Here is a 60954-nt window from a genome sequence, read left to right as displayed (position 1 = left end):
GTGACTTGTCCAAGGTTGTGTAGCAGGCCACTGGCAGAAGTGGGAATACAACCCAGGTCTGCTTAGTCCCAATCCAGTGCTCTACCCACTAGCCCACGCTGCCTCCCATGTTATGTGCTCAGAATGAAGTTAAGCAAACCAGCTACCTTAGATGCTGGAAATGGGGGGGAGGGAAGTGCTGCTGTACCCCTTGGCTTGATGTGGTTTTCATTATATAAGGTGTTTACATTTTGGCACAATGGGCTTTTAGCACCCCACTATAAAAATTGTTCCAGCACACCTGCTAGCTACCATGTACTAAAACTATAAAGTTGCTCTATACCAGTGTTTTTAAAAACATTAGTTAAAATGTTCAAAACAATCCCATTTATCCCAGCATAGACCGGCTCTGAAGTTGAAACCATGCTAGCAAGAAACCTGTAATACAGCTGTGAGTTACTGTTCCAGACCTCAGCTCCCATCGTAGCACCAAGCTGAATAGCCAGCTTTACAAAGCAGTTCAGCATGTTGAATGCTGAGCAATTCTGAAAATAATAGGAGTGACGGGGGAGGGGATAAAAATGCCGAAGTAAACCAACAATCCCTTATCTGTTTAGCAGAGCCCTGTCACCAGTGGTCTAGTCTTGTGACGGAGACAGCCTGTCCCTGGGATCTTTGGATTGTTAGTGATTTCCAGTAAAGCTTAGAGAAAAGATCATTGCATATCCCTAGGCAGGTTGGTGTACAGATGCTGCAAAGGAATACTAAACTGCATTGTACTGTTCAGCCACTAGGTGGCACTGTGTAAAATACAGTAACTCCTTGCTTAATGTAGTTACCTTCCTGAAAAATGCGACTTTAAGTGAAACAATGTTAAGCTAATCCAATTTCCCCATAACAATTAATGTAAATGGGGGTGGTTTTAGGTTCTAGGGGGAAAAATTTCACCATACAAAATACACACACACACACACACTAAATTTTAAACAAACAATGTAATACTGTACACAGCAATGTTGATTGTGAAGCTTGGTTGAGCTGGTGAAGTCAGAGGGTGGGCTATTTCCCGGGGAATGCCTTACTGCTAAATGATGAACTAGCACTCGGCTGAGCCCTCAAGGGTTAACACATTGTTGTTAATGTAGCCTCACACTCTACAAGGCAGCAGGAATGGAGGGAGGGGAGACCGCATGGCAGAGAGAGACAGAGACACACACCATGTGAGAGAGAGAGAGACGCATTTCTCCTTTAAGTACGCTGACCCCACTCTAAGTACACTGCCTTTTGAAGTAGATCAGTGAGTTGAGACAGCAGCTGCTGTCAGCAAGCTCCCTCCTGTGTGTCCCCCTGCTCTCTGGAGATGGGATAAGCGGGGTGCAGGGGGAAGGGGGACACAATGACATTATCCCCCTCCCTCTTCCACACAGCAAGCAGGAGGCTCCCAGAGGCAGCTCCAAGGCAGAGGGCAGGAGCAGTACATGACAGTGGGGGGAGGGACAGCTGAACTGCCGGCAATTGATAGCCTGCTGGGTGGCTGCTGCACAGGGAACTTAGGCCACGTCCAGACTAGGGTATTAAAATCGATTTTAGATACGCAACTTCAGCTACGGGAATAACGTAGCTGAAGTCGAATTTCTAAAATCGAGGTACTCACCCGTCTGGACGGCGCGGCATCGATGTCCGCGGCTCTCCGTGTCGATTCCGGAACTCCGTTCGGGTAGATGGAGTTCTGGAATCGATGTAAGCGCACTCGGGGATCGATACATCGCGTCCAGACTAGACGCGATATATCGATCCCCGAGCAATCGATTTTGACCCGCCGATGCCGCGGGTTAGTCTGGACGTGGGCTTAGGGGAGTGGGGAGCTGATAGGGGGGCTGCCGGTCCACCCTGGTTCTAAGTCCCCACCAGCTAGCTCCAACAGGCTGCTCTTTCTACAAGCAGTGGACAAAGCAGGCGGCTGCCAAACATTATAAGGGAGCATTGTGCAACTTTAAACGAGCATGTTCTCTAATTGATCAGTAACCTAACAACCTTAACCGGGACGACTTTAAGGGAGGAGTTACTGTACCTTAAAATACACCTCAGCCATACCAGGCAGAGAATTAAAGGATCTTAGGATGAATACATCTGTTGTGTATAAGCAAGCTCTGTGGCCAGCCTTGATTTGCTATAAGAATACATGACACACTCTGCTATCTTGTTTCTGAGTCACTCTTAGCCAAATGCAGAGGGGAAGTTAACAATAGAAGGGGCTCCCCAGCTCTGATCTCCATCCCATTGTTATCTTTCAGGCTGCCACTGCCTCCATCATTGCATTGGCTCATGCTCCCAGAGGTAGGATCTGATCACTACGATAAAGGCCGGTGAGTCACTGCACAAAAATGCCCAAAGGTTCTATGAAGGGCAACAGGAAGCTAAAGGCCTGACTCCATCAAAACAAACAACCCTGCTGTGCAAATAAATCACCTGATTCTCGTGTCGCTGGAGGCTGGGGCTTCACAAGTCTCTGTCTAAAGAGTTTCTCCAATGTTCTGAGCAGGACTGTGATACACTCGCAAAACCATGAGTGGCCATCTGCACCGTGTCTATACCAGCGTTCCCACTGCTGTGGCTGCAGTGTTGATACACCGCTCTGAGCAGCCCGGTTGGTGAGAAACTTTTCAGCAGAAAGGCTCACAAAAAATGTTACAATGTGTGAATGTGGTAGCTACATGTTGTGTGGTTACAGCTTCTAGGAAAGCAGCTACTCAGCTGTTGTCTCTCTAGACGCACTCCACTTTGTGCTTGTTAGTGTGAACTCTCATGTTCCCAGAGTGTGCTCAAAGAGCAGGTGCTGTAAATGCGAGGAGGATACGCTCTATTCCTCGCATGTAACAAAGAGGCTGAATCTCTGCTTTGAGTGCACAACTTAAGCTTAGGCATAGCTAAGCCTAGGTCAACCTAGCTACATGACTAAGGGCTGTGGAAAATTTGTCCTCGGTGCAACGTAATTTGGTTGGCCTAGCCAACAGTATAGACAAAGCTAGGTCAGTGGAAGAGTTCTGACCTAGATTAACTACATCGATGAAAACCCCTTCTCTGTCAATGTAGGAAGCATCTACACGATGGCACTCCAGCACACAGCTCTGCCACTGCCATGTAGACATGGTTACAGCTCTAGCGCACAGGTGAGTACCATGAGAAAAGTGTGGAAGACAAACATTTTTTAACATTCATAGTGCAGTTGCCTCTAGAAGCCTTCCAGGTTAGGCCCTTCTGTACAGCACCTAGCACAAAACACATAGCCCCCCCCAGAGCTGTACCGTTACTTAGATGGGGATGTTCTATAGCATCTGTCATCCAAGGCTCTCAAAACTCTTTACAGAGATTAATTAAGCCTCTTGGAGATGGTTAAAAGGGGGTTATTCTTTCCTAATAGGGAAACTGAGGCACAGAGCGGTTCAGACCAACATTTTAACTGGTTTGTCTAAAGCTAGGTGCCGAAACCCACTCCTAAATAGCTTGATTTGCAAAGATACTGAGAAGCTGCAGGTCCACTGTCTGGCTAGCATATTAGACCTGGGTATAGCACAGGGGCTCTTATGGTTCAGTGACCCTTCCTGACCAGTTCCTCAAGGAACAACACCTAGCCCTTCACAGCTGGATAGAGGGCAGTTTCTGAAGCCTACCAGGAATGATACCTGGTTCTCCAGCCTCTGCTTAAGCTTTTCAGTGCCGCCAGTCAGAGCGAGTGATGGAGCCTCAGATACCTGCCTGGGGCTCATTAAGGCCAACCATTCTCCATGTCTTTAATAAGAAGATATAAGATGCCCTCAGAGCACAGTATTTCCCAGGAAACCTCTCTTTCAGTGCAGCCCAGTTATCTTCCAACGGGAGGAAGGCCCCCCAGCAGAGAAAAGCAACGCCCAGCACAGACACTGTTATTCCCAACTTGTAATGCAGTAGCCTCTAGAGGCGCCGATCAGGACCCCATTGTGCTAAGTGCTGTACACACACAACAAAAGGATGGTCCCTGCCCCAAAAACTTACCATTCAGGTGACGGTTGCACACATTGATACACATCAGCCCTGGGTTAGTGTCCAGGCTCTACAAGGGAAATTTCACAAGCCAGATTTTGAGATTTAAGGAGAAATTCTCTTCCCTGACTTCCCCTGGACCTGGGAGACCAAGAATTGGGTCCTCCCCAACCCATATACCCGTTCGCTGGTCCCAAAGTGCTCCCCAAAACACAGTTCCTGTGATCAAAGTGCTTTCTCCTTCCAGCCTGGTCTGCTCCTTTTGTGCCTTCCTACATCCCCAAGAGAACGATTCCAGAGAGATTTGCTTCTCAGGGACCCAGGCAGGGATGAGCAGCTGTTGTCCAGAGCTGTGACGACCACTTAAGCACACCCTCTGGCATGGCTGGAGAGGAAGGTTAGCACCTCTGAGTGGTCCTGCAGAGAAGAGGCACAGGCACTTCCCATGTGGCAGGTGGCTCAAGGCAGACAGGTTAGATCCCCTGGCAGAGGCTGGTACTTCTGGACCAGATCCTCAACTGGTGTGAGTCAGGGTAGCATCACTGACTTTAATAGAGGTTATGCAAATTTATACCAGCTGAGCATCCGACCCTCTGAGAAGGCCAGCTAGTTAGTGCCTGTGGGCAGACAGGTTGACACCTTGCAGCTGCTTTCCTCCCTGCCAACCACAAGCTGCTTTCAAATGCATGCTGATTAGTCAGATAAGGATTGAAACAAGTATACCTTGTACCCTTGCACTTCACTGGGAGCATGGGGGGGCTCAGCACCTCTCAGGGGTAGATTCCTAGATTCTAGGATCAGAAGGGACCAATGTGATCATCTAGTCCAACCCCCTGCACAAAGCAGGCCACAGAACCCTACCCATCCACTTCTATAACAAACCCCTAACCTATGCCTGAGTTATTGAAGTCTTCAAATTGTGGTCTGAAGACCTCAAGCTGCAGAGAATCCACCAGCAAGTGACTCATGCCCCACACTGCAGGGGAAGGCGAAAAACCTCCAGGGCCTCTGCCAATCTGCCCTGGAGGAAAATTCCCTCCCGACCCCAAATATGGCGATCAGCTAAACCCTGAGCATGTGGGCAAGACTCAGCCAGCACTCAGGAAAGAATTCTCTGCAGTAACTCAGATCCCATCCCATCCAACATCCCATCACCAACCACTGGGCATATTTATCTGGCGATAATCAAAGATCAATTGCCAAAATTAGGCTCTCCCATCATACCATCCCTTCCATAAACTTATCAAGCTTAATCTTAAAGCCAGATATGTCCTTTGCCCCCACTACTCCCCTTGGAAGGTAGGTCATTATTGCCCCCCATCCTCAGTACTGACCATCATGGGGTTGCTTTCTGGCTCTCCCCAAGCAGCGCAGTCTCAGGAGGCCTCTGTCTTGACTGGCTACCCATCAAAAAAGGTAACCACATGATTTTGCTGCTGGGGATCCCTTGCTTATGCTCAGAAATCTTTGCCCCACAGAGTGCAAGCAGCACAGGGATAACAATTTCTCCTTAACAGGCATTTTTATTCCCTTCCCTTAGCATTCAAGCTGTGATGGGATGAGGGCAAGTGCACCTACCCTCTTCAGGGGTGTGGGAGAAGCAATCAACAACAAGTCTTTGATGTCTCTAGACTTTCTTTTGTTGGGGAGGAAATAACATCTCTTCTGGTGAACTAGCATTTCACACTTGGCAATGGTTCTCCCCAACTGTGGGGGCTTTACATTTTTAGAGTTAGCAAACATTTTTAGAGTTACAGAGCTTCCTCACTTTCCCCGCTGCAACCCTGAGGCCGAAGGAGCTCTGTGACCCCGCCACAGCTAAGTATTTGGAGATACATTTATTCAGATGGTTCCTAGAGCATGGATTTTCATTGAAATGGTGAGTGTACTGCAATTTTTTTTATGCATATGATGTATGTGTTTTTGTTGATATGGTTTAATATGTATAATGTGTTTAATGTACCCCTCCAAAATCAGTCAAATTTAATCTCCCGTGCACGCCCCTGAAGTGAGGTTAATACATACAGCATCCTACAAGTGTTCCATCAGCTCTAAACACATTCTTATAACCAACATCTATTGTAACAATACTAATACACAGGTAAGCCAGACTCCTTTCCAGTCATGCATTTGTCAGTGAGGCCTGGGGCCTTGGCCAGGTGAATAAATATACAGCTGCTATTACCTCAGGGACATTACAAATTAAAACCAATCAAGGACTAATCACGTTTTTTAAAAAATGTATCCAACACTTTAACAGGGGAAAGACAGAGTTAACTGTAACGGGGTTATAACTGGTAAGGGGCAAAGACAGGGTAATTACCCCAACAATAGTTAGGGGCAACCAATGCCAGCAGTGACCAGGAGGCAGATGGCAAACCCATAGATAGCCAGCACAGAGCTACCAAGACCCACAACAGCCAGGATGAGGGTCATGACTGGCATGAAGCCACTGAGCTGAGAAACAACTAGGAAGGGGCCAGCAATTCTAACAACAACCAAAAGGCACCATTGATCCCAGCAGTGGGCATCAGGGAACTAGTGAGATCAGGACTGGGCCATCCAGACCAATGATAAGAACATAAAAATGGCCCTACTGGGTCAGGCCAGTGGTCCATCAAGCCCAGCGTCCTGTCTTCCAACAGTGGCCAGTGCCAGGTGCTTCAGAGAGAACAGGTAATCATCAAGTGGCCCACCTGTGTTGCCCATTCCCAGCTTCCGGCAATCACAGGCTAGGGACACCCACAGCATGGAGTTGCATCCCTGACCATCTTGGCTAACAGCCTCCATGAACTTATCTAATTCTTTTTTAGCAGATCCTCGGTGAGACATCCGACCTCCTCATTGGCCATAGCTCTCTGCTCATGAGTCCGGCTCATTCTGTCATCCTCATGGTCCTCCATTTCTAAGTTTTCTGTGGCCTCCATCAGTGCCCGCCCTACCAAGTCGGGGTGCTAGCATGGGAGCCAAAGGTCCTTTCCTCAAATGTCCAAGGCCTCCCATTACCACATTCCACTCTTACCAGCTCTGCCAGGCTCTCCTGCCTCATTTCCCCATTCTCCCTTGGCCTGACCTGTCTCAATTTCCAAATCTGAAACTAGTAATTAAACAGACCATGGTCTGCTGCAGGAAACATCTTGCCCCATGGCCCTTGTGGGATTTGGAGTCTTTTGCTTCCAGATAGAAGGGAAGCTGTTCAAAGAGAGTGCCTGGAACCACATGCCACAGGTGCTAGTCATGTCACTTAATACGCTTCGATACCATGGTGATAACACAATACAAGAACTTAAGACACAGTCCAGTCCAACCCCACAGTTATCCAAGCAGCACTTGGAAGAAAAGCTTTCTGTTAAACTTTCAGTATCTCCACCAGTTCAGTTAGAGAACAGAAGGCACCCGCTTGTGCTGGATCTTTAACAATCGAGAGAAACCCCCCAATCAAGTTAACATAACCCACATTAAATCAGTGTTGGTCATCATCCCCCTCTGTAGGGGAGAGCAGATACAGTGTTTTTTGAGTCAGCTGCTGCCTCCAGTCTTGCAGACACCCAGGAGCAAGGTCAATACTTCACAAAGATTTTTCTTTCAACTGTTTGTCAGGTGCTAACACATAGCAAAACAATGTTTAAACAGGCTGAAAAATAATCTGTTCCCTTCTCAACAAATCTGGTTCCTCTGACAACATAGATGCTTCCAGCTTCCTAATAGCCCATAGAGCCTTCCCAGATAGACAAGATAAACTAAATATAAGCATTTCGGTTCTCTTTAGCCATGATAAAGAAGCAATAAAGGTACAAACGTAGTTAGTATCTCCTGCAGGTCATCTTACAAAGGATAAAGGGAAAAATACCCTAAATTGCAATGATATCATCCAAAAGCCACTGGGCTTCAAAAATCTTACAGTTCTAAGTCACCAGAGCCCCAGTACTCTGCTGGTCAGACTTAAGGCTCCAAAGCTTAGCTAAGGCCATTAGTTTCCCTCTAGAAGTTAATGACTGGAAGGAAAAGAACCCTCAGGGAAGTCACCTTCATGGCCCAGAGAAGAGGCAGGGTCCTCAGCTCCATCACATCACCCACTGGCAAGAGAATGCTTTCATCTAGGAGGAGCCAGTTCTAAGAGAAACATTTTTAACAGGTAACAACACAAAGTGAACAGATTTGAGGAGTGCCTCTAGGTCCCTTAAATTTAACACATGCTGAGGTGCAGCCACTTTCGTTAAGGTCCAGTCACTGTGGACTCACAACCAGATCTGCCAAGTTATTTAGGGACATAACCCTCATTGATTTCAATGGGAGTTGGTTGTTTCAGTCAGGGCTGGCCCAACACATTTTGGCACCTGAGGAGGGGAGCTCAAATGATGCCCCCATTCCCCCTCGCTTAGGCCAAAACTTTGAAAGATCTCAATTCTGCCTTCTTCCTGTTCTACTTCTCTCATGGTACTGCTCTGCTATCTACCCCAATAAAGGAGAACTAGCAACTTAAAATGCCTTGTTAAAAATTTTTAAGTAGCATTTAACTTTCAAATGCCTGAACAGCAAATGTAAGTTTTCTTGTCTGCATAGTAAACACTAGCATTTTTATCTGTTTGAATAATCAAAGTGGTGCTTTCCATGCCTTCTTGGTTGCAAAGATTTGAACTGCTTCCTGAAGGTCCACAGTCTGGGCCAGCTCATGTTCTATTGAGATGGTTGCAAGGCCAAACAGCCTCTCCTGTGTCATTGTGGAGCGTAGATGGTTTTTTATTAACTTCAGCTTGGAGAAGCTGCATTCTCCACTGGCATCTGTTAGAGGAAGTGCTAGAAGTATGCACAGAGCAACAAAAGCATTTGGAAAGAGGGTGGTCATCTTATTTGTGCACATATATTCCAGAACAGCCTTTGGAGTTATCCTGCTGAAATGTATCTTGAAAGGGCTTTCAGTTCATCACCTAAATCACTTGCATCAATATCGCATATGTCATGATATGTCAACGGTCTCTAGTGCCCTGCATTGCTGGTGTAGGTCTTTTTCAGGTATAGTGAGGAGTTTTGGAATATCATACAACATACCAAATACACTGCTGTGTTCCTTGAGCTGCATAAAACGTTCAGCTGACTGTATTGAACAATCTAGCAAGTGGTTAAAGAATTCAACTTTGAATTGTTGTTTGGGGTCTCTTCTGGGATTATCCTGTGCCTCGTAATCAAAAAGTCTTCTTCTCCAGTGACTCTTGTATTCTTGAATGGGTGGAAAAATAGCTTCAGTGTGAAGTTCCTCTGCCAACTTCTGTGCACACTTCCGAATGTTTTGAAATCCCTTATCCCTTGGATAAGACTGTAGATATGACTTTGCTTTGTGCAGTTGTTCCATTGCTCCAGATATATCAAGGTCAACACCTTGGAGTCTCTTGCTTACAACATTTATTTCAAACAGTATGTCATGCCACAACACCAAGCCACACAGAAATTTTAAGTTATGTATGTTTCTTGGTGATTCCATTTCCCTCTACCACTGTTCTCCCACGAACAATTCCTGTCATAGCATTATCCTCCATAATGGCAACTATGGCATCATCTATCTTCCCAAGTTGGTGTTTGACAGGCTTTATCGCCTCCATTCGACTTTCCCATCGTATGGCACTCAGTGGTCTCAGTTTGAGAGAGGATGTTGCTAGATGTTGCTTCAAAATTTGCCATTGATGAGCTGATACAGAGAAAAATACATAGATGCTTTGAATTACATTAAAAAAATTCAGCAGCCTCGCTAGAAGCTGATGCTGCATCACTGACCACCAAGTTCAATGAATGAGAACTGCCTGGGACAAAAAAAGCTCGAGGGTTTAACTCTCGGATCCGCGTCTGCACTCCTCTGTTCTTTCCTCTCACGTTGGCACCATTATCGTAGCCCTGACCTCTCAGGTCAGCTATTGCAATTCCCGTATCTTCCAGCTTTTTAGGAAGCATATTTGTCATACCAGCTCCTGTAATATCATCAATCTCAATAAATTCTAGAAAATGCTCTGTCAGTCACCATTGCAGAGACATTTTCACTAGGTTCTGTTGTTGTTACAAAATGCACCATTAAAGTCAATTGTTCCGTATGGCTGATGTCAGGTGTGCAGTCCAGAATAACAGAGTCATATCTTGCTGACTTCAGATCTGCCACAATCTTCTGTTTGACTTTTCTTGCCAGTAACTGTATGATCTCATTTTGAATTGTTTTTCCAAGGCAGTGGTGTTAGTACATTTCTTGGATGGTGACTCTTCTTAGATGCTCCTGGAGTACAGCATCAAACTCAGCCATCAGCTCCACAATTTTAAGGAAGTTTCCATTGTTTGGCACATACAGCTGATCTGAAGTGCCACACAGTGCTAGGTTTTGGGTAGCAAGCATTCTTACAACGGCAATGAGCCTTTTCAGAACATTTTGCCAGTAAAGAGACTCTGATGCAATCTTCTCTTGATGCTGATCATCTATGGTGGCCTTTAACCTTAGTCTCATCTCAAGCTCTTTCCACCTATGTAATGCTCTCTGGTGATTTGCTGCCTTCTCATGGCATGCCAGATTTTTCCAGTCCTTTGTTCCTGTAGAACCCAATGTGGCTGGAACATTAGACTGGAAGAGATTGCAACAAAAACAGCATGCAGCATTCTGGGGTTTTGAGTACATAAGCCAGGGCCTCTCCACTTTGTCACCATTGGGGATTTCACACCAGTAATGTGTTGGATGGAAATTTCTATTTTCATTGTCTTTGGGGAACATGAAGTTTTCCCACTTGCTGTGGCCCAGGCAGTACAAGGAAGTTCCTCAGGCTACTGCTCAAATGGGTCCATAGTCCTGGATCATCTAGACTAAAGGAACTAAACTCAGCAGCAGCTGTTTCTTGCACCTCAACCACACTCTTCTCTGAGCTACATTTTTCTTCAGGAATGTGCATGGTTACATCCATTTGAGATGGCGATGTGGTTGCTCCAGTAGCTGTCAGGTCACCTGCATTCTGACTAACTGGAAGATCAGGCATCTCCTCACCATTCACATCCTCACTGGGGCTGGAAGGCTCACCGTGAACATTTGTGTCTATGTATCTCAGGAGAGCTCCTTCCTGCTTAGACAGAAAAGCTTCCTTTGCTTTCTTTCTTTTTCTGAATGCTGCCCCAGAGGGGCGTTTTCTTCTTTCACTCATAACTGCTGTTCTGTGCCAGCTATAGTGGCTCTCAACACTCAGTTGAAGAGGACAAATAAGCAGGCTGGTAGCAGGGCCTGAGTGAGGGAAGATATCAGCATCTTAAGGGCCTAACTGGCTCCTACTGCTTCAGTTGACTGCCTGTTCTCCTCAAGTGGGTTCAGGGAAGCAGCAGGAAACAGGAAGCTCCCTGAGAAGCTGGTGTTAATCAGTCCAAGCTCCTAGGTGTGCTAGAGAGGTACATAAGAGGCTCCTCCTTCTCTCTCTCCCTGCAGCTCCAGCTGCTTTCTGTTATTCCCTCTCACCTTTTCTCCTGCCTGCCTGTTATGTCTCTTGTGCCCTCCTTCCTCCAGCACAGCACTCCACCATCTCTGTGCATCTAGAGCAGAGAGAATACATATGCACCAGCAGCAGACACAATTTCCTACACTCTGGGTCCTAGTGGCACCCTTCCACTCTGTCTGGCACCTGAGACAGCTGCCTCAGTTCGCTTCTTGGTAAGGCCAGCCCTGGTCTCGGTGCTCTTGAGCATCTGTAATCAGTGGCAGATATACCTTGACTTCAGATGAAGCAGGGTCATCCTCAGTCTATGGTATCCTTTTGAGACAGCAGCCAACCCTACACGAGTGTTGTAAGACCTGATCGTATCTATTACAAATAACTCATTCAACTTCAAGACGGTAACATCAGATAGGGATCTGAAAGTCATTCTGTTCTTGGAAGTGCCACAGGGCACACTTCATACCCATTCTTTCATACCCAGAAACCACTCAGGCTCTGTCCATTAAGTGGCACTTCCAGAAATTCATTTACATTCCCCCACCAATACGGTCTCATGCAGCAAGGTATTTACAGTGTCTCTTGCCCTTTCCCACAAGGCCAGTGAAGAACAATCCTCACCTTTCCCACACATACTAGACTCAGTTAAACCAGATCCTCCCTCCTCATTACCTTCCAGTGTCTTCTTTTACACCCTTCAGCTATGGCTAATTAGTTCATTAGCCCTCCTAGCCTGATCAGCTAATCAGTTGCACAGTCCTAATCAGCCTTCTCTAGGGAAACTGATTGGCGCCTAAGAGATCAGAGCCGGTTCCCCGATTGGCGCCTAAGAGATCAGAGCCGGTTCCCCGATTGGCGCCTAAGAGATCAGAGCCGGTTCCCCTGCTAGTTTCCAGCCTTCTGTTACAAACAGCAACAAAACAAGTGATTTGAAATGTTCTTTTCTCCCAGGCTGATTCTTACTCATACACACAATGGACGGAGCTGATTGCCTAATACATAGAATACAGGCCTTATCTTTGATCGGAGGACTGTATCCTGTACTAGCAAGGATGGAATCAGTGATTTCATAGGTCCTTTCCAACTCTGAGGACTATGGAGCTATTTGAAGGCAGACAAGGGGAGAGAAGGTGTTATAATTTGTTTGGCTGGATTTTTTTGTTGCTGTTGTTCTTCTAATGCACTGCAGATTTACAAAAAGAACAAGGAGTCCAGTGGCACCTTAAAGACTAACAGATTTATTTGAGCATAAGCTTTCGTGGGTAAAAAACCTCACTTCCTCAGATGTATCGAGTGAAAATTACAGATAATATAATACCTGCATCTGTAATTCTTCAGATGTATGTAGTGAGAAGTGAGTTTTTTTACCCACAAAAGCTTATGCCCAAATAAATCTGTTAGTCTTTAAGGTGCCACCAGACTCCTTGTTTTTGTGGCTATAGACTAACAAGGCTACCCCTTGATACTTGACACCATGCAGATTTACAGCGTTCCCTAACTAAGGGCAGCAAATCAGTCATGGTGACCTGAAGATAAAGACTCATCTGGAGGCTGTGACATTAAAATGTAAATGCTGCATGGTAGAGCCCACTCTGCGGGTTTCAGAGTCTTGTATCCATTCACCTTTAACATACACCAGTACCTGCTTATATGTGGAATGAAGCTTACAGGAAACAAGCACTTGGAGCAGGAAGAACCCCCCTGGGGCACCTACAGAAGGCGAAGTGGAGATATGACAGTATAAAATCCCTATGGAGTGAATGCCCAGGACCTTTGCTAGCAGCCTCTAGCCACCAGAAAGAAAAAAGTGATTACATTTATGACAATGTACGTCAAGACTAACGAATCGGAAGGGAGAGGAGGGGCTTATTGCTTAATAACACTCTTACCAAGAGCCAAGCAGGGGACATTTTAATAAGGGGGAGCAAGTCAGGATGGCTGAATCACTGGGATGCATTTAAGGAGGCAAGGGTATCTTCTTGCCCTTCAGGTAATTGCTCTCTCTTGCATACACACCAAGCTTTACTGTAGCTGCGGTGGGGGCACTTGACCATCCCCATGTCAACAGATAACAAGAAAAGCTTTTCTGTGATAACTAAAGAACAGGTGATGCTGGTGACTAAGCAGGAGCAGGTGCACCACAGATTATCAACAATTCAAAGATTACAAACATCTGTTGCTATATAAGTTCTCCTCTGAGTGGGTGCTTGGTACCTTGGGGACAGGGTCCCCACAGATAAAGCCAAGCAGGACTCATCTTGACAGCATAACCAGCTTTTGGATTTTACCCCTGCCCTACAGTCTCCGATTCCCAAATTCATCCCCTTAGTCCTTCCCCCTCACCACCCCAATCCCTTTTCCAGGTCTCTGCAGTCTCTCTTTGGCCTCCTGCTCTCCTCAGGACTCTCAGACAGCAGTAGACTCCATAGCCCCACATGGGATTCAGAGTCATCCCACAAATTCAGGAGGTGTTGGGTCCATGGCTGGCTTTAGGCCTATTCCACCAATTCCCCCAAATCGGGCCCCGTGCCTAAGAGGGCTCCGCGCCCATTGAGAATCCCTTCCCTGGCTAGAGGTGCCTTTTTAATTTTTAGTCACCTGGCGGCACCCCAGGTCTTCGGTGGCACTTCGACGACAGGTCCTTCAGTGCCACTGAAGACCTGGAGTGAGTGAAGGACCTGCCGCCGGAGTGCCCCCGAAGACTCGGAGCACCACCCGGCGAGTACAAGCCCCACGTGTTTTGGGTTTTTTTTAAGTCATCCCTGTAGGGGCCCCATCAAAACTGTTCAAATTGGGCCCCGCGCTTCCTAAAGCCGGCCCTGGTTGGGTCTACCCCTCTAGGTTTGTAGTTTTGCACTGCAGAACTGGAGCAAACAAGTCCCCAAACCTTCTCTCGGAGTCAATATGCTTCCCCTCAACCACATTCTCTTTCCTGTTATCTCCAAGGCTGGCTTCTTGATTCCCTGCACTTTGATGGCATTGGCTTGTCTTGTGCCAATGGATCAGGTTTATTTAAAGGTTGAGAATGTAGAGCTGGATGGGCCTGAATCAAGTCCTTAGATCTGAATGCTCCTCAGCTTGGGGCAATCTGGATCCGGAGCCACCCTCTGTGGCTCAGGCTCAAGTCGAGATAAATGCAGTGCCGGGGCAAGGATATTTTGTGCCCTAGGCAAAACTTCCACCTTATGCCCCACCTCCTGCTCCCCTCCCCCCGGAGCATCGCTTATTATAAACTTTCAGAAATGAATACTGCATAATGTGGCATTGTTCATTAAAATTAATACAAGGGGGTCAGAGGAGATGATCACAACAGTCCCTCTGGCCCAGGGGAACCTATGAGCAAGGATCCAGCTCACAGGATCTCTAAACGTTCCCAGGCTCTGAGTACTTCACCCTCCGGGGGCAACCCAGGGGCAAGGAGGGCAGAGCCAGGCTCTCCCAGGGAGCAGGTGAGAATCTCCCTGGGGATCAGGGCCGGCTCCCTGCATTGGCAAAGTGCCACTGGGGCGAGGGCGGTGTTTGGAAGTGGCACCTGCCCCAGCCCTTTCCCCTCCGTCCTGCTGCGGGGTTTAGTTTCACTTTCCCTTGCCCCAGGAGGTGGCTACGACCGGCCCCAGGTGTGGCATGTTGGAGGGAGAAGCTCACCTGAGCTCAGGACCGCGTCCTGCCTCCCCCAACGGCTTCGTCCTTCGGCCGCGCTGGACGCTGTGCCTGGCTGGCTGTCTCATCCTTGCTCCGCTGCAGGCTCCTGCTGACCATCCTGCGCAGTGCCCCTCGCTGTTGGGTGGGTTTGTTATGGAGGCCTCGCTCCCTGCCCTGCCCCACTCAGCTGACTCCTGGGACGCCGGATATCACTTTTTGGTGCCCCCAAATCTTGGCGTCCTAGGCAGCTGCCTAGTTCACCTAGTGGCTACACCAGCTCTGGCTAAATGCCTGGTCCAGCTGAGTCTTCCTATTCCCATCCGTCATCTCCTCATTCCTTACCATCCTCCTGTCCACCTCCCCCATCACAGCTGGCATTGATCTCTGCCCACATGAATCTGCTCCAGGGCCACGTGCTGAGGCACAGAGAGACAATTATGTGACTGACCGTGATGAAAAACTATCATGTTGCATCTGCTGCTCCCTCTCTGTGCAAGAATGGCTGCTCTTCAAAAGGAGGGTGTGTTAGCCATGGTCACACATGGGCTGTGCGTTACCAGTCACACTGCAGGGACACTGGCAGACAGTGTGTTTGGAATCCCCTTGGGAGATCTTGGTGGGCAGAGTCTGAGGCAAGAAGTTCCTCTTTCCCGTGGGAATGAAAATGTTTGTGTAATGAGAACAACACAAGCAGCTCTGCCACAGAACAGCTCAGCTGTCTCTTTTCACACAATGATGTAGCAACTCCACCAGGGTAATGCACAGCAACACAGCAAAGACCAGTTAGAAGAAGATGTGGTTACTTTTACCTATATGGCAACTGTTGTTCTTCAAGATGCGTTGCGTACATCTATGTTCCACTGTTGGTGTGTGCATGCCCAGTGCACTTGATCAGAAGACCTTTGGGCCAGCAGTACTTGTTGGGACGGTGCATGCATCCTTCCTGAGGGGTCTCGTGCTTCCAACTGAGGGCATGAGGTTCCTTCACTGCTGAAATTGTGATATTAATAGACTGGATGGAGGGCGAGTCATGGAGTATGGATGTGCACAACACATCTCTAACCACAGTCACTGTACAAGTAAAGAACTATTTCTTTGTTTAAGTAATCATGCATATATGTATTCCACTATTAGTGATTTCCAAGCAGTGCTCCTTTGATGGAGTCTACTTAAACAGTGAGTGTAGAACTACCTTTCCAAAGTTTGCGTCAGCTCTGGATGCTTCAATGAGAACATAATGAGTGAACATTTGTACCAAAGACCAGACTTCTGCTTGCCAAGTGTTTAGGACTGGAACATTTCTGAGAAAAGCCACTCAGGTACTTGAGCCCTAGAAGAATGATGCTGTCCCCTTTGCCAAGTCATGACACGTCCTGATGCAGGAAGATATCCAGTTGGAAATTCTCTCTCTCTGAGCAAGCTACAAAGAGCTTTGCTGATGATCTAAATTGTGTCATCCTGTCTACGTAAAATGAGATTGCCCTGGGGACACCTAGAAAACATAACCTCTCCTCATTCCCAGGAGCATGCAGTTTCAGAATCATAGAATATTAGGGTTGGAAGAGACCTCAGGAGGTCATCTAGTCCAATCCCCTGCTCAAAGCAGGACCAGCCCCAACTAAATCATCCCAGCCAGAGCTTTGTCAAGCCTGACCTTAAAAACCTCTAAGGATGGAGATTCCACCACCTCCCTAGGTTGCCCATTGCAGTGCTTCACTACCCTCCTAATGAAAGGATACTGACAAATGTGAAATTCTGAGACCGTTATCAATAAAAACAATGGGTAAGGCCTTAATGAGACCTGGTCCTTACAAAATACAGCATATAAGGGCCTTGCCATTAAAACTTGAAGCTCTCCTAGATGATGTTATTGCCATTAGAAAGACTGTCTTAGCTGACAAATGGAAGAAAGAACATGAAAGCCAGTGACTCAAATGGTAGTCGCATAAGTCTTGCCAATACTAAATTAAGGTCAGGGGAAGACACTAGTTCCCTTACTGGAGGTTAATCCCTTTAGGCATTTTAGAAGCCTTCCCACCATAGGATGGGAAAAAAACAGAACGCCTATAGAACAGAAGGTGACTGGAGAACTGCCTGCAAAGCAGACTTTTATTGAACTCATAGAGAGACCTGTTTGTTTTAAGTCTAGCAGGTATTCCACAATATCTTCCTTGGATGAAGGCTAGCCCAAATTGAAAATCCCACCCCCTCTCTCCCCGTTTTAGCTAGGTGAGTTGCTCTGGCTGAGCTTTTCCTGCTGTTAAACAAGATGTTCTGGACATCACATAGGTAGAACCTCTGATGGTGTTAGGCAGTCAAAATCCGCTAGGAGCTGGGTGAGGACTTTGCCAAGATCTTAGGTGACTCAGTCTCAGAGAAATGGCAGGCTTATGGAAGGCTGTACTGGCAGACTCTGAAGATCTGAAAAACATAATTTCCTCAGCCATGCCAGAGCTATTGGAATCATTCTGACGACTTTGGGAATCCTGGGGATGGAGGGTATGAATGCATAAGATCTGAGCCCCAAGGAAGCACGAACACATCTGTTATCAATCCTGGGCTGTGACGCCCCGGCACAGAAGTGGTGACACTTTCTATTCTCCTTGGTAGGGTATAGTTCAAAAGCAGGGATATCTCCTTTATTGAAAATCATCTTAACTATTTTGTAAGTCAGAGTCTGTTCATGGGCATGGATGGACTTCTGCACAGGTAACCTGCTAGAACGCTCTGCACTCTGAGAAGATGAGATGCCCTGAGGGTGATTTCATTCCAGATGCAGAAGTTCCAGAGGATAATGGGCTGGAACTCAGCCCGCCTTGTTTCTTGAAGTAAAACATAGCAGTCATATGGTCTGTCATTACTTGGACTGGGAAGGCCTTTGATAGATGGTAGGAAAACTTCACAGGCATAAAAAACAGCTGTCAGCTCAAAAAAATTTTTTTGGAAAGCTGATTCTTGGCTGGACCAGAGCCCCTGAGTTTATATGCTATCTAGATGAGCTCCCAAGCCCAGAGTGGATGTGTCCATCACTCACATCTTTGATGGAAGAGAAGGGGAACTGCATACCCCGCTGCACAGATGTGTTCCAGACTCCTCCACCAATGTAACAATGATACGATTTGAGCAGGTAAGGAGATGAGCATGTCCAGAAATGCTTGTTTGGCTGATACACAGACATCACCCAGCTTTGCATGTACCTCAGGTGACATGTGACACACTGAGTCACATACATGCCAGATGCCATGGGCAGCAGCAACCTCAGACAAGAGCTCCCTGTGGTTCTCGGTTGAACTTATAGATTGGTGAAATCTTTCCAGTGGCTGCAGTTGTAGAATCGAGAATGGCCCCAATGAACTCAATTCTTCGCACGGGGAATAGTATCAGTTTGTCCTTGTTTATTTTCAGACGCATCTGTGCAAACAGAGACTGGCTCTGGTGGATGCTGTTCATCACTTGATGCGACCACAAATCAATCAGTTGTCCAGAGGTGGAAATACCTGAGTCATCTGAGATGTGCTGCTACCTCTACCATGCACTTTGTAAGACTTTGTGGGACTGATGAGAGGTAGGGGTGGACCCATACTAAAAACCTTAAGTACTTTTCTGTGGCTTGGGTGGATAACTGCATCAAAATAGGAATCCTGTTGGTCAATGTGCCAATCGTTGGGATCTAAGGATGGGAAAAAGGAGGCAGGGGACACCAACCTGAATTTTTGCTTATTGGTGAAGATGTTCAATTTCCTTAAGTCTAGGATAGCCACAACCCCCTCTCATTTGGGGTGAAAATATCAGGAGTAGAATTCACTTCCATATGATATAAACGGACCCCCACTCCTGTTACTCCAAGAGCTAGAAGAAACTGCAGCTCCTGAAGCAGTACAATTTTGTGAATAGGGAAAGGAGAGGATGCTGTGTGTAGGGCAAGAATTGGATGGTGTATCCCTGTTCCATAGTCTCTAGAACCCGCTGATCAGTGGTTATGGAGTTGCAGGCAGCAGGGACGTGGTACAACAAGTTCCCAAAGGGAGGGGATGAGTTGGGAAAATCCAGAATAATTGGTGTGCAGCAGTCACACTGGCCGCCTTGAGACTGATGGGTCGAACATGTTCATGCCAAAGCGGAAGACTTTCTTCATGGAAATTTGTGCCACTTTCTGGAGGAGTCAGGCTGAATGGAGGAATAACTATGGTGCTGTTGAGGCTCACCTTGCCTCCTCTTGGGGGCTAGCTACTCACGTACGTAGCCAGGGTCCTGGGCTGGGTTATACAGCCCATGCTGCTGCCCAACTTGCTGGGGCTTTACTTGTGCTATTTGTTAACTAATTAGATCAATGCTCCATCTGCTGCACTCCCACCTCTGATTGCAGTGAAGACATACCCTTGAGAAGGACTCATGAACACTGCATTTGTCCCTACCATGCCCTTCACCTAAACAGATGAGTAAGGCCACACTTTTTATTCACAGAAAATTGTAATACATTTAATGGCAGAGGTGTGGCAAAAGAAGGAAGGGTTGGATAGTGAGCCCATGCCGCAGCAGCTGCCCTGTCCCACGGAGCTGGGCCTGGGTCCCCACTCCACGTGTTGAAAGCTGGCCCACGTGGTTGCAGTGCCACTCTGCGCTGGCAAATCCATCCCTCTGTGGGCAGAGATGGGGGTGGACGACCAGATTTGTTTGGCATTGAGACCTAGCATGCTGGGTTTGACACATCCACCCCTCCATCTACAGCAGGGCAGATGCACAAAACCTGAGTGATGCTGTGACCATGTGGGCCAGATCACAATGCCCAGAGGGAGAGGCGTCGCCACTGTAGGGGTTATGGGTTCTATTCAAATTCACGATTACCATGAGCACCACACCAAACTCACAGCTTGACAGAGGAAGCATCTTGTATGCCTGTCATTAACAGGCATGAATGCCTGGCAAGAGGGGCAGTTTTTAAAACCTGGAGACTTATGCATGACTAAGCTGGTACCAGAGTATCCACAAGGATTTCCTATAGAGGAGAACAAAGGAAACATTATACAACACAGACTAACGACTATGCTAACTACTATTTACACAAGGAGAAACTGCTGATAAGCAAGGAAAAGCAAGCTTTGCTGCCAGCTCCGACAGAGGGGGTGGGCACAAAGACATTAGGGTGCATGCGCTAGCCAGACAGGTACTGCTGGTGAAGAGTCTCTGGCCAAGTGCACTAGGCATGCACACAGCAACGGTGGAATGTGTATGTGAACAAGCACTTGCGGAAGAAAGAGCTGCTCAGCCAGCAGCCCCATACAGCTATTTTAGCAAAACCACCACGTTAGCTAAGGGTTGGCTGGGGCCATGGTTAACTCAGACAGTTAAATAGCTAATCATACCTCTCTCTCTGCCTCCCTGGTCCAATAAAAGATATGATCTCATCCACCCTGTCTTCCCACACACCTAACTTTTTTCTCTTCTCTCTCTTTCCAAGAGAGTGGGTGAACGTACAGTAACCACTAAAGTCGGTGGCTACTGGCCTCTGCCCTATGACAGGAAATGAAGTTAAGTCTCTTCCCACAGCTCCTGTGCATCACACCTGTGTTATGTAGTGCCAGAAGAACACAGAATGTTGGACAAAAATGAGGCAGATGAAGCCTGAATAGCTCAGTCTGGACAGGAACCCAGCAGAGAACTGGGGCTGGCAGCTGACATATTCTGACATGGAGTCAAGTGGCCTGGCACTAGTAGGGAAAGGGGAAAATCCTCCATGCTGCTCCATGTGGCAGGCCCAAAGGTGCTGGAGAGCTACAATACAGTCCCTTCTCCAGGATGTACAAGCCCAGGCTACAGCCGGGGTCGAGGAGAAGGGGGAGTGTCTTTCAACTTGGTTATAACACAGTTTACAGAGGACCAAACTCAGGGTTTGAACTCAGGCTCAAGCCTCACCCCCCTTTAGTCTACACACAAATCATGCAACCCCAGTGCTTGGACCCAGGACCTGCAGGCCCCATGTGGGTGGAGGCTCTGAGCCTGAGTGAAGCTGGGACCAAGGGTTCAAGCCCTATTGCTTTGCAACGTAGACGCAGCCCTACTGGACTGGAAGTCTGCCAAAAGTATCCCATGATCCCACAGGCCGACTTTCTTTGCCCTCTGGACAGTTGAGTTTTCCTTCACTGCACCACAAAGGGCCACATCTGGGGAGGAAACGAGGAAGCCTGGCATATGGGTGACTGGACTTGGGCCTGCATATATAGACACTGGAGCCCCAGGATTCAACAGTTCCTAACCTGTGGTTACAAATGAGCGTAGACGCTCAAGCTCTAGGTTAACAAACCCAGGGTCTATTAATTCAAGTTCTGCTAACCCTGGGCTGACATTGCAGTGCAGACATACACCAAATAGCCTTAAAAGTGGATGATCCCCAGCCAAAGGAGCTATGTTTTAACACCAGAAGGACCTTGGCGTGGACAAGGCCAATAAGGACACTGTGGATTTTCTATTTTGTTCTAGCTATTGCTTATCTGAGGCAGGTGGGAAGCTAGACAAGAGCCAATCAATCTGTAATAATATCAGTAATTTGCATATTAATTCCCATCCTTTCTATACTTCTCATTGACTTGTTAACAGAGCTGTCCTCTCCTTCCCGGGCCTCACACCAGAGTGCAGTTATCAAGCCATCCATTTCAGTAATGATATGCAGTGCATTAAACACTAGTGCATTAAACCTCAGGGGACGGTGAATACTGGGGAGAGAAATGAGACACCATCAGTCTCTCTCTGGCATATGAGTAGGGCTTTGAAGTGCCTGTGTGTGGGGGACGGTGTAAGGTGTGTGCATGTGTAGGGGTGCCTCTGTGTGTGTGTGTGGGGGGGTCTGAGGATGTCTCTATGTGTGTGTGTAGGGGTGTAAGGGTGCCAGTTGTGTGTCTGTGTGTAGGGTCAGCTGAGGGTGCCTGTGTGTGTGTGTGTAGGCAGCAAAGAGTCCTGTGGCACCTTATAGCCTAACAAACCTATTGGAGCATGAGCTTTCGTGGGTGAATACCCACTTCGTGTGTGTAGGAGGGTGCCTGTGTGTGTGTCTGTGCCAGAGTGCCTTTGTGTGTGCGGTGGGAGCTGTGAGGGCTCAGGGTGGCAGGCAACCAGCCCGCCCCGGCTGTCCTTCAGACATGCCAACCCTGTGAAATAAACCGCAGAAACTGGGCTTGTGTGCGGCTTCTTTGGTGGTGAGCTGCTCGCTGGCTCGTGCTTGGCCTGCGGCTGTTGGGGTTCTCAGGGGCTGGCTTGTTCTGACACGGGAGTTTTGGCCCCTTGTGGAAGTCGGGGCGCGTATTTCCCCGCCGCCTTTGGCCCCTCCAAGCCCCGCCCGGCGCCCGCGCTGTGCGGGGCGGGGGAGACTCGCACTCCGGGGCGGCTCGCAGGACAGCGCAGGTGAAGCCCAGACGCTCCGAGCTGCCGCAGGGCGAGAAGCGGGAGCGCGCGGAGCTGAAGCGGCGCCGAGCCGGGCGGGAAACCCCCCCTCAGGGGCGCGGCGCCCTCGGTGCAGCCCCAGCGCCAGGCTCCCCGCGGGGGCTGCAGGCTGCTTCCTCCCCCGGCCGGGCGCCTAACGCGGTACCTCAGGGCCCGGCCTCGCTCGCCTGACCGGAGAGCTCCCACCGCCGGCCGGCCGGCCGCAGCGCCCCTCGCCGGAGCACAGGTACCGGCTCTGCCGCCAGGGGGGCTGGAGCCCCTGTGTTACAGCGGGGGGGGTGGCAGCGATCAAAGCGCCAATCCCCGGGACTCTCCGTGTGAACGTGCCGGGCTCCCCCCCGGGCTGTGTGGGGCTGCGCCGCTCACCTGGGGCGAGGCGGGGCTGGCGGATCCCTTAGCAAGAGGCGGGTGTGGCCGCAGGCGCGTGCCTGCCCGGCAGAGGTGGGCAGCGCTTGGCGAGGGCATTGCCCTGGAAATGCCCAGGTGCCCGCCTGGGGAACCGCTGCCCTCCCCGTGATTTCAGCCGCCAGCTGAAGATCTGTGGCCAGTGGGCTCAGCCGCCTGCAGGACTCCCTGGTGACGGGGCTGGCAGGGAAGGGGGCTGAAGGGTCCCACTTATTTAAGCCGCGCTGCTGCGAAACTAGGAAAGATGGGAATTTCGTCCCCCTGTAGGGCTGAGTGCAGGGTCATTGGGTTTCAACTCTGAACAGAGCCCACTGGACTCAGCTGGTATCTGTTCTCAGCAGAGCAGCTCCTGTCACCCCCAGGAACAAATGAACAGCATCAGCTGACGTTGGGCCAAGTCTTGGTACCTTACGCATGGGGGCCAAATGGGGCTACTCATGTAAAACGAACAGGCTGGGGCCAGGTGTGTCTTTGATCCCTCTGGAAGGAGGTGAGTTTTAAGGCACACCTGGCTATGTGGTTGTATGGGTGTTTTTCAGTTTCTTGCTAATGAGGAAGCTTGGAGTGGGGTTTTGGTCAGAATGTTTTGATGGCTCTGGGACTGGCAAGCTGCTGGTGAGCAACTCCAGAGATCACAGAGGAGTCTTCGCTGGGTATGTCTACACTGTCCTTGGGAGCATGCCTGGCTTAGGCTAGCTGCCGGCATCCAAGCTCCCGCTATCCTCCTTTGTCTGAGCTCCCTGGGCTAGCCTGAGTTTCTCTGGAGCTGCAATGTCCACACCCTTATCTTTACACACTAGCTAGAGTAAAGACTGTGTGCTCTGCTTTTCCAGTCAGCAGGAGCTAGAGGATAAGGGGTTCAAGCTGGGGGGTAACTTTCTTTGGGGGTTTGTATGAAAAAATCCAGAACTTTGCCAGCCCCAGGGTATATTACAATGTGCTATAAGCGGCTCAGGTTAGGATGCAAGGACAGTTTGGTGTGAGAGTGATTGAATGTGTGTTTCCCATTTATATCTATTCCTCATGCCTGCTGGATTTGTCTAGCCAGCCCTAGGGTCTAGGGAGTCCCCCAACTAAGGGTGGGATGAATTCCATTGCCATTAAACAGCAAATCCTCTAGCTGCCCCCCACACCTACAGCTGCTCAACACAGCTGAGCTAAAGGAGCCTCGAAAAACTTCTCACAGCAGCAGGGTAGGGCTCAGCTATGTGAGCAACTGTTGGAGAGCTCTAATGGTCTGACCACAAAGGCAGGCAGGTATGGATAAGCCCGGCCCGGGGGCTGTGAAGGAGCATTAGGCAGTAGCTTCATTCCAGCTAGGGCTTGGCAATGACTTTATCAGCTGATCCAGCTGTACATGGTCTGACTGCAGAGGCTAGTGCAGTGTTTTTCAACCTTTTTTTTGCAGCCCCTAAAAAGTTTTGAGTGGAGGTGTGGACTCCTTTGGAAATCTTAAACCACTGGCCTAGTCCCAGCAACTCAGTCTTTTCCCTTGCCAGGGGCCGTTCCATCTCTTGTCCCTATGACCCTATAGCCGGTTCACCTCAGCAGACGTAGTCTTGTGGTGTTGGACCATGTTGAACTGCCTGCGGTGCCAGCCCTGAAGAGATCTGAACACTGAGGATTCACTGAACGTTTTGTCTCACCCACCCCTGCATTTTAACAAGGATTAGTGCATCTGCCCCTCCTAGTACTACCTCAAGTGAGGTCTACCCAGCCTTCCCTTGCGGAACCGCGGACACCCCAGAGAACCCTTGTTCTCCCAAGTGTGGATTTCAGATCATGCCAGCTGGCACCTGCTGTTTTCAGCTAGCAGTTAGGATTTGTCCAGAGCAACAAGTGCATTGATCTGCTGCTGGTTGCTGATCTTCCAGCAGAAGCCACGAGAGACCAGTTAGAATCCTCTGAGAGGTTCCTGCAATGACCGCTAGGGATAGATCTCTGCTCCAAATCTCTGCCTTTAAGGGACATAGCTGGAGTTTGCACTGTTGTAGCTGTGTTGATCCCAGGATATTAGAGACACAAGGTGGATGAGGTAATATCTTTTATTGGACCAACTTCTGTTGGTGAAAGAGAGCTGAAGAAGAGCTCTGTGTAAGCTCGAAAGCCTGTCTCTTTCGCCACTAGAAGATGGTCCAATAAAAGATATCACCTTACCCACCTTGTCTCTCTAATAACTGGAATTTGTGTATTTCCTGTCCTGTACACACAGTGCTGTGCTAGAAACATCTTTAATGCACTGAGAGCCACCTGCGTTTCTGTAGCCCCCCAGATCGGGGAGGGGACAGAACACTCTGAGATGGGAGCTGGAACACCTGCCTGGCTGATTTAGATTGCTTGGGAAAGCGTGCTGGGTGGGAATTTTGTGCTGATACTTTATGCCTTGCACTGTCTATGCAGCTCTGATCTGTAGCACTCGCACAAATCAGGCCATGATAAATGTTACATATTTGATTGCCGTCCAAATCTTAATCCAGTGACTTGGAGAGAGCGGAGTGGGCAAAGGGTGGGGAGGGAGGAAATTGGAAAGCAACAAGTTTGTAAACAGCAGCAGTAATGGTGAGAAAAGGGATCTCTGCTAGTGCTTTAAAGCCATAGTGGTGTATGGGTGAGTGCAGTTCCCAAACCTTGCAGCAGCACAGATATGTTTTTGATGGAGGCAGTTTTCCTAGCTGTGTGCTAGCAGCTGTCCCTCTCAGTGAAACAGCCAAGGGGGCTGCTACAGGACTACTGAGTCCAACCTAAGAGTGGGATAGGAGCTCAGACTCTGTGGCCCATTTAGTCCTTGGCTGTTCTGTTGAGACAACCAAGGAAACTAATTGGTGCCGGTATGGGTGGTGATTTCATCATATGGACACCTGCTTATGTGTAACCAGACCAAGACCCAGCAGCTCCAAAGCAGCTGTTAAACGGCACCAATGTAGATGAAAGGCTCTGCAATCCCCTTTTTGAGGCTGGCATCTTAAAACCATGGTTTGGTGGAGGGAAAGAGTGCAAAAGGCATGACAGTGAGAACGGGAAAGTCATGACACACAGTGCTGGAATGAATGCTAGGTTGTGTGTCATGGGACATGATGGGGAAAGCCAAATACAAACCCTTTATTTTAGACAGGCTTACGACTGTTTAACAGTTAACAAATAAGTCATGACCATTCACGACCCCCCTGCTGTACTGCCCAGGACTCGTGCTGAGACAGAGTACAAGACATTTGTGGAGGAGGCTGGTGAAGTGTGCAGGTGACAAAACAGCAGGAGCAGCGCCAGGGTTTTTGGCGCCCTAGGCAGGGATCCTTCCACGCTCGCAGTCGGTGGCAATTCAGTGGGGGGGGGCCTTCCGTGCTCCCAGTCTTCGGGGCACTTCAGGGGCGGGTCCCGGAGTGAGTGAAGGACCCGCCGCAGAATTGTCGCCAAAGACCGGAGTGCGGAAGGACCCCCCCCACCGCCAAATGCCGCCGAAGACCTGGAGCGCGGAAGGAACCCCCCCCCCCGCCGCCGAATTACCCCTGAGGGCAGGAAATGCGGTCGCCTAAATGGAAGCGCCGGCCCTGCAAAGCACTAACACAGCCCAAGGAGTCATTCCCTTGGCACAAGGCAGCCAGAAAGCCGGTCAGGGGAAGATCACCCCATTGGAGGGGGATCCCACAGAGCCAGCATAGCAACTCCTCTGCCACACCCATTCCTGGCTGTTGGCATAGGGAGTGTGGCTGGGTCGTAGACCCCACCTGTCCCCAGCTTCCATAACAGGCCCTTAGAGTCACTAGCACTGCAGCCAGTGTAAGCAACAGCAGGCATGAGACTGCTCTGATTGATGGTAGGGACTGGAGCAGCATACAGGCAAGGCAGCCCAGGATCAGGGGCTATCTCAAGCCATCTTTGCCCCCACCCCAATGAGCACTGTACACATCAGAGTTGAGATTGTGTGCACAGAAGGTGAAGCCCTGTGGAGCTTGGGGATGTAGCTAAGACACTTCGGCGACCTCAGGATTTGGGGCTACTTCAGGGACTTAAATGGCCTTCCAGGATAAACTAGAATACCAATGGGGGTGCTCCAATCCACAGCAGGCTCCCGTGGGTGGTTCTGTAGTCCCAAATAGCCCAGAGTCTTCACAGGGGATGTGCTAAGGACATGTTCCCTCCTGCTGCCTCAGGTCAGGATGGAGGTGCACTGGTCTGTGAGTGGGGCACTCGGGGGTGGACTTGCAGGGGGTGCAGGTAAGGGTGAATTTTTTCCCTGGCTCTTGTAGCATAGTTCCTACGTCTATATATTGCCGGGAATCTGTCCCTGGGTCCCAGGCTGAGGATCAGGGCCCATGACTCATTGGAAAAAATCCCTAAGTGGCCTAGGTTTTGTCACTGAAGCCATAGTGTGACAGACACTCAGCCTCACCTGTTATGGATCCCAAGGGACAACCAATCCCCCACTCCTCAATGAAATCCCAAGAATGTATGCCCAGCGCTGCCTTTCCCTTTCCAGGGGAGAGCACAAAGGCTCTTGTGAGGTCTGATGCATGGCCCCAGGTTGTGTGACTCACTCCAAGCTCCGCTCTGTGGGACTTGGCAGATTGCCAATTGCGCTTGGGTGTCACATGAGTTTATGCCATCCCCTAGGAATTCTGCATTCATTGAAATGCCACAAACATTCAGGCAGCCGTGATCAGACTACAAAGGAGTCTAAAGCAGCCTCACTGTGCTTTATACTCAGCCCAGGAACATTTCCAAGGTCTGTCTTTGCACACAATGCTGCCAGCTTTTTCAGGACTTTCCAAAGTCACAGACAAATCTTTGGCTCTGATTCTGCATTCCCATACCCTACTTTTACCCCTGTGTTACGCCATGGACCTCCATGGCATTTTCCTTGATTGACATGCATTCAACTGAAAGCAGGATCAGGCCCTTTTTATGAGGAGGAGGCAGAGACTCGAATGACATTGCCCTGTGTTTGCCACACCTATGACACTCAGGATCAGAATAATGTGTCTTAAGCCTAGCAGGAGGGGTGTGGGGAAGAGAGGCCCAGCCAGGAGTCAGCACAGACAAAGAGGAGAGTAGGGCTTGTTTCATAATGAGTTTCACGCTTCTAAATAGTTGACCTATGTAGGCACTTGCAGAGGGATTGTCTGCAGGGATCTGGGGGCGTGATGCTAATACTTAGCATCTCTTCTCCCAAGATCTCAAAGCTCTTTATATTATCCCTGTCTTATACATGACGGTATCTGAGGCATAGAGAGATTAATGTGTTTTGCTGAACAGCACCCAACAAGTCAATGACCAAGCTGGGAATAGATCCCAGATCTCCGGACTCCCAGCACTAGCCACTGTACCATCCAGAACCTCTGTCTTTTTTGCTCTTTCCCACATGTTCACTGGCACCCATAGGTGAATGTCACTCCACAGCTGTTATAACACTCAGCGACTGGCATTTATCTTGCACCTTGTATCTGGAGATCCCAAAGCAGCCAACAAAGTGATTACAGTCCATGTGTGTGTAGGAAAACATCGAGTGCACATGCGTGCGTGTCTGGAGCACTTTACCCCATCCTGCCGTCCCACCGCATCCCCCTATGGAAATGCGCCATTAGAGAGGAGGGTAGCAGCTGTCACGCTGTCTGGCATGGTTAATGCCGTGAGTGCCAACCTCAGGTCTGACACCACAAACTGGTGATATGTTCTATAATTAGATATCACCACCCCAGTAACCAATATGACCACCTAGATCACTGTAACAGTCAGGCCATGGAATCAGACAGTCCCCTTGGGCACTGCAGTCTGTCTTTGCCATCCAGGCAAGCTGGACTGTGTGATAAACGGTCACTTACTCAAAAGTCACAAAATTTTCACATTGCTCCCAGTCCCAAGAGACCCCAGATCAGTTTGTACCTTACATTTCACACTGAAGACAATGCCAGTAGCCAAGTCTATAGTAAACTAACTAGGAAAAAGAAATGAGTTATTTACAGGTTAGAGCAGGCAGCATATAAGCAGAGGTGAGCTATAGTCTGTGGTTCCAAAAGATGGCAGAGATGTAGTCATCTGTCCACTGAATGTCTTATAGGGCTAACCCAGGTCGACCCTGGGGAATCTCTGCTTTTGTTTCCTAGCTTCAGCCCTATGAGAGTTACAGACCTCAAAGAGAGAAGTTTCTTCTTATGAGCTTCTCTATATTCCCTTCCCCTGAAGCTCAAACCAATGGGATGAGAGCTCCAGCACCTAACTTCTTCATGGGTGGATGAAGCAATCAACAAAGTGTTTGTCCTACAATGGAACCATTTAGTCTTGATGGTTGTTCTTGAGGGGCGGGGGGACCCACTCTTCTTGCCTAGGTTCATGAGTTCAGACCAGGCACTTTTACAATTATAAAGCAAAAACTACATATTACCGTATAGCACGGGACACAGACATTACAGGTAAGTTTAATACATGCTACAATTTATTGTGTTTAATGTTTAGACTCATCTTTACAAATCTAATGCCTACCTTGAACAATACTAACATACAGGTGAGCCAGTCTGGTTTCCAGCTATGAATTTGTAAGTGCTCAGATGAAACTAGGCTGACCAGATAGCAAGTGTCAAAAATTGTAGGTTGGGGGTAATAAGTGCCTATGTGAGAAAAAGACCCAAAAATCAGGACTGTTCCTATAAAATCAGAATATCTGGTCACCCTAGCTGAAACCTACAGCCTTGGCAAGAGTTGGCACCTGGTTTACCATCATCATGCATGCATCAGCACTTCATGTCTGTCTAGGATAGGTGGAAGAGTATTGTAACCCACTGAAATCACAGGAGAATTTTAGGTAGAGAGAAGACACGAGCTGGAATGTGGACAATCCACCAAGGCAAAGCATCATGGTATCTTTCACAACCATGAGTGACCCAGATGAAGACAGCATCTGCCTCCAATGCTATATTATGGTCTCGTTTCAACACTGACTGTGAGAGTAGGGTGCCCTCTCAGCACTGCTACCTACAGCACCTGGGTTTTCCATGTAAGTCTCCTAAAGTGAGGACTGGTCACCTTCTAGTCCCTTTAATGCTACAGTATTTGTCACAAGCATGCCTCTTGGTTCTCTCTCTGCCCTGCTGGTTAGACCATGGACAGTCTAATCCTGTTGTTCAATACTGAAAAGATAGCAGGAGAGTAGACATCAGGCTGAGTGCTATGGTACATTGAAGCAAGCTGAACTCAGCGGGACAGCTCTGCATTTGGTGTGTAGGAAGCCAAAGGCGAGGGACATTGAGGCACTGACGATGCTTGTGCAGCCCCTAACCTCAGTGGATGGTTCTCAGAAATAGGATTGCAAAAGGCAACCAGGACAGTGCGGTGATCATTGCAAGCCACTGACTGGTCGGCCTTGTGACATTATTTCCAGCTACCCAACTTCAGAGCCATGGGTAAGGCAGTGTCCAGTGGGGAGATGTACCAGTGGGTCAGCTCCCCAGGCCCAATAGAAATATGCACCAATGTGATTGATACTTCCTCTTTAGTATCTTAGCAACATCTTGGCCATGGCCACTGCTGAATCCAACATTCAGCTCCAGATCCTGCAGTGCTGAAAATGTTTCTGCTGCTGTCTGTTAAACTCTTATCTGTTCATGTGGCCACAGCATCACAGACATGCAGCTTGCTTGTGTACTAAGCATATGGGGTGAGGCGCTATTATTATTTGTTTTGCAACTCTGAGAAGAAGATACAAATGTGCTTCCAAACCACACAGCAAGCCCTGCGTATCTGCAGGGAGCAACTTCCTGCTCTGGCTCAGAGAAAAAACACACTTCATGAATGAGAAGATGGAAAAGTCAAAGATGGAGTAAGTAGGTTGTCCAGGCTTTCCCAACTACTATGTACTGCCTATTGAGTATCTAGTGAGGCAACGTCACCACAGGATGATGTTAAACCCTGACAATTAATTAGCAATACTATATTATTGTGGGAGAGCTTAGAGCCCAGCACCCCAGGGTGCCAGGCCCTGTACATACACACAGTAGGAGGTAGCTCCAGCCCAAAGAGCATACAATCTGAGACCAACCGAGGGCGGCCGTACAATCATCCCCATTTTACAGATGGGGAATCATGAAGCTCAGAGAAATCAAGGGACTTGCCTGTGGTTATATAGGGAGCTTGTGACAGAGCTAGGAACTAGACCCTAGTCTATTGCCTTAACCTAACCTCCTGCAAGCCACAGGATCACTCATCTGAAATAGCAATCGGTCCAGAAAGCTTGAGAATGGGTGGCCACGAGCCCATCTCCTTTACAGTCCATTTTTAGCTCTTGCAGAAGCTATAGCCTTTCCAGTTCATTGAGCAAAATGCTGCAAAGCGGGTGCAACCAGCATCGCATTTTTAGCCAACCCAGCTAGAACATTTTAGGAAATGAGCAGTCTAAACCTTCAGCACACAGACAATGGCTTTTACCAAGTAATTTTCCTGAAAACTACAAATGCTGATAACTGTCTGCACCTATACTTCCCTCTTCCACTGTCCACAGCTCACAAGGTGAGGTTAGCAGTCAGTTATTTCCTCACCCTGCTTTCTCATTCCGAGTCAGCTAATTTAGTGGCTTGAGCCAGCTCCCAGCAAAGTCAGAGGGAGTCTTTGCATTGACTATAATGAGAGTTCAGCCTCCTGTGCAGTCATGTCTATTCTTTTTTCCTTTTTCAGTAAAAATCAGACTGTAGGCCTGATAGGTTCAGTTTGTATACCATTACCCATAATGCATCACGCTTGATGTTTCTTTGAAGCCATTATTAGTGATATTGGGTATTTAATAAAAGATAGAGCTGGCTGAAGACTGGAAAAATGTTTGGCAAGTCTTAGAGTTTCCATTCAGCTCAGCTGTATTCAAATCATTTAGTGATGGCAAATACACAATGCTTCAAAACCGTTCTGTATGATTCAGATGAATGATTGTGTATTCAGCCCAGTTGCAACTCAGACGGCCCATTCTGCAACTCAAATGCCAACATTATGAATAATGTGCGAGCTGCTATTTGTTCATCAGGGATGTTTTTGAGTTGTTTGCACATCCCAACTAGCTCTTAAAATGAGAGGCAAAAACACTTCGCAAAGGCAAAAATTCAGTAAGCGAAATCAGTAAAGAAACTCTGATCAGCTCTACTAGCGTGTAGTATCTCAGACAAGAGGAAGCAATAGCAGGACTTGCCTCTCTCTCTTTTACAGGGTAAGCCAAGCTCTGAGGGCTTCGAACTCAAGTGAATATAGCTCCCCAGCCCCGTTATGGGGCAGGTCAGCAGATATTATCTCCATTTTACAGATAGGGAAATTGAGGCAAAGAACATTGGCATATTTTTCAAAATGTTACGGAGCAGACAAAGTAGGGAACAGAACCTAGGTCTTCTCACTACCAGTCATGCACTTAAGATATAAGACCATCCTTCTCCATAAGGAAAAAAATCAAATAGCAAGTGAAACACACCTTTCAACAGCATCGCTAACCCCAAGCATTTAAGCAGCATGAGATTTTTTTTAAAAAGCTGCATTCTTTTTATATGCATCCCAGTTTTTGAGCCTTTTGCATTCATGTTTCTGAGCTTTTCTCCATCACCACCAGGGCACAACACTTCTATGTAGTTCACATTCTATGTAGTCTCATGTAGTCAGCCTTACTCCAGGAGCTGGGGCTTTAAGAAAATTACTTAGTATCACAAGACTTGCGATAAAAATCGCGAGAGCTGGTAACATGGTTGCCAACATCCTGCTAACCACTATGTGCCCAGCTCTTGGGTGTAAGTCCAATTTCAGTGACACCAGTTTTATACCCATGAGACTGACTCCTATTCTTACTCCTGATTTATACTGGTGTTAGTGAGGTCAGAATCAGGCCCACTTTGTTTCTGGTAGCTGGCACCCTGCATTTGCTGCAGCCATCTAGGACCGTTCCTCATGCTGAGTAGTCCCATACTCCATACTGATTTCAGGTACCCCATGCAAAAGGCTGTATATTGAGGGCCAAAGTGGGCTCAGGGTGGGGCAGAGACTCTGGGCTGGATGTCTCTCGGTGTGAGTTAGGGGACAGACTCATGAGCCTTGCACAAGTGACATCTGCCTCCGCCTGACCCCAGGATCCCAGCCCGTTACATGGCTGCTTGTGCAGTGCAGGGTTTTTGCCGTTGGGGGCAGGAAGGCAGGGAGGGAGGTGCTCCATCCGACCCTGCATCCCCTTTGGTTATTTAATGCCCTTGAGACCCATCTGTACTCTGTGACTAAGCAGGAACTTTTATGCGCTATTGTTCTCAGTCCAGCCCATTGAAGTAATGGAATAGCAGGCCTTGAGGTGGGTTCTAAATATACCACAAGGCGCATTTCTAGCTGCAGCCTGGAGGAGATAAGGCTGTTTGTGCTGCCAGGGAGGAGGAAGAGGCTGCGGGTTGGCGTCTCAGGATACAAGGATACAGAAAATCCCCAGTTTGGCCTTGCAGAGCCTGTGGGGAGGAAGGATCTGCCTGGCCCCGGGAGATAGTGGCAGGCTCGGACAGGTTGTCAGATCTCAGGCTGATTAGACGCTGGGCGTCTGCAATGAGTTTCTAAGAACAGGAAGGCTCCGAGGCAAGGGGAATGTTAACGATCTGGTGTTTCCATGCAAGACCACACAGCCCACCATCTGACTAATGTCTGTCTAGCTAATGCCAGCCTGTGCAGAGGCCTTGTGACTACACTGACCCAAAGGGAGAGCCTGGCACAGGGGGGCCAGGCTCTGGGGCAGCAGCCGCCAGACAACCTTAAGACTCATCTCCACTAGCAAAACTCAGGCCTGCGGCAAACCTCCCTCACACCCCACCGGGCTTAGACACTGGAGCCTTGGCAAGACACCTGAGCTCTGTCTCTAGCAGTGCTTTGCGCCACTGCTGCTGTCAGCGGAGCTGCGTGGGGCGCGATGCTGGGCCTGATTCTTGCTAGCATGGATGCATCATCTGAGAGCAGCAACCACCAGACAACTCTAGGGCACAGCGAGGGGCGAGCCAGCCCTGGGGAGCAGCGAGCTCGGGGACAGCCCAGTCCTAGGACAGCAGCCAGGCCTATTATTTTGTATTCCCATAGAGCCTAGGGGTCATGGACCAGGACCTGTAGAGCAGCGAGGGGAAAGCCTAGCCCTACAGAGCTGGGGGGGAGGATAGCCCAGCGCCAGCCAGCTGTGGACAGCAGCAGCAATATGAGAAGAGCACAGCACTGAGGCAGCAGCTGCCTGACAGCCCTAGAGAGCTGCTGGGGGATGACTCATAAGCCACCACGTGGGGCAGTTTTCAGCTTTAGTTGCTGTCCCCTGGGTTCTGAGCTGAGGGCTGTCACCACCCTGTGATGCTCTGCACCTCTCCTCTGCTGTTCCACATGCCTGCCCTGGTCCCCTGTTGTCCTGCACACCATGTCCTCATTTACACCTTTGCAAGAAGGTGTGAATCGCCTCCATTCTGACCTGGGAGCCTTTGGAGCCCTGTTGTGTTGCCGTGAGCAATTACACGAGGTGCAGAATGATGCCAAAGAGCCCGCTGAGCTGTGCGGCCGCACAGTCTGGTCAGAGGGATCCCAGCTGTGTTTCAGAGGCCGATGCTCCAGACAAGCAAGCAAAATCTTGGCGCCTCTGTCCCCTCTGGGCTCTCCCTGGTGCGGAAGCCCAGAGCCACACCACAAAAGCCCAGCACTATCTGTTCTTGGGGAGCCCTGCAAGTCAGCATCCAGGTGGCCTGAGAGGTGCTGCTGAGTGAGCAGCACCCTCTGGACCTGATTCATCATTGTCCCGGGGCCCCTTTGTGCCAAACAGCTGCCGGGCAGGCCCAAGGACCCCCCCCTTACACAGAGCCCCTCAAGGTTCACAGAGGAGAGGGATGGCAGGGAGAGGGATGGCCAGGCCATTGCCATGCCTAGCATGTCTGCACCCAGCCGAAGCCCCATGGAGCAGGGCCAAACCCTTCCCTGGACAGAGGAAATGCAAGCGCAACACTGGTTCTGCCCTAGGTGAGGAACTGAGCCAGGAGAAAACATATGACACAGAGGACAAGAGAGCAGAAGCAGAGGAGAGCCATCCAGTCCATTTCTTTGGAAAGCGGAGCTGGGGTTGCAAGCCCAGCAGCCATGAGCCAGGCATTCGGGGGGCTGCCAATCCAGAGCTGTTCCCACAATGCCCGAGCCTTTGATGTGACAGGGCAGCCTTGGCACCCTACAGACTGGTGTCAGCAACCATTCAATTTCAGGATGCCCAGCAGGTTGGATTTAGTCCTCAGAGCCCCAGCACAGCATGCATGGTAGAGAGTGCACCGCCCCCTCTGTGCGGAGATGTCACTCTGCATCTCCAGTAGGAATGAGGGGAAGAAAGGGGTAACAATGTGCAGTCCCCTGCATTGGCTCAATGGGCCAAGACCCCTGCTGGGAGCTGGCACCAAGCAGCTGCTGCGGTGACAAATGGCCCTGTGCAGAAGCAGGGAGTCTCGTTATTCCCTTGAGAGTGTGTTACAGGGGCCTGTATCTGCCTCCCCAGGGGGCTTTACATCTCAGCCATTGTTCAGAGCAAGAAACTTTTCTAAGTGTTGCGCTGCCCTCACGGAGGGAAATACCATCTGCCCCGTGAAGAATTATGCTTTCGGTCAGATTTTCTGTAATTAGCATTTGTAGATAAGTCGATAAAACCTAAACCAACCAATGACATGTTTCCTAGAGGGTGGCAGCAGAGCCAGCTGAACACAGCATTGGATGAAGCCAACCCCCCCGATACCCTCATCCAGAGTTGGGATCCTGCTGCATGGTGTCCTGCTACGATATAACTACATCAATACCGGCCAGCCTTGGACACACACACTGGCAATACACCATCGGCCTGTCCCAGCGCAACTGTCTCCTGGTCTCCAATCTAAAATGCAGAGTTGGGCTTGACTGACCACACACTAGAGCTTGGATTATCGTGCTGGTAGTCACCTGGCTTTAGTGTGAAGCAGGGGAAGTCAGGCTCTGCCTGCATGGGGACTGGAGGTCTCCTTGTGAAGAAAAGGCCCTGAGGAACCAGAAAGATGGGCCAGCCTAGGGTATGGAACACAGCGTGAGCGCCTCCTATGAGAGCACCAGAGGTCTGGCTGCCCCTCCCTGCAGCTCCTCTATTTCAGGATGACCAGTGCTGGCAGGATGTAGGCTGCCTCCAAAAACACCATGGCATATTCTTCCCCATCTGTCTTGTGACTCTATGGGCCTGCATGGGAAAAGCTCCCCAGGGGAAGCAAAGCTGCCCAAGTCCACCACTGTCTTGCCTGTGCCCAGGAACAAGATCCATTTCCCACCCATTCCCAAGTGGTGGTTTTTCAGTCATCTGGCAGAGGTGAGCAGAGTGCAGGTGGCAGGAGAAAAGGGTTTGGAGATGGCATGAAAGAGTCAGTCTGTGCGCACAGGGCGAAGAGTGTGAACCTGGAGCACCCCTGTAAGTAGTTGCATAAATAAGGAGTGAACTTAGTTTAAAAAGAAAGAGAGGAGCTCTCTCCTTATATGACCTAGCATGCAGTACATGAAACAAGGAAAAGCTAAAAGTAAACTCCTGTGTCCCCAGTAAATCAGATTTGATTGGTGCCACAAAAAAGGAGTGGGGACTAGGGTGGCGAAGGCACACACTCAAGGGAAATACACCCCTTCCCAGGGACTAAACATGACCTGTGCTTCCCACTGAGAATCTCCATTTGGGGCAGCAGCAGCAGAGCTCAGCGTGCAAATTCTCAAGGTTTTATTTATTATACAGAGCTGAGGGCAGCCCTTTGCACTTCAGCCTGTATGGGTGGCACCACCTGGCAGGAGATCCCAGCACCGCCCTTTGCTTGTCATTCTGGCAGGGAGAGAGGACAAGGAGCTGCCATGTAGGGGCTAATGTCAGGCCCTGCCTTCAAGTGGCTTTGTCTTGGAGCACAGCCTGGCAGTGCCTTGTGTGTGTACACACCCACCCCCACCCACCCCATTCTGGAGTCATCCCAGTGGGCTTTGGAGGGGATCACCCATATCTCTGCTGAAATACAGGGCCTCGGAGGGAGGGGAAGAGAAGCTCTGAAATGGACGGGTCTCTGAGGCACAGCTCATTTTCTGGGCGTTGACTTGCAGAACATCTCGCCCACGACAGGGCGTGCTTCAACACTAGCCTCCCCACACTTCACACCCAGGCCACAATGCCAGCAGGGACCAGAAATCACCAGCTCACTGAGGCCAGGGATGTGGCTACAAACTACTACACTCAGAGCCCTGCTGCAGAGCTCGAGCCACTGGAGTCCAAACCACATATAAATACCAAGTATCAGCCGTACACCAAGGGCCACTTGGTGGTTACCTCCCCTCAGCTGGGGCCCTATCCATCCTTATTTACACCTCACAACCTCACTAATTAGCATCTGTAGCAAACTGTAATCTGCACCCTCAAGAGGAGGAAAGAGAGGACAATGAGTCCCAAAACCATAACTGCTCTGTGTAGTCACCAGCCACTCCCTTCACAAAGCCAAGCGCCGGAGCCTGGAAGTCCTGGATCACCCAGGAAACCAAGTCTCCTAGATATCACTGCCAGGGGGTCAGGGTTGAGCATATCACGAAAGAGCTCCTGTAACATGGCATGCCCTTCCCGCCGTGGCACCTCCTGCTGGTTACCTTGGGAATTAGCTCATCCCAGCCTTGGAGCGCCTCCTGCTGGCCAGTGTCTCCCTACCAGTACCTGCTTCCTTTCCTCCTCCTCCACTGTAGTTCAGGTCCCACATCGCTCCCAGCCTGTGGTACCCCCTCTCTTGGGTACTCCCCCACAGCAGTGCCCCCACTTGGGGTCCTCCCCTACATGGGGAACCCCAGTCCTCTAAGACCACCTTACCCTAGTGAGCCACTGCCAGTCTTCATCTAGTCCCTTCACTCAGAGGCAAACTGCAGTCTGAAGTGGCCACTCATCATTGGCCAGGGGATTGGACCTGCTGTCTCTTCATCCCCTGGCTGCTTCTTCACAGTCCTAGGACCTCCTCTGGCCCTGACAGCAGGGCCTCTGCCTGTGGGCTGGAGCTTCCCCAGTGCCTCCTGCCCTTCCCCTGCACTGTGCTGTGCTGTGCTGTCTAAAGTACCTTTTTTCTCATTCAGGCAGCTAGGGCCATCTCTCTCCACAGCTGGAAAAAGACTGCCTGCTTTCTGGCCCTGCAGCCCTTTTATAGGGTCCAGCCTGGCCCTGATTGGCTGCCTCCCAACCTTTTTTGATTGGCTTTCTACCCCTCTCCAAGGTCTGGTTTTTAACCCTTTCAGGGCTGGAGCAGGGTGACCACCCCACTACAGCTCCCTACTCCTGGATAACATCATGCATCTCTGGCTACAGCTGATTCCCTTGCAAAGAATATAGATATGAAGGGCAGGCAGGGACCTTAAGTGGTTCTCAAGTGCAGCTCCCTGCACTGAGGCAGAACCAAGTCATGAGATCTTGCAACAAACAGCTTTATGGGAAAGCAGTGTCAGCACAGCCTGAGTTCGAGAGAGGGTGAGCCTGGCTCCCTTTCTCAACGTGGTTTCACTCAGTGAGGAGCACAAATGCCTCAGAAACAGGCCAGGACAAAGCTGACGCAGGGCGCACCAGTGTGTGGAGAAAGGGGAAATGGTGACCATGCACTCTAGCCATCTCCCTCCCCAGCTTCAGGGTATGATGCCTGATACATGGCCGCTGCAGTGACCCCTGAGAGGGCAGCGTGTGAGGGCTCCTGGCTCAATGCATTTCCTGAGAGCAGAAACAGCAGTGAGGAAAGTATCTGGGGCAGGGAATGGCGTGCTAGGGAAACCTGCAGTCAGTTGTAGAACTGACCAGGCTCCTAGCAAGAAAGCAGCTGTGGGGCTGGAGAACAGAGAAGAGCAACGAAACAGATGAAGAGGCTGGGGGCCTGAGAGCAAGCTGTGCCAAGTGAGGGGCCATGTAAGGGGCGGGTTTTCAAAAGCCCACAGAACTGGCCTAACTCTGCTCCCACTGAAGCCAATTGCAAGACTCCCATTGACTTCATAAACAACTCTCAGGGAAAGGAGGAGGGTGGTGTTGAATCTTTAGCAAAATCTTCCTTTCTCCCAAATGTTAATTAGGCATTAGAATTAAATAGGCCTCAACAAATACAAAGCCTTTTAAACTGCCTAACTAAAACTTCTGGCCTCTGAACTTTCAGCCTCTTGTGTCATCATTTTACTAATTTTCCAGCCACCATAGGCCACATCTGCACTGGGGAAAATTATGCACGTTTCCCACATTGCTTGAACCAGTCTGTCTGCACTAGAATTTAGCAATTTAGGGAGCCGTGGTGTAAATGACCACCCACGGAGACAGGATGAAAGACTGTGGGTATATATACACAGCAAAGAAAAACCCACAGGGCTCGGCTGCAGGGCTGCTTCATTACTGTGTAGAATTCTAGGCTCGGGCTGGAGCCTGAGCTCGGATCCTCCCACCCTGCAGGGTAATGAAGCTGAGGCTCGAGCAATGAAACAGGCCCACAGCCTGAGCCCCATGAGCCTGCATCTGCTGGCCCAGCCCAACTGTGGGGTTTTCTGAGAGTGTACGCATACCTGGACAGGCAAACGTATATCACCCAGGGAGGGAGAGGGAAATGGAGAGAAAGGAGACAGAGGGATGGGCTGATTATTAGTGAGAGAGCAAAGCTGAAAGAGGATAGAGGGCTGAATCGGGTTTGGAGATGCAGAGTTGATGGAAAGGAGTGAAGATTGGTAGTAGGCTGGAAGGGAAGATGTGAGAGGAGAGGAGGACAGAGAAGATTGAGAAAAGGGGACACAGAAAGAAAGAGGGAATGTGAGAGGAATGGAGAGAAGGAAATGGGATTAATTCAGAGTGGAGCAGATAAGCTATTGCCTCCCCATGGCCCCTTCTACTTCCCCAGGAGACATGCAGGCCAGCATTCCCTCATCAGACGCTACTTCAGAGCAGCTGTTGGGCAGCCCTGTTGTCTCTTTCCCTGGCGTGTCTGCCAGCTCCTTGGCCCACACGGTGCAGACAGCATTGGGCAAAGCGAAACTCACGCTGCAAGCCAGAGTTTCTGAGCAGCAGCTGCACAGTGGCTCCAGTCACTTTGCTCTGCTGTGCTGATCAATACCCTACTTTCTGGTGTGGTCAGACAATGAAACTGCTCTAAAAATGAACACGCAGGGCTGTGCAGCCTGGAGGTGGAGGTAGCATATAGGCAGTAAGCACCCACTCTGGCTTTCAAGGTAATAGTGCTGGCCCATTGATGTAGTTGGGTTGGTGAAAAGGAGGCATGTGGCACTGTTAACACCTTCTGTTTGCATCTGAAGCTGTGAAGACCATTCCTAGCCCTGCATACTACCAGCCCCTGGCACATTGTTTGCACAGCAGCTGTGACAGGGCTCTTAAACTAAGCTTGATCTGTGTTTGCATTGGAAACCTCCAGCTTCAGTTCCCACAGCAGCCGGATGCTTCAGATCTTTTTCAAATTGGGAACAGAACCGCAAGAGCTGTGCAGTTGACCACACAAGCAAGAACAGGAGCTGCTGAGCTGTCTGTCGCTGAAGTCCCTAAGGGATGGCCGAGAACATGTCTCATGACTTCCCTACTCTGAGTTTTCTCTCTGGCCTAACCAAACTCTGTTACTCTTCCCTTTATTCCCCCTTATCTTTATGCTGGATCCCTGTTAACACACTGCAGCCACAACACAATTGGCTCAGACAGAAACCAGCGCCTGAATGCTGGGGTTAAAAACCCAAAGACTTGGTTCCCATGAGCGCAGGCGGCTCTCATGCTTGGAGGAGTAACAGCAGGTCCATGCTGGCTGCCAGAGGGCTGACGGGCTCTGTGCAGGGTGGAGCACGTAGGGGCTGGCAATCAGGCTTTGGAAAGCTAGCGGCTGCATCCCAACAGCAGGGAATTCTCAGAGGTTTAAAATTCTGACTCAAGGGAGGTTTTTTCATTAATTTCACTGATGCCAAGATTTCATCCAGAGAGTCTGATTCTAATTTCACTTTCAGTGGCTTTCCCCCAGTTTAATTCAGCTGATTCCAAGGGAGTTTTGACTGACTTACACCTGCATATGCTAGATCAGAATCACCCCCAGACGTTCATAACGACAGTAAAGAAAAATACAGATATGGTCTTGCCACAGAGCTTTACACTAGCTCGGCAGCAGCACCTGGAAAGGAGTAACCATGGAAGCATGGCCTGGTATCCTGGGAATGGAGCAGGTAACAAGGATACTCCAGCTTTCCCATGCAGGCAGGAGTGGGGGAAGGAATGAGTTGACATTTGAGGGGTAGGGAGAGTTTTGACCAGACTGTTTAATTCTGGAGGCAGACAATGGAACGTGGCAAGAGAGATTGTGCAGACAAGCTAGTATTGTGGGCAGGGCCTGTCTCTGTACCTGGCACAGCAGGGCCTGGATTCCTGATTGGGGCTGTTAGGACAACTGCAATATAAATAATGAACAAGAGCGTCACTTCCTTTGCGGGGGCCACGGACCCCAGCTCACACACTCAGCTGAGTTGTATGTTCCTCCTCTGGTGTCCTGCTTCTCACTGTTCTTTCTCTCCTCCCCACCCCTGCACTCACCCCCTTGTGGGTGACACACACAAAGTGTTGCATATTTCAGTGTGTTAGAATGTAAATGAGCCTGTGTTGGCTGGTTTTATTATCTGAGAGCAGTAGCATGGGAAAGGCTGGTATACAAGTGCAAAGAACGTGCTGTGAAACCCTCCAGCCTCGGAGAAGCAGTAGAGTAGAGGAAGAAATCAGAACCCCCAAAAGGGCAAACAGATTCCCCCTGCACTCACAAGTGATTGACAAGCTAGTCCTGCTGGAAAGTTTGGTTAGTTGTTTTAGTGCTGTGAAGGTGCTGTGTTGACAACCCTTGAGACTGGAATCGTACCTTGTAGCCACAGAACAGGTACAACAGGGGCAGTAGTAAGCTTCCCTAACACTCTCCCACCAGTCTCCATGGCTTCGCTGCTGAGAGACCCTCCAAGGAAACACCACTTACGGGAAAACAGGAATCACCATCCTGGGTCAGATCAGTGATTCAACAAGGAACCTAACAGCAGACCAGTGGAGAAGCCAGTCCACTATCCTGTCTCTGGATATGTCTGCCCTGCAATAAGCTGAATGCAGCTTCTATAACAGAGGTGGGCAAACTACAGCCCACGGGCCACATCCAGCCTGTGGGACCCTCCTGCCCGGCCCTTGAGCTCCTGGCCCAAGAGGCTACCCCCGGCCCCTCCCCCACTGTCCCTCACTCTCCGCAGCCTTAGCTCACTCCACCACCCACACAATGCTCTGGGTGGCAGGTCTGTGAGCTTCTGGGGCAGCGCAGCTGCAAAGTCCAGCCTGACCCCGTACTCTGTGCTGCACGGTGGTGACGGCGTGGCTGGCTCCAGCCGGGCAGCGCAACTATAGTGTCATCAGCCTCCAGTGCTCCAGGCAGCATGGTAAGGGCGCAGGGAGGGGATAAATAGATGACAGGGGAGTTTAAGGTTGTGGTCAGGGGGGCAGAAGTGTGGATAGGGGTCGGGGTGGTCAGAGGGCGGGGAACGGGGGTTGCATGGGGCACAGGTCCCGGGCCTGGGCAGTCAGGAATGGGGGGGGTTGGATGGGGTGCCAGGAGGCAGTAAGGGGCAAGGGTTCTGGGGGTGGTCAGGGAGAAGGGGTGGTTGGATGGGGAAGGGCAGTCAGGAATGAGAGGGGGAGTTGACTGGGCCGGCAGGGAGCAGTCAGGGGCAGGGGTTCCCAGGGCAGTCAGGGGACAGGAGAAGGGGTGGTTGGATGGGGCAGGGGTCCCAGAGTGTGTGTGTCAGGAATGAGAGGAGGGGTTGGATGGCACAGCAGGGGGCAGTCAGGGGCAGGCGTTCCAAGGGTGGTCAGGGGACAGGGGGTGGTGGATGGGGCAGTGGTCCCGGGGGGGCCGTCAGGGAACAAGGGGGGTTGGATGGGGCAGGAGTCCTAGGGAGGGGGCCCTAACTGGCCCTCCATACAATTTCCGAAACCCGATGTGGCTCTCAGGCCAAAAAGTTTGCCCGCCCCTATCCTATAGGCGAACACTCATATGCACATTAGCATGGCTAAAAATAGCAATGTAGATGCAGTAGCGTGGGCTGTACAAGCACAACAGGGACCCTGGTTTCCTACTCACATTGCCGAAACTCGCTCTTCTATTTTTAACCACAATAGTGTGAGTATATCTGCTGGAGCAACCTCGCTACTTTGATTTCGTGATAGACTTATCCTCTGGCAACGGCCAGTCCCACTTGCTTCAGAGGAAGGAGCCTAAACCTGGTATTGGAATATTGTGGACTAGCCTGCACAGAGGAGCAGTTACTCTCAGTTGTAGCAGTGGGGGTTGTGATGTGGACACCTGTCCTTTAGGAGCTGGATCCAGACCCGTAGCTCTTTTCACACATGCTACTGAACAGCTGTCAGAACATTCTGTTCTTTCCTTGTGCTTGATTTCACTTTGTTATAATTTCAGCAGCGCCACGAATCAAAACGGGAGGAAGGAAAAATAGGAGTGAGCCAGAAATCAGATGTAATGCAGTGAAATGGTTATAGAAAAACAGCTGGGGCAGATACGCTGGCTGTAGAAGTAGGGGTTGAAGTAGAGCAGGGTTTCTCACTCTGTGAGGCGCGACCCAAAATGGGGTCGCTAGAATGCATCAAAACTTTGTGGGGCAGGCTGGGCTCAGTTCCCCACTCTGGATATTGTGACCTGGTGCATGGGGTCTCGGTGCCACTCCGGTTTGCCCCAGCCACCCCTCCATCATGATGACATAGGGACAGCTGGGCCAAATTGGAGTGAGTGGTGCTGCAACCTCAAGCACCAGCTCACAACTCCACTTCCACAAATTTGGCCCAGCCAGGTCAAACCTGAGCAGCGCTGCGACCCCAGAGGTCACAGCATCCAGAGCAGGGCCGAAACCCAGCCAGCCCTGGGGGCTAAGAGCTGGGAGGGAGCAGCTGGGGTCACATTCTCTGATAAATGCGCTCCAGTGTACCCCCAGCCTGCAGGAACTCCCGATGTACCTGTTCCTGCGTCCCGCACTGCTTCCCGCAGCTCCCATTGCCCAAGAATGGTGAACCGCAGCCACTGGGAGCTGCGGGAAGCCATGTCTGTGGACAGTCAATGTAAACAAACAGTCTTGTGGCCCACCAGCAGATTACTCTGACGGGCCACAGGTTGCCCACCACTGCGCTAGTGGCAGATGACAACAGAACAGTTGTATCCAGCCTTCTTCTATGGATAGAGTTACCATTCATTCTTCTCTCTGGTACTCACAGGAACACAGTTCCTGGCATTTGCAGGTGTCCCACACCTAGTGTGGTAGCTCAACTCAGCCCATGCCGATGCAGAAAGAACTGCAGGTTTTTCTGTCTGTTCCAGGCCCTGAGCTGTGAAAAATTCCTGCAGTTCTCTAGACAAACTCACTCTGCTGTTGTGTGCTTCTATCCATCAGGGTCAAAGACTCTTACTGAGGAACATCAAGAGCTGGGAAAGCCACCCATGATGGATCGCCTCCTTCTGGCTCTGCTTTTCCTGTTGCAAGGTAATATTCTCCCTGGTTATTGTCTCACCTCTATGCTGGTCTATATGGCTTACAACAGCCAAGGTGGCAAGGATGTAGCATTATCAACCTTCTGCTCCACCACCAGTGCCAGGATAGTACCTGTTAGGAGGAAGCAGTGGTCCCAGTAAGGGTGGAGTGAGGAGGGGGCAGGAGGCATAGAGGGACTTTCCCTCTAATTAAGTTTCCTGAAAGACAGAGAGACCATCATTGTGTTCTGAAGTGGAATTCCCCTCTCCTTCCAAGACAGGTGGGAGGCATGTAGATGAATCAGGGCAGGAACAAGACTGGATGGACATGGAAAATGCATTATTGTTATCTGTGTTCCTCTTGCCCTACAGCACACCTGGGAGCCATCAGTTGCCCGGGTGAGGTTAGAGTCCATTCAGAGGAAGGATGAGCCTGGCCTGAGCGTCAGGAGAGTTGGGTTCACGTGCTTGCTCTGCAAACTCCTCCCTGGGTGACCATGGGCAGTCACTTAGTCTCTCTGGGCCTCACTTCCCCATCCATACCATGGGGATAACAGGCCTGCCCTGCCTCACCGGGGAGTGTATGGCTGAAGGCATGAACGACTGGGAGGCATCAAACACTATGGTAGTGGGTTCTTACATGGCTCCCAAGATTTTCAGAGCAGGGGCTCTCCCTCTCTCTCTCTCTCGTATATGTGCAGCACCTAGCACAATGGGGCCCCTGAGCCTGTGATCCATGTAATAAGTCATAGATGGTGACCCTGCACGACACCTGAGTTGAATAACCTGGGGAACTCCTGGCATATGGAGCCCCTCCGGCTGAGCTACACCTTACAGTGCGGTTTTGTGTAACACAGGGGTCGACGGAAGCAGCCACCACACAGAAGACTTCCGATTTTGTGGCGAAAGAAACCAGACGAAGAAAAGCTATATCACTTATCAGATGCGGCCAGAGAGCAACATCATTACCATCGAGAACAGTGCTGAGATGCTGAAGATAAGTGCGCCATTCGAACCAAACCTTGTAAACTTCCATTTACCGGACATATTGGGGAACTACCGCTTGTGCCTCTACTGGTACCAAAGCGATAGGATTTTCAACCTCACGTATGGCAAAAACAACTACACGCTGAGTACCAAGGCACACCCTTCCTTCAACTTTTCAAACCCCAGTGCACCGCAGAATAGAAATGGGGTTCCTGTGCTTTCCAAAGTGTCCTACGCTTACGGCAGAGGCCTGCGGAACACTTCTCTCAGCAGTGCTGCTGTTTACTCCTTCTCCATCCGTGGTACAGTTGAATCAACATGTTAAATGGGTTAGAGAACTTGCAGTGGTACCACTGCAGCCTCTGAGCATGTTCCATCTTGGAAGCTAAGTAGGGCTGGCTCTGTCTGCCCATGGATGGGAACGTTCTGGGAAAACCCCAGAGGCAGCCGAGGCACCATTAAGAGGTAGAGAAGGGCAGTTGGCTTCTCCACTGGTCACTAATTCCATCATTTTTCAAAAATGGCCACTAGTTTTGGGTTCCTCATTTTTTAGGCACCCACATGCAGCACTCTGGGGCCGATTTCTCCATGGTGTTGAAATCCCACCTCTCCCACTGATGAGAACTGGGGTTGTGGGTTCTCAGCACCTCTGGAAATCCAGCCCTAAGTTTCTCTGTGTAAGCACACAAAATAAGTGACCACTTTTGAAGATATGGCTGCAAAGGTCCTGCATTTCACCAGATAATCCCTCATCTAGTCACAATGTCCCACCCGTAATGGCCAGTTGTGCCACCTTCAGCAGTGCCGGGGTCCTCATGTCACAGCTGTGTGGGGGCCCTATAGGGATCCATCATGACACCAGAAACACTCCATCCTTTAGAACATCTGCTCAGTTGGAAACCGCTGAGATCAGATGGAGCTCTGGCTGCTAGGACCTGCAGTCTCCATGGCTGCGCTTGGGTACTGAAGTGGCCTCAGCTGCATTCTAGTTAGAGACATGCAGAGTAAGAGATGGGAGAGCAGGAGCACGCATGTTGGAGATTGCATCTTGAGATTCTTGGCCTGTGCAGATAGGAATGACATGAGTTTACACCTATGCTAGAGCTGCTGTAACCTAATGGCCTGCCAGACAGCGTGGCAAAGCGATTGTCAAAGTATCCATTACCAGCTATTACCCTCCGCTAGCCCATTCCTTACAGTTTGGTGCAGCCAGCTGGCTTTTCAGGAGCCCTCTGCAAACTTCAGCCAGCCCCTCTCCTGTGCAACTGAAGCCCAGAGAGGAGTGAGACAGGCAAGAAACTCACCACCATGGGCTGTCTCCCCTCTCATGTGTCCTGGTGGATGCAAGAGGCTCAGGGATCACCTCATGTGAATTCTTCCTTTTCCATGGCCAGCCCCAGCGGCTCAGCTCAAAAGGCCAGGTTTGTAAAGGTACTTAGGCACCAGAAAATGCCAAGAGGGGCTTTTGAGGATCCCTTTAGGTGCCGAATAACTTTTAAAGTCTGGCCCCAAATGCCTTAAGCCAGACCCATGCTCTGCTTGGCCATTCGGACCTACCTAGGCATAACCATTGCAAACACCCAGCGTCTGGCTCACCACAAACTCATGCTAATGTAAATCAGGAGTGGCTCCACTGAATTCAGACCAGTCCTCATCAGACCCATGATTGCTAATCAATAATGCAGTCACCTGAGAACACTGTATACAGCACTTGCTGCCGGGGGGAGGGATGTTACAAAAATCAGCATTGTCTCCTCTTCACAGAACTAATCACAGCATTCTCTTTTCTTTCCACATTGACTGCTGAAGACATCAGCAAGGTGCATGAGATTGAAGAAGAATTAAGGAATTTAGAAAACTACATGAAGAATCCCAATAAAGCCATTGGAAGAAAGACCAGTGCCAGAGCACCATATGGGTGAGTACAGTTACACAAACCATGTCCATATCCTCCTCTCCCAGATCAGGCGCTTGCCATCACTATCTATACAGCCTCACATGCCCGAGGAGTGTGTCTGTGGGGAGATCTGGTTTTCGGGAGAGGCTGGTCAGATGTAGAGTCTCCCAACCCCAGCAGCAGGTCCTCAAATCTCTCCTCCTGTCACTTGCTGGTGGTACAGCCCGTGCTTTGAGGCTCTCTTCCCTCCTACCCGCTCTAGACCCGCTCTCTGTTCCTTCTTCCCCAAAAGGAAACTTCTGCGTTTGGAATCAGACCTGGAACAGGTGATGTTTGAAGGGGAGTGCAAGACTTTTGGGACGAGTACTGTGCGTGCCACTGTTTTGAAGATAGGACCCAGTAAAGCCTCTCAGGATCTTTCCTTAATGTCTGAATTGGAGGTGAGTACAGGTGTGCCAGGGGTCCGGGCTCTTTTTCCCATAGTCACAGAGCCATGACCGTAGAGTTCAAGGCCAGAAGGGACCACCAGATCATCTAGTCTGACCTCCTGTACAGTACAGGCCACCAACACCCGCACACTAAACTCAACAACTGAAACGAGACCCAAGTATTCCAGCCGAAAGGAGACTAGCCTATTGTGTGCCACAGGCAGAGAACAGTAGGGACCGAGGTGCAGTAATACCTGGGGACAGCAGGGAAATGATGAGGTGAGATACACTCAAATGATCCTGGCAAGCAACCCGCACCCCATACTGCAGAGACGGTTCAAAAAGCTCTCCAGGTCACTGCCTATCTGAGCTGGGGGACAGCTCCTTCTCAACCCCCGATACGGCAGCGATCAGTTAGACCCTGAGTATGTGAGCAAGAACCAGCCAGCCAAGCACCCGAGAGAAAAAACACTCTGTGCCACCTCAGCACACTGGCCACCCCCATTCAATGTCCCACTTCCATCTGTGAGGCTTCAGAGGAAGGAGACAAAAAAATTACCTGGGGGCAAGGGGAACCCTCCCTTCTTGATGCCTGCTAGTGACCAGTTGAAGCCCTGAAGCATGAGGGCTTCAGCTTTATTTTACATAAGAACAGACAGCACAGATTCCATCCCAGCCATGCCTTCCCCCAAATCCAGGGGGTATCTGTTCCATACCGGTCTCTTACCTGAGAGTCATGCCCTGCTCCAGGGCTTCCCACAGGAGCTGATCTGCTTCTTGTGGCTCCTCCTGATGGCACCATACCCAGCTGGCCTGCCTGCTGGCTTCTATAATCGCCTCATCCCTAGCTGATCAGTCACAGGCCGAATCCTGCTCCCCTTAATGGCCCAGCCACTCAGGGACAGATTGAAATTACCTGGAGGGCCTAAAGCAAAGTCTGTGCTAGGTGCCTCGAGCGGGGACCAGACCAACCAGAGCATTTGCAGAACCTCTTGATGCACTTGGCATGTTTCCAGGTTGTGCCTTGTTCTCTGTGGAATCTTTCCAAGTCGTGGTCCTGGGTTGGTCTTCGCAGCATTACAGTTTGCAGTGTAGAGGGAGCCTGACTCCTTCCCATAACCAGGTAACCTGGGAGGTGTCCGGTTACAGCGTGTAGTTAAAGGGATGCCCTCACCCCGAAAAATCAGACTTCTGTTCTTTGTAGCGATTGCAAGGGAAATCTCCTCTTCACTCTGGTTTCACTTTCTTCCCTTGCCTTGGGCAGCACTAGGTGGAGGCCCATGCTCCAACTAGTCGCACTTCCTGTCTCATGAGGGTGATCAGAGGAGCCCCCTGCCTTGACTCCCTAGGAGAGCTCGCTGGCAGGCTGTGCCACGGGCTCTGCCAGAGGGCTGTGCACCCCTGTGAAGGAAGCCAGGAGAGAACCTCCTTTCCTTGACACTCCTACATGGGGAGCCCGGCTCTGCCCTTCTGGCATGAGGCTGGGGAACAGTGGGAGGCAGGGTAAGCAGAGGACCCCCCTTTAGAGCCCAGGGAGGAGTGTTGAAGTTGCAAGGCTTCATTTCAGTGCTGCTGCTGAAGGGAAGGAGCAGCAGGGAGCAGCCAACTCGGCTAAATGACTGGAATAGAAATGTTCTTACCTCAAGTTGCCAGCGTCCCTTTAACACCCAGTCCGGTGCCATCCACACTAGAAACCAGAGCAGTGTTGCATGTGGGTCCCTGGCCTGGGCTAGACGTCAGTCAGATCCTCAGCTGGGGTAAATCAGTGTAGCTCTGTTGATGCTGATTTACCCCAGCGGATGTTCTGGTGCGTGTGTAGCCAGAGCCTGAGGCTTCCCCTAGTGTCCTGAGCCTTGGCAGCCTTGCTGCGTACTCCGGCCGCTCTTCTGAGGGCTCTGCTGGGCTTTGTTTTGCAGGTGGGCAGAGAGGTCCATGGGTTTGCAGTGAATCTGCCGAGGATCCTCTTTGCACAGGCGAGGGGCAGGGGGAGGAATGCTGAGAGGAGAGTGCTCCTGATGGATATCAACAGCCAGGCCCTTTTCCAGGTAACGACCAGGCCCAGGGATGGGATTGAATTTGGTGTATGTGTGTAGAAAGCGAAGGGCTAATAGTGCTGGGCAGCGCTAGGCCAAGTTTGGTTGGGAGCAGCTGCTGCGAATGCTGACGATACAGGCTGTGCACAGCTCTGCCAGGGCAGCTCGAGAGCATCCCCGCTGCTGGTCCTGCTCCCTCGGTCTGCCGGTCAGTGTGAAATCTAACCTGCCGCGCAACCTCCTGCTCAGCCAGGTTTGGGCTGGCACCCAGCTCTGACCCCCAGCTCACTGCACCCCTTGCTATGCTAGCCCTGGCCCCTGCCCAGCCCAGCCCTGCCAGTGCCACTCCCCCAACTCACAGCACCCCTTGCTATATCAGTTCTGCCCAGCTCTGTCAGTGCCCCTCCCCTGACTCACAGCACCCCCTGCTATATCAGCCCTGGCCCCTGCGCAGCTCTGCCAATGCCCCACCCCTGACTCTCCATACCTCCTGCTCTCCCAGCCCAGAGACTCCCTGAGCTGATGCTGCCTATCTGAACTGTACCCAGTGGCACAGTGTCCTGTGTGAACAGATTGAGTAGGATGAGACCCAACAGCTTCTTTTTGCTATGTGTCTTTAGCCAGGCTCTCAGCTCCCATTTCTAGATGAGCCAGGCCAGCGTACTCACGGTGCCTCCCCTCTGGAAAACGCTTCAGACCCATCATAGACACACATCGGGACAGTGCTAGGGGAGTCCCCAAATTCAGGTTCTGGCCAAAGCTCTGCTGTTTGCGATCTCCCTTTGTGCCTAGCAACTGGAGCTCAAACCGGTCCCTGGCTGGGCTCTAGAAGAAATGCCTCCACCCCAGTCCCCTGGCAGGGTATTGTACAGCTAGCGGGGCAGTATGAAAGGTGGCACCTTACCCTGAAGTATCAGACTGCAGCTCCTCTCAGTTTCAGGACCCCAGAGCAGCTGGACCATTGGTGGTTATGATCTGGCCTTTGCCACAGTAATTTGAGGCCACCTGGTGTCCTGATGCCCTCCCCCGGATGTCTGTGCTACATCTGTGACAGCAGCGAGTCACAACCTGAGGAGAGACTGCGCTGGCTGCCGTAGCCTGTGTGCACAGACCCTTCTTGTGTCTGTATTGTCTGCTGAGGAAGGTGACAAGGAAGCTCTCTGGGTCTGAGATCTCTGGGGCTTATATAGCAACTTGGTGTCCAGCAGCTGTCACTCTCCCATGCTGGCATCACGGTCTTTCCATCTCTTTCAGGACCAAAATGGCAGCAGGGTGCTCGGTGAAAAGGTGATTGGCATCACCGTGGGGAACACCTCTGTATCAGGCCTCCAACAGGACGTAGTCCTCAAATTCTTTCATGACCAGCTACCGGTAAGTGTTAGAAACAGCCCCATTACAATCCGTCTGCCCAGGGTGGGAGAGAAGGGGCAGAGGCTGGGACTCTACCAACTCGCTTCTGCCTCAGCTCTGTTGCCCCATCCTCTCTAGGGGATGCCCTTCCAAAAAACAGGTTTCAGAGTAGCAGCTGTGTTAGTCTGTATCCGCAAAAAGAACAAGAGTACTTGTGGCACCTTAGAGACTAACAAATTTATTTCAGCATGAGCTTTCGTGAGCTACAGCTCACTTCTTCAGATGCATAGAATGGAACACACAGACAGGAGATATTTATACATACAGAGAACATGAAAAGGTGGAAGTATGCATACCAACAGGAAGAGTCTAATCAATTGAGATGAGCTATCATCAGCAGGGGAAAAAAAAACTTTTGCTGTGATAATTAAGATGACCCATAGAAGGTGTGAGGAGAACTTAACATAGGGAAATAGATTCAATTAGTGTAATGACCCAGCCATTCCCAGTCTCTGTTAAGGCCTGAGTTAATTGTGTCTAATTTGCATATTAATTTGAGTTCAGCAGTCTCTCTTTGGAGTCTGTTTTTGAAGTTTTTTTTGTTGCAAAACTGCCACCTTCAAGTCTGTCAGTGAGTGGTTAGAGAGGTTGAAGTGTTCTCCCACTGGTTTTTGAATGTTATGATTCCTGATGTCAGATTTGTGTCCATTTATTCTTTTGCGAAGAGGCTGTTCGGTTTGGCCAGTGTACATGACAGAGGGACATTGCTGGCACATGATGGCATATATCACGTTGGTAGATGTGCAGGTGAACGAGCCCCTGATGGCGTGGCTGATGTGATTAGGTCCTATGATGGTGTCACTTGAATCGATATATGGACAGAGCTGGCATCGGGCTTTGTTGCAAGGATAGGTTCCTGGGTTAGTGTTTATGTTGTCTGGTGTGCGGCTGCTGGTGAGTATTTGTTTCAGGTTGGAAGGCTGTCTATAAGCGAGGACTGGCCTGTCTCCCAGGATCTGTGAGAGTGAGGGATCATCTTTAAGGATAGGTTGTAGATCTTTGATGATGCGCTGGAGAGGTTTTAGTTGGGGGCTGTAGGTGATGGCTAGTGGCGTTCTGTTATTTTCTTTGTTGGGCCTGTCCTGTAGTAGGTGGCTTCTGGGTACTCTTCTGGCTCTGTCAATCTGTTTTTTTACTTCAGCAGATGGGTATTGTAGTTTTAAGAATTCTTGATAGAGATCTTGTAGGTGTTTATCTCTGTCTGAGGGATTGGAGCAAATACGGTTGTATCTTAGAGCTTGACTGTAGACAATGGATCGTGTGGTGTGTCCTGGATGGAAGCTGGAGGCATGTAGGTAAGTATAGCGGTCAGTGGCTTTCCAATATAGGGTGGTGTTTATGTGACCATCGCTTATTAGCACAGTAGTGTCTAGGAAATGGACCGCTTGTGTGGATTGATCTAGGCTGAGGTTGATAGTGGGATGGAAATTGTTAAAATCATGGTGGAATTCCTCAAGGGCTTCTTTTCCATGAGTCCAGATGATGAAGATGTCATCAAGGTAGCGCAAGTAGAGTAGGGGCGTTAGGGAACGAGAGCTAAGGAAGCGTTGTTCTAAGTCAGCCATAAAGATGTTGGCATACTGTGGGGCCATGCGGGTACCCACAGCAGTGCCACTAACTTGAAGGTATATATTGTCCCCAAATGTGAAATAGTTGTGAGTGAGGACAAAAAGTCACAAAGTTCAGCCACTAGGTTAGTTGTGATGTTATTGGGGATACTATTCTTGATGGCTTGTGATCCATCTTTGTGTGGAATATTGGTGTAGAGGGCTTCCACATCCATAGTGGCCAGGATGGTGTTTTCTGGAAGATCACCGATGGATTGTAGTTTCCTCAGGAAGTCAGTGGTGTCTCGAAGATAGCTGGGACTGCCGATATCATAGGGCCTGAGGAGAGAGTCCACATAGCCAGACAATCCTGCTGTTAAGGTACCAATGCTTGAGATGATGGGGCGTCCAGGATTTCCAGGTTTATGGATCTTGGGTAGCAAATAGAATACACCTGGTCGAGGTTCTAGGCATGTGTCTGCACAGATCTGTTCCTGTACTTTCTCAGGGAGTTTTTTGAGCAGATGGTGTAGTTTCTTTTGGTAATCCTCAGTGAGATCAGAGGGTAATGGTTTGTAGAATGTGGAGTCAGAGAGCTGCCTAGCAGCCTCTTGTTCATATTCCGACCTATTCGTGATGACGACAGCACCTCCTTTGTCAGCCTCTTTGATTACGATGTCAGAGCTGTTCCTGAGGCTGTTGATGGCATTGTGTTCAGCACGGCTTAGGTTATGGGGCAAGTGATGCTGCTTTTTCACAATTTCAGCCCGTGCACATTGACGGAAGCAATCTATGTAGAAGTCCAGTCTGTTGTTTCGACCCTCAGGAGGAGTCCATGCAGAGTCCTTTTTATTATAGCGTTGGTAGGAAGGATTCTGTGGGTTAGTGTGTTGTTCAGAGGTGTGTTGGAAGTATCTTTGAGTCGGAGACGGCAAAAGTAGGATTCTAGGTCTCCACAGAACTGTATCATGTTCGTGGGTCTTGAAGGACAAAAGGAGAGGCCCCGAGATAGGACAGATTCTTCTGCTGGGCTAAGAGAATAGCTGGAAAGATTAACAGTATTGTTGGGTGGGTTAAGGGAGCTACTGTTGTGGCTCCTTGTGCCATGTAGCAGTTTAGACAGTTTAGTGTCCTTTTTCTTTTGTAGAGAAGTAAAATGTGTGTTGTAAATGGCTTGTCTAGTTTTTGTAAAGTCCATCCATGAGGAAGTTTGTGTAGAAGGTTGGTTTTTCATGAGAGTATCTAGTTTTGAGAGTTCAGTCTTAATCTTCCCCTGTTTGCTGTATAGGATGTTGATCAGGTGGTTTCGCAGTTTCTTTGAGAGTGTGTGGCACAAACTGTCAGCATAATTTGTGTGATATGTAGAATGTAATGGATTTTTTACCTTTAGTCCTTTTGGTATGATGTCCATCCGTTTGCATTGGGAAAGGAAGATGATGTCTGTCTGTATCTGTACAAGTTTTTTCATGATGGATTTCCACTCCAAACGGCTAAATGCAGTGCCTTGCATAATGACAGATTTCAGAGTAGCAGCCGTGTTAGTCTGTATCCGCAAAAAGAACAAGAGTACTTGTGGCACCTTAGAGACTAACAAATTTATTTCAGCATGAGCTTTCGTGCGCTACAGCTCAATTCTGTGCATCTGAAGAAGTGAACACACAGACAGGAGATATTTATGGAAGTATCCATACCAATAGGAAGGGTCTAATTAATTGAGATGAGCTATCGTCAGCTAGTGGCGTTCTGTTATTTTCTAGCCATCACCTACAGCCCCAACTAAAACCTCTCCAGCGCATCATCAAAGATCTACAACCTATCCTTAAAGATGATCCCTCACTCTCACAGCTCTTGGGAGACAGACCAGTCCTCGCTTATAGACAGCCTCCTAACCTGAAACAAATACTCACCAGCAGCCGCACACCATACAACATAAACACTAACCCAGGAACCTATCCTTGCAACAAAGCCCGATGCCAGCTCTGTCCACATATCTATTCAAGTGACACCATCATAGGACCTAATCACATCAGCCACGCCATCAGGGGCTCGTTCACCTGCACATCTACCAATGTGATATATGCCATCATGTGCCAGCAATGCCCCTCTCCCATGTACATTGGCCAAACCGGACAGTCTCTACGCAAAAGAATAAATGGACACAAATCTGACATCAGGAATCATAACATTCAAAAACCAGTGGGAGAACACTTCAACCTCTCTAACCACTCAGTGCCAGACTTGAAGGTGGCAGTTTTGCAACAAAAAAACTTCAAAAACAGACTCCAAAGAGAGACTGCTGAACTCAAATTAATATGCAAATTAGACACAATTAACTCAGGCCTTAACAGAGACTGGGAATGGCTGGGTCATTACACTAATTGAATCTATTTCCCTATGTTAACTTCTCCTCACACCTTCTATGGGTCATCTTAATTATCACAGCAAAAGTTTTTTTTCCCCTGCTGACGATAGCTCATCTCAGTTGATTAGACTCTTCCCCTGGCTATGCATACTTCCACCTTTTCATGTTCTCTGTATGTATAAATATCTCCTGTCTGTGTGTTCCATTCTGTGCATCTGAAGAAGTGAGCTGTAGCTCACGAAAGCTCATGCTGAAATAAATTTGTTAGTCTCTAAGATGCCACAAGTACTCTTGTTCTTCTTCCAAAAAACGTAACTCAGGACAACTAGCCACTTCCAGGCGATCACCTCCAGAGATAGTATCGGGGATAGCTGTGTTAGTCTGTATCCACAAGAACGACAAGGAGTCCGGTGTCACCTTAAAGACTAATAGATTTATTTGGACATAAGCTTTCATGGGTAAAAAACCCACTTCAGATGCATGGAGTGAAAATTACAGGTGCAGGCAGAGAGACGGCACAACCGGTGTCTTTGATCTTTCCCTGCCCTGATAGGCTGTTGCTGGGAGCAGTTTCCCTGTTGAAAAAGGAGGGGACAGGCTGGAGTGCTGGGGAGAGAATGATCTTTGTTTCCTGGCCCCTGTCACATGACAAGAGCCAGAGTTTCTTTTCTCCTCCTGCCCCATCTTTCCCTTGATCTGCCCCTCAGCCAAACTCGCCTGCCCCGTGAATAACCCAGAGAGGCTCATACATCACCACCCATGTTCTTGTCCTTTCAGAGGAACGTGACTCCACAGTGTGTGTTCTGGGACATGGACTCCAGCCGTGAGTATCTCAGAGAGAGCTGGCTGTTTTGCAGGCCCCTGGGGCCTGGGTCTCCCCAGGACACTGACAGCTGTGCAGTGCTACCCTCCCGATTTGACAGTGCCTTATGCTGGCTTTGCACAGGTGTGAGGACTCAAGGTGCAGGGCAGGTGGGAACCAGACCCCTAGCCTTGCTGCCCAAGGAAAGGACTGAGCATCAATCACTCTACAACCTGAAGCATGAGACTGGACTGTCCTTGGTATTTTAACTCTTGTAGAGACAAAATCTGGGCCACATCCAGCTCCCATTGGAGTGGATGGAAAGACTCCCATTTACTAGTGGGATTGGCCCAGCACATGGTCAGTGGCTGGATACGTCCATCCCTTTTCCGTCAGGAGACGCTGATCGGTTTTCAGTCCGTCCTCCTCCAATCTGTGTCACTCACTCCAGCTCCCTGTGACTTCTCCTTTGCAGCCTCAATGGGGATTGATTTGACAGACTCCCCTCATCCGTAAATCCAGCCATTCCTCTAATGCCAGGGATACAGTCCCTAGATCTCTGTGGATGGCTCAATCTCAGGCGGTTTCCCCATGGATATCCCAAAGAATCTGTCTCAGGCCCTGCTCCCTGTGCAGATATGGAGGAGAATGATTTTGGGTGCAAAGAATTCCCAGTATAGCAGTGCTGCCATGTGATCTGTACAGGAATCACTGGGCCCCATTGCAAAGCACTCTCTCATTCTCACCTGCTTGCAGACACCGTGAGTCAGAGACTTTCTGTGAACATTGACTTGGGCTGAGTGTGTGAAATCTCTCACCTGCAACAGGAAACTGCTTTTCTCTTTGCAGACGGCCACGGCAGCTGGAAAAGTGATGGCTGTGCAACAGAGATGGGTAATAACCAGACAGTTTGCCGTTGCAACCACCTCACCTATTTTGCTGTGTTGATGGTGGGTACTGGGTACCAGCTCCCACTCGAGCTCTCTGCATCCTCACTTGCACGGTCTCCGCAGTGATGGGTAAAGCTCTCAGCTCTTGCCCAGCACAGCTCTAACAACTCCCCTGTCCTCTCCATTCTCAGATGTCCTCTCCAGAGATAGATTACATCCATAAGGAGTACCTGACGATTATCACCTACATTGGCTGCATTATCTCAGCTGTGGCTTCCCTCTTCACCATCTTCCTCTTCTGCTGCTCCAGGTACAGTACTATGGTTCGAGGCAGGGGATTAGCTAGCAGCCTGTAACTCGTGCTCATGCTGACCTGTTCACCACCCCATGCAGGCAGCATCCCCCTTGGCTGTCATTACACACAGATTGGCCAAGATTTTCTAAAGGGACTAGTGATTTTGGGAGCCCAACGTGAGACACCTGAAAGGGGCCTGATATTCAGGAAGTGCTGAGCACCCACCCCTGGAAACCAGACCCTTTTATAGGGTCTCCAGATGGGCCCCCACAACCACCTATCATTTTTAATAATCTTGACTGCCATCTTGGTCTTTAGCACTAATGCAGTGAGCGTGGGCACGCACAGATCTTTAGCACTGTGTTAACGAGGGGCTGACGTAGACTAAAAGAGGCTTCCTTTGAGAAATTAGGCTGTACGCAATGACCAAACCTGTCGCCTACACACATGGTTCAAAGGCCAGAAGAGATGTAGCTTCCCAGTGGAACAAGGAGACCAGGATCACTCACCTGTTGCGGTTACCAGTGGCTCAACATATTCACCCATCACAGCCATCAACTGGCCATGCACATGTGGAATAGGCACTGGGCTCACAATCTCCTGTTGTTAAGACACAGATCTCTTGTGTGTCTCTGGTTAGTGTGAGCAGCTTGAATCAAAGCACTGGGACCCCATTGTGGGGTTTTGTGGGTGCTGGTCTGGGACTCCCAGACAGGAGCAGGAATGAAATCTCTTCCTCTCCCTTTCCCAGGAGGAAGCACAGAGATGGCACCGTAAACATTTACATTCACCTGAACCTTCTGGGGGCCATCTTCCTGCTGGACGTGAGCTTCCTCATGACTGAGCACTTGGCCCTCATTGGCAGCGAGGCAGCCTGCAAAGCTGGGGGCATGTTCCTGCACCTCTCTCTGCTGGGCTGCCTGACCTGGATGGGCATTGAGGGCTACAATCTGTACAGGCTGGTGGTGGAGGTCTTCAACACCTACGTGGAGCACTTCATGCTCAAGCTCTGCCTGGTGGGCTGGGGTGAGTATGAAAGGAGGCCGAGATGGCCCTGAGAAAGCCAGGCCTCTTCGCCCCTAAAAGACTTTCCTCTCGCAAGGATAAGAGGATGATTTGCTCACCGTCCTTAAGTACCTACATGTGGAAGAGATTTCTGAGGGCAGAGGCTGTTTCATCTAGCAAGCAAAGGCATAAGACAAACCAATGTCTGGAAACTAAAGCTAGAGAAATTCAGGCTAGAGATCAGTCCCCTCACTGTTCAAAATTGTGCCTAAAGCATTGGCGACTATGGTGTCTCCATCACTAAGGCTTTAAGTCAACACTGGCTGTCTCTGTAAAAAAAAATAAAAAATAAAAATAAAAATAAAAAATACACTGTTGCTCAAACACCAGCTATGGGCAGGAGGCACTGGGTGAACTTCTCTGTCCTGTGCTGTGCAGCAGGTCACGCTAGATGATCACAGTGGTCCCTTCTGGCCTTAACACCCATGAACCTATGAGCAGTGTGGACATGAGGACCCAAAGGTGTGCTGAACTATCCCTGTTCAATGCACTGTCCTCAGTCCACTGCTAGGGTGACGAAGGGTATGAGAGAACAACACAGTCAATCCCTTAGGCGTAGGAAGGATGGGCTCCTTTTTCAGGGACCTGCAAAAACAGGAACTGGGGCTAGGGAAACTACCTAATGCTGTTCTCTGCATCCAGGGCTTCCCATCTTTATCGTGAGTGTGATCTTCCTGGCAAATCAGGCAAATTATGGACTATTCCACATTGAAGTATTTGAATCCCTTGAGAAATCCACCAATGCAACCATGTGAGTAATTGGAATGGCATCACTATGTTCCTGGTTATACCATCACTAGCAGTGCCCCCTCCCGTGAGTGAGTTACACAGGGTGTGCACCCTGGATCATACCAACAGATTACATCCCCTCTGCTGGGGGTTTCCATGAAACCTTTTCTTCCTCCTGCCTCTCAATCCATCCAGACCCCCAGCTGGAGTAAATCAGCAAATCTCTTGTGACTTCAGTGGAGCTGCACTGCCTTACATCAGCTGGGAGACCAGCCTCCATGTTCAACTCCGGGCTGGCGGCCAAATGTGCCGGGGGGTTCCCTCAAGCTCTGTCAGATCAGACCTTCAGCCTCTCTTAACCCAGAGGATTACGGACCTGAACTATCTGCCTCTCTTCCCTCCAGATGCTGGATCAAAGCCCCCCTGATCCATAACATAGTGAACCTGGGCTTCTTCAGCCTGGTATTCCTCTTCAACACGGCCACGCTGGGAGCCATGGTGCGGGAGATCCTCAGGCAGAAAAACAGAGGACATGAGCTTAAGCACGCCCTGGTGCTCCTGGGGCTGAGCCTCGTGCTGGGCATCCCCTGGGCACTGGCGTTCTTCTCCTTTTCCTCCGGATCGTTCCGGCTCATCATCATCTACCTCTTCACCATCATCAACACTTTGCAAGGTGAGTGCGCAGTGCCCCGGCAACGTGGGACCTGGCGTACATGCTGTCACCCCGCAGCGAGTTTCGGGGGTAAATGGCAAAGGAGTCTGGAGTCTCTCCAAGGAGCAGCTGATGAGGCTGTGACACAATCCTGTGCCCTATTCCTCACGGTGGGGGGAGAGGCTCCCCTCTGTACTAGAGCGTGCCTCGCTGTAGGTAGGGATCTCTCCTGCAGGGCCCTGGGATTTTCTGTGCAGTAGCACCCAATGGCCACACGAGGGTGCCACCAGCTAAGGCTCGAGACAGTGCTCTGCTACCTTAGTGCAGTGTTGGATCCGAGACCCTGTTAGCTCAGTTCATCTGATGTATAGTTTGTTTCTTTAAAGTGGCAGTAGTGATGGGATGAGCAGGCAGGGTGCCAGCCTCCCCCTGCATTCAGCTGACCGACTGTCCTGCTCTCTGCATTACCCCTGCCCAGTGAGCACTCTCCCGTTTCTCCCTTCTCACAGGCTTCCTCATCTTCCTCTGGTACTGGACAATGGTGCTGCAGGTCAGAAAGTTGAAGTCCTACCCCTCACTGAACAACTCCGACAGCACCAGGTTGCCAATCAGCACCAGCCGCACGAACGCAGACTGAATCGCCCGCTTTCTCTGGTCACAGCTGGGACTGTCTTTTCCCTGTGAGTCAAGAACCAGGGATCGCAGTCCCAGAGGGGAGGTGGGGGCATCACGTTTGTCTGATGCTCCTGCCTTGCTACATGCAGCCATGTATAATCACAAGGAATGTCGAGAAATTCACACACACCCCCAGACACTCTGAAGTGGGATCGAGTGTGGGAGAGGGAAAGCTCAGTGGTTTGAGCATTGGCCTGCTAAACCCAGGTTGTGAGTTCAATCCTTGAGGGGACCATTTAGGGATCTGGGGCAAAAATCCATCTGGAGATTGGTCCTGCTTTGAGCAGGGGGTTGGACTAGATGACCTCCTGAGGTCCCTTCCAACCCTGCTATTCTGTGATCAGCTAAGAGCACAGCAGCAGCTTGGTTTCTCTCTGCACATTCACTTCTGGATCTCTCCAGTCCAGCCCTGCCTGGTTCCCAGCTGCATTAAACACAATTCTTGTAGCACAGGTACACAGCTGGGCTCCCAGGTAGATCACCCCTTCAGTATAAAGGTCACTGGAAAAGACAGAGGGTGTTATAAGCCAAGAGGGGCTGCAGCCTTCTCTGATGGGATAAGGGACCTAGTCTGTTTCATGCTCTTTTTACAGCTCTTTCCACATCACAGCCTAGAGGAAGGGTAGGGGAGAGCCTGGTATCCACCTCTCCCAGGGCTCCAGTGACATCAGGCAGCTGCCAAGTGAAATCACAAATGCAGAGGAGAGATTGGGCAACTGTAAAGGTTTCATTTTCTTCAGAATGCAGC

The 60954-nt window shown here is 50.0% G+C and overlaps 1 protein-coding gene across 5 annotated transcripts; it reads left to right on the top strand.

Moving 5' to 3' along the window:
* The first annotated feature begins 22257 nt into the window (after window positions 1–22257).
* ADGRG1 (adhesion G protein-coupled receptor G1) lies at window positions 22258–60439 on the top strand. Of its 5 annotated transcripts, none has more exons than XM_030581578.1 (14): window positions 22258–22478; window positions 44358–44447; window positions 45292–45723; window positions 47231–47339; window positions 47611–47758; window positions 49663–49791; window positions 51034–51150; window positions 55876–55921; window positions 56750–56850; window positions 56982–57100; window positions 57837–58111; window positions 58793–58901; window positions 59284–59552; window positions 60041–60439. In XM_030581578.1, exons 2-14 carry the CDS (start codon window positions 44405–44407, stop codon window positions 60166–60168), a joined length of 2025 nt encoding a protein of 674 aa, XP_030437438.1. In that variant the 5' UTR covers window positions 22258–22478; window positions 44358–44404; the 3' UTR covers window positions 60169–60439. The 5 variants fall into 5 exon arrangements, with proteins under 5 accessions (XP_030437438.1, XP_030437435.1, XP_030437437.1 ...); XM_030581575.1 differs by lacking the exon at window positions 22258–22478 and adding an exon at window positions 22610–22743; XM_030581577.1 differs by lacking the exon at window positions 22258–22478 and adding an exon at window positions 23556–23575.
* The last annotated feature ends 515 nt before the right edge of the window (window positions 60440–60954 follow it).

Source organism: Gopherus evgoodei, chromosome 12 (assembly GCF_007399415.2).
Source record: "Gopherus evgoodei ecotype Sinaloan lineage chromosome 12, rGopEvg1_v1.p, whole genome shotgun sequence".
Taxonomy (NCBI): Eukaryota; Metazoa; Chordata; order Testudines; family Testudinidae; genus Gopherus; species Gopherus evgoodei.
The sequence above is the reverse complement of the archived record's forward strand: the minus strand, read 5'-3'. Positions and strand labels throughout refer to the sequence as shown.

Excerpts from the sequence above, each read along its gene's own strand:
- ADGRG1 (XM_030581574.1), top strand. The coding sequence starts at position 36,282 with ATGAAAGAGTCAGTCTGTGCGCACAGGGCGAAGAGTGTGAACCTGGAG. Across the intron at positions 58,112-58,792 it reads GCTCTGCCTGGTGGGCTGGG|GGCTTCCCATCTTTATCGTG; the intron begins GTGAGTATGAAA and ends CTCTGCATCCAG. Across the intron at positions 59,553-60,040 it reads CATCATCAACACTTTGCAAG|GCTTCCTCATCTTCCTCTGG; the intron begins GTGAGTGCGCAG and ends CCCTTCTCACAG.